Source organism: Balearica regulorum, chromosome 22 (genome assembly GCF_011004875.1).
Source record: "Balearica regulorum gibbericeps isolate bBalReg1 chromosome 22, bBalReg1.pri, whole genome shotgun sequence".
In the NCBI taxonomy this organism is placed as follows: domain Eukaryota; kingdom Metazoa; phylum Chordata; class Aves; order Gruiformes; family Gruidae; genus Balearica; species Balearica regulorum.
This window is the reverse complement of record NC_046205.1, coordinates 2452413-2524501: the sequence shown is the minus strand read 5'-3', so window position 1 is coordinate 2524501 and position 72089 is coordinate 2452413. Positions and strand designations below refer to the sequence as shown.

The following is a 72089-nucleotide window of genomic DNA, read 5'->3' as shown; positions in this document are numbered from 1 at the left end:
GGTTAATATCTGAGGAAAGAAGCCATTGGTGCTTAATGCACAATCTGGGTTTTCATGGCTCAGAAAGAAGAAAATAATATTTAGGAGCTGGATTCCCAGATCTGCATAAGGAGAGTGTATTGGCATTGATATTTGGCTAGGGCAGTCTCCCACCTTGTCCGCTGAACAGAACATGAGCTTTGAATATCATATCAAACCTTTTCTGCTTCATTGAGCTTCTCTTTTATGGTCTGTTGCTTTCTTTTGGCTTTTCAAGGTATGACCGTTACTGAAACAGAATAATAACTAGTACCGGGGATCCCACTTCAATTGCACATTCACACAAAAGCCATTGCTTAGCTTTCAGCAATTGTGTATAATTTGGAAAAAAGAAAGAGGAAGAGAAAAATAATTTGTTATACTTCAGCAGGCAAATGAGAGGATCCAAATGAGAGCGGCTTCATAACAGCATGACAGCTAACTTGGTAACCACTCACGAAACCGATTGGGAACGGACTCTCTCAGCAAGGTAGTGTTGTATGCTGACCTCAGTCATTCAGATGGGAGAGCTTTATCGCTGAACTCAGTGGGAATATAAATGATGTTCGATGGAAATACTGCCAGCCAAGCCCCTCTGGGTTAGGAGATCAGCTCTAGAATAATTTGGGTGGGAATTTGAAGAGTTCCATGGGAGTACAAAACTGATTTCTGCTTTCAACTGCAAATGAAAAGAAAATACAACGAGTTAGTAAAAATGTTGCATACATGAATGCAAGGAGGGAGAGTGTGAAAAAAGATAGAGTTCTCTGATATTCTGTCTAGCATTAAAAAATCATGCTGGTAGGTAACTTGTCAGCAAAGCATGGTTCTGTGTTGAGCCTCCCACAGCATCCATATTGCAACGTGCCGTTTTGATGATTTTTTGTACCACCCGGGACAGAATGCCCCTAAAGCCTGTCAGCCCCATCACTGCCACCATATGTAATCTGCACCAGGAGAACACGGAATTTTCTCTTAGTTTCTGAGTTTTCCTATGCAGTTTTCTGAAGATGAAAATTTTTTTTGGTGATGTTTCCTTCTGCTTTTTATCTTTGGAGGTCCTAGTTCAGATTCTGCAGTTTATCCAAGCTGTAAGAGCTAACCAGAGTCTGGCTTATTGTGTGGATCTGAAAGGAGAAAAGTGGTTGCATTTTGTAAAAAAATATCTGAAGTCTAACTGATTTGTTTTAACTAGAAGAGACCTGATTCTGCTACAATAATTTTCCTATCAGAGCAACTCTACCATCTTCAGTGGAATTGTCTCTGATTTACATCTGCACGTGAGAGGAAAATTAAGTACAGTGTGTCTTGTGTCTGAGAGGGAGAAGCTAGAGCCTGTAGATGTGATGTTGCCAAAGCATTTTTTTGTTTGTTGGTTTGTTTGTTGTTTTTCTCTGGCTTTTCATTCAACCCCATCCCTGTTTCTGTTTTGGGAAACTGGAAACAGTATGTTTGTGGCAGAAAAGTTCTGGTTTGTTGGAGGGGGAAAATGGATTTTACTGTTTCAAACCATTTTTTGTACTAAAAAAGGAAAGTTGTAGTAGTGAAAGAAAAGTATATATTTTTTTTTTTTTCAGGACTAAAAATGTTTCATGGAAAATGTCTGTTTTGCTTGAAAATGCAATTCTTATCAAAATAGGGAGATTCAATAGAGAATTAAAAGTAGAGATTAAACTCAGTCCATTTGCCCCTGATCCCAGCAGTGAAATGTTGACAGACTGTGTCAAACCCTATGGGTTTGCTTCCACCTCTTACCATGTTCTCCAACCTCTGCGCCTGGTATTTCCTACTGGATATACCAGTCTGAAGGTTTAGAAACACCAAAAATGGGGGAGCCTAAACCTGGTCTGGACACTGCAGCTTTGGTCTAAGTCTAACGGTGCCATATGTCACTGGGAATTGATATAATCTTTATTCCCTTTCTGTGACTCATTCATCGGACTGACTCATCCTCCTAGTTAGGCTTTTTTCCCCTGTGGAAAACACGGCTTGTTTTTATCCAGAGCCCTGCCTTCCATTTTATTTAGGGTCAATCTTAGCCCCTTTCTATATTGGACCAAGAACACACAGCATCTGTTTTTGCAGCTGTCCTTAGTCTAACACAGCTGTGCAGTTCCCTTCCCTTGAGTACTGTTACAGCCATAAGCAAATGTCACTTATCCCCACTGCTGATGCCTTCAGGTCCTTTCCATTTGCTTGGTGTTTAGTCTCCTAGCACTGCCAATATTCAGTCCAGCCTATGTCACTCAAAGACTCTATCCGTCATCCAGAGGGACCCATTTCTGAGACAGGGAAGAGTGAATTCATGAGATGCTGTCCCCAGAACAGCAGAGCACTGAGCTTTTCTGCCCACACTGGTAGGAGGTGACTAGCAGGTTGCCCAAGACAAAGTAGTCTTGAAGAGAACAATATTGTTGTGCTGGGATCAAGACCTTGATATTAATTAGAGGAGCCATTCCAGGGCCCAGGTGGACTCTAGGAACATCGGAAAAAGGAAAGGATCAACTACTGTTCTGTCTATTAAATAGGGGAATGAATCTCAGGAATGATGCGCCCTCTGCCTGGAAAACTGGATAACTTTATTCTGGACAATTTTGTGATGAAGGAGTGCCTCTAGTGCTAGTATGGGTTACAAAGATGCATGGTTACAACCCCATCACTGAATGCAGCTGTGGTGCTAGTAGGAAGCTGCAGCCCTCATAGATCCAGCCAGTAAGTACACAATTACAATATGGCAAAGCAAAGACTGTTGATGTCTGTAACAGTAGAGAATAGGAGGCTTGAGTGCAATAAATAGAAAGAGGAGACATTATTAAGGTGGCTAAACATATGTAGACACTCCGTATTTTATCTAGGTCCTATGCTAGTGCCACCTGCTGCCACCAGGAATACATATAGATGTAATGAAGAACAAACAGAAATGAATACACCAAACACTACAATTTGCCTGTTCTGCTGCTCGTAGCTTGAGTGTGGCACAACTAACTTACACGGAGGAGCAAGGTTGGAGCTACACTCAGATATCCAACTTGCAGGAAGCCTCCCTCGGTGATTTCTTAGCTGGGACCTCAGATGTGATTGACAGAATAGCACTGAGCAGAGAAATACTTCTAGTGAACCAACACTGATGGAAAGATCTACTGGCCCTGGTAATGGTGATCTTTCTTCCCTGCATCCGGAATACTATTCTCATGGACTTTTGGGGGAGAAAATAAATAGTGGCTATGAGCAAAGCATATGGTGTACAGTCAAGATAGCATTTCATTAGCTTGATGACTAGATTCAGTCTGAAATCCGATGAAAGCAGATCTTGATAACAACTAGAAATGAAATCCCTTGAAGCAGTTTTGTAATGCAAGTATTTGAGGAGACCAAGTAGCTCCAGGCAGCAGAGGCATGGCTATGATGAATTTAATAAGCAGTGGGAACTTTGTTTATATCAGATATAGAAGGAACAGCCCAAAGCCAGGTTGCTATAGCATATTGTGGTAGCACATGTTTTATTTATTATTGAGTGCTATATCAGAAAGAATTTTCTTCAGATCCTCCCTTTGCTCCTCATTTTTAGTTTTTCTCTCATCTTTTCAACTGTCCTTGATGTTTGATATATTTTTTCATCCTCTGTCTTCACTGGACTTTGCCTTTCTATCTCTTTTCCAAAAAATTTCTGTGTGGACATGGTCTCAAGAACTTGAGGTTCTCACTGAGGCTTTGATGCAAGGGTGTTTTAATGTCTTAGCCTCTGTGAAATCCATCCCACAGCAAACCTTCAGGTTCAGTGGGACTCTGATAGTGCATGTGCCTTGAACTAAATTTCTGTGAGAGACCAAGTTCGTGCATCCTGAAGCCCCATGGAGGTTTCACAGATTGGTTACCTGAGTAAGAAGAAAATGGTAAGAGTAAAGAAGATATGTGGTGTTGGAGTGTTCAGATCAGATTCAGATGAACTCAACTAAGGCTGAGCCATTTCTCCTCAAAATTCTCATGGAGGAAGAGAAAAGATTTTGGCTTTTAGGATTGGTGTCTTATTAGAGTCAATTATAAGAGTCAGTGAACTTAGCTGTGGCTTTATTAGGAAGCTCACAGAAATTGTGACTATTTCTCTTAGTTTCAGGCACTTTATTTAGGGAGCACAAGCAGCCTGATAAGCACATTCCCCAAACACAGTCCTTTCAGCCCTGCTGCTGGTCTAAGCATATTTTGTCCTGAGACTATTGAGCCCTTTTGATCCTTGGATTTGGAAAAGATGTCTCAAACTAATGGCCTGTCTGGTCAGTACGTGGCAACAAGTCATTAAGAACTGAGCACTGAACGAGTCATTGAGAACTGAGAGCTTTATTTTACATCTACTATGGCCAAAGACTTTGAGTTGTGATAAATATCTCCACAATTCAGCACAAAAAGAGTCTTCATGATGTAACAACAAAAAGCTATATCCAAATCACCCAAGAATCTGTGAGAAACTCTCTACAAAGTCTTTGTATCCTGGTAAAATTTTCTCTCAATGGAAATCTGCAGTAAAGGTTAATTCTAGGACAATTCCCTCTACTCATGTACCAAAGAGCTACTCTTCTTAGAAACTAGTTTTCATGTCAAGAAATCACTTCTCTAAATTGCAACTTGAAGTGACATTTGGCCCATTAATACACAGGGGGTTAAAGCTGACTATGATCATTCTTTTATTACATTCTCTGGCCTCTAATATCTTTTAGTACTTTCAGTACTCTACTTTGACTATAGCTGTTTTTTTCCAGGGGCTAGCAATATAACCCTGCCATTACATCTTGGCATCAACAAGAAAGGGGCAGGAGACAACAGCTGCATGAAAATGTGCTTTTTGCAATACAGGAGGAAAGCTGGCATGACACGAGTCCTCTATAAGATTAAGAGTGGGCTTGAATCCAGGTTTAATTTTGTCTAGCTACATGAGCATTACAGTTTCTGTCCCTGTTGCTAGCAGCTGGTAGGACTGTATCTTGGACTGAAATAATTCACGTGGAGGTTTGGAAGAGTCAGACTTGGAGCATCTGTTGATGGACTGTGCTACTGCACTCCTTGCACCAAGTCCTCTACAACCTGGCTAAACAAGCAAGACCTTTGACTTGCCTCAGCACTGACTTTGCCTGAACTCTTTCCCTGCACATTTTTCCAAAAGTCAGGCTGAGACAATTTCTCAAAGCAGGCTTGTGGACTTGTAACATGAGCAATGGGTGAGTGAATTTGGTTTTGAGTGGGTTGGACATATACTCAAATAATGTTGTTAATGAGTCTGATCATCAGATGACCTTCCTCCAGCCCCACTGGCGTTTCTCTACAGAAGAGCCACATGGCTGCAAGAGCAGGCACCCTGCACAACACATGGCTTGGTTTCCATGCGAGGGCACCATGGGGGCAGGAGGTGTATGGGGCCTGATGGCCTTTCCTACTCCATTGGCATGATCAGTCTACAGCAGTCACTGCAGCTTTGTGGGGAGAAGGAAAAGAGGTCTGGCACTAAGCTGCAGCAATAGAGGTCAGATCATTGCTGTAGGTACATCCTCTGGGATTAATTTAGATAGGCATAACAAGGCCAGCTCCAAAACTTTAAGCACTCAGGACTCATGACCTGAAACTTTCCCCACAGGGCATGTGCCCCTGCCGTTGCCTAAAGAGAAGAAGAAAGAGAAAACCTGAGATTTATTCTTCTTTTGAAAGACATTATTTCAAATCCACCTCCAACGCACAGAGCCTTTTATACTAAAGGCTATAAATAGCAATAATAGCCCAAAGATGTAGGAGTCTCAGGTCTGATTCTCCCTGCTTCCTGAAAAGATTAAAACTCACTGTCTCTTAAGAAAACAGCCTGGCTGCCATAGATATGTGGTGAATATGGAGGGGCTCTGGCTCTTTTTAATTCTGCATTTCAGCATCGACACTTCATCTACATGGCTCCTACATTAGTTGCTTAAGTCTTATTTTTGATATGCTACTTGTCCTGCGTCCTTTTTGCTTGAAGAGCTACCATGGTCCATTAAAGAGTCCTTCTGTTTGCATCTTTTCAGCCAAGGCCTTACTCCACCCCAAGTTTACATCTCATTTCCTGCCTTGATGTGTCATGAAATGAAGGTCATTTGTATTGCACAGTCTTGTTTGCAACAGCAGTTGGGTATAATTGCAAAACATCTGGGAGAGTATGGGAGAAATGACTGTGGTGGGAAACGAGCTTCAAAAGCTCTGAGCAGTTTTTGTGAGAAAGCCTTGTTTCCATTAGTAAAATACAGATTTGTTATGACATTGTAAGTCTTAGCTGTTATATGCACAATATTTCCTTGGAATATCTGGCAGCTGTATCACTGTTTAATATATCTATTAAATACTACATCTAGATGTAAGAGCAACCAATAAAACTTGTTTATTTACCTTTGAAACCTTTGACAGAGTAAAGCATATCACTCTCTAGATATATTTCCCCATTCAAATCTACCAGATATTTGAAATGGCAGCAATAAAAGAAAAAACTATAGATTTTCTTTCCAGGTCTGCATTTACTGTGGACAAAACAAAGACTATCAAAATGCATTTATTTATTTATCTATTGTCACTATCTTTTGAATGCACCAAAAGTAAAAATCAAAGTGTTGCCCTGATGCACTTGTACAATTGCATAAAATATCCAAGTGGGACCAATAATCGCTGTCTTCACAGAGGTCTTCTCTGTAATCAATCTTCAGAAAAAAATCTCAGCATTTTGTTTTTATTGGCATTTATGGTCATATTTATTGTCCCTCTGCTGGGACAACTAAGGGTTTTCTTGGCTGGCGCGTGCATGTACACACACATACCTTCCAGCGTCTCTCAACTATCAATTCACAAAAATTGCTTTCAATTCTGAAACTATAACATTTCAAACAAGAGTGGGTGAAATAAAATAGAACATTAAAACAGCCTTGTGGGTTCAGACAAGTGCACAGCAACCAGGAAAGCCAAGAATAAGAATCTTTTTGCTTTCCCACTTGATGAAGGTTACAATCTCTTGGTGACTTGTTTTCTTAACTTTAATATCTTTTGATATTTTTCCAGTCCTGTTATAGCCAGAGCTTTAGACACATGAAATAGCTTGTGTATCAGGAGGAGCAAAGGGCAGCTCGACCTTGTCTCTTGTCACTTTTCCGTTTGCTCGGTGGGAGACTGTGTTAAATCGCTAAAGTTTATAAGAAGATGAATCAAGGTGGAGGCTGAGAAAAGGGAGAGAGATAAAAACCAAGCATGTACTTTTTGTGATTCCCTTGAATCTCTCCAAATAACTGAAGAAACGCATGAACAAGGGAATATTTTGTCAATTTTTTTCCACGGTAAACATAAAACAGATTGTGATCTTCCCCAGGTAATGCTGTTAATACAGTGACTAGATGAACTAGGCTTACTTCTGATCTGAAGCACTGAAGAAGCAGGTTACATTAAGACCTGAAATTGTTTCTTATTTATTTTCCCTCCTCCTCTTGTTTTTACAAGGTGACTGCTGAAAGAAAGTTCACAGTGCAGGCTCGAGCAGAGCCAAGGAAGGAGAGAGGGCAACGAGAAAGGAAGGTGCTCCACATTCAGGCCTGTTACAAGTAATAACCTTCCCAGTGTGTCTCTCCAAGTAATTAGATGGGCATTAATTACCAGGGTAGGGTTTGTATATGCTAAACGTGTACACGTGCTCATGTAAACGAGTACATGATAAACCCAAACTACCACATACATGGTAATTTTGTAAAAGGGGAGTAAGAGAGAATTTAGGTGTGATTCATAATAGAGGAAAATATTGCTTCCATATTTTTTTCCTGTGATGATCAGTATATAGTTCACAGAATATCTATTTGAGTGTATATACATTATACATCCTTACAGATCATATCATTGCATAATCAATATCTGGGAATCATTTAGCAAAGTGTTTTGATAGTTTCCATTTTGGAAGTCAATTTTATAATGAGAATGGCAATGAAGACAAAATCAGTTTTATAGTAAGATGGATAGAGACCAAGACAAACATGATAAATCTATGTTATAAAGACTTGTAGGTAGTAAGTCCGGAACAGTGGCAATGATAAGCCAATCTAACCTTCTGGACAAGATAATCAGAGAAACTCCCTGAATGAACATTCATTGTTCATCTAAAAAATTTTCAGTGATGGAGAATCTCCCATCAACCTGTGTAAATTGTTCCAGTGGTTAATTAATATCACTGCTGATAGTCCAGATTATTTCTAATGCCATTGGATCTATCATACCTCCATCTGCTAGACTAAAAGCTTCAGCACCAGAAGACTGATTCTTTTGTGACTAGCCAGCCTAGGGGCTCCCTGTGCTGTGCTAACACCTGCACCACTTTGTAGTGTCTTCCGTATCATGAGCAGTTCATGTACGACTGTTTAGGAACTCCTGCACTAAGGACCTCCTACAAAAATGTCATGTTGAAAAGGTCCATCCTTTGTATCCATGAAATCTCTTCAGTGGACAAGCTGTATGACTTTGGAATGGGCTCAAAATTTAGACCTGTACTTGGGAAATGGTGTCCAGCTTTCTTCTGGGCCACTTCACTGTCTAGGTCTTGAAGGTCTTCTGTGTTTTGGAGGACTTGCTTAAAATCCACAACCAAATTCTGTTTTATTTATTTATTTTAATATCCTTTCTAACCAGAAAGGATAAGGGAACTTTAAAAAGTCTATTTACTCAGTGAAATATGGGATTTGGATGTAAAAAGCTACAAAACACTTGCAGTTTATTTTATTTTTCACAGGTATTGTATTTCAGATACTTCTTTGATATTTGCTCTCCATGAAGCAAACCGACAGACAAAACAGCAGTCAAGACTGGAACAGGACTGAACATGCTTCAGGTGCAACTCAGCCAGGCATGCTCAGCTATATGGATTTAATTATGTCTAATACTTTGCGTGCTGGGAGAATAAAAACCTTGTGCAGACAGTATTTTTTGTGTCACTTTTGCAAATACTGAATCAAATTGACAAGTTCAACAAGTCACTTCCCTCTTTGTTATTTGTACAGAATCATACAGAATCACAGTTTGGCAGGGGTTGGAAGGCACCTCTGGAGATCATCTAGTCCAACCTCCCTGCCAAAGCAGGATCACCTCGAGCAGGTTGCACAGGATGGCGTCCAGGCGGGTTTGGAATCTCTCCAGAGAAAGAGACTCCACAACCTCTCTGGGCAGGGCTTGGTCCCAGTGCTCGGCCACCCTCAGAGTAAGGAAGTTTTTCCTCATGTTGAGATGGAACTGCCTGTGTTCCAGTTTGTGCCCCTTGTCCTGTCACTGGGCACCACTGAAAAGAGTCTGGCCCCTTCCTCTTGACACCCGCCCTTTAGATATTTTTAAGTATTGATCAGATCGCCTCTAAGTCTTCTTTTCTCCAGGCTAACCAGCCGCAGCTCTCTCAGCCTTTCTTCATCAGAGAGATGCTCCACATCAATACCCCTTTCAGTAGGAATATTCTGAAGGGGTTGCAATTCTACCATTTGCAGGAACAATAACTTATAATACTACAGAGATGGTTATAACTCAGGACAGGATGCTGATACCCTCTCTTCCCAAATGAAGGTATCTTGTTCCTCATGGAGAGCCTCATCTGAGGCTTCTGCCATGGGCTGACCTTCAGCAGACATTAATGGGTTTAAGCAGTAGCTCAAGAATAAGTCACCCAAGGCCCTGTTGGGATACCATTCTGCTTGTTGACATGGCAAATGTCACCACAAGGCAGTGAGGCCTATCAGAGAGTGCCATCACTGAGCTCTGAGGCTCTCCATACCTCCAACAGTCTGTATTTGGATTGGGAAATGGGGGCACATGCTGGGGAGAGAGGATCCAATTTTTCATGCCCATTTTCAACCTCCCAGGGAAGAATGGCTGCAATACAGAGGACCTTGCTCAAATGTCCATGGGTAAATATGGAAAGCACTACTGGAAAACATCTGCCAGCACAGAACTGGACATGTCAAAGCATGGGGGAAGGAGCCCTACACTGCCTTCATGCTCTTCATTAAATTGTCTTTGCTTTCCTGAGTGTCCCTCATGCAAACATATTTCCAAAGGGGTAGACAGGAGGAGAGCTAGGAATGGTCTCTATAAAACCAGACGTCTAAGTCCTCATTTCGCTCTGTTTACAGTCAGTGGAGAGAGATATTTCAGAAAGTCACGTTATTCTCCAATGATGGACTCGATGGGGAATGACAGCCACTGAGCTCCTCACTCAGATGGTGGGAGCTGGTTAGGTGGTGTGGATTCACCACCATCACAGACAACATATTGGTGCTTCAGTCTTGCAATCTGTTAAAACTGAGGACAGTATTATGACAGGGCTTGCTCTCAGGAGTGTTGTTAGAGCACAGTCATTAGTGTCTGCAAATCGCTCTGAGAGGAGCCATTAGAAAACTGTAAAGTGCTATTACTAAATACCCACTTACATTTTAAAAGCGGAAAACCAGATGCACTTGCAATCTAAAATAGCACGTATTTTAGACAAAATATATAAATAATGAAAGGAAAATATCCAACAGAGACCACCATACTGGCCAGTCCTTTGTAAAAAGTTGCAGAACAGTGAGAATGAGCTGGCTGCTAAATGCCTGGAAACATGAAGGTTGAGTACATGGATGACAAGTCATCACAGTTTCATGTTCTACATCCTTAAATTATGTATTGTTTCAGGGCTAGTGAGCACCTTTTCATTAAAGAGGAAACTATTCTTGACAATAATTTGTGTTAGCAGCTTTCCTGGAATCTCGTGAATTTGCAGAGCACAAAACAAAAAAAAAAGCTCAAAAATAATTTTTTTTTCATTGCATAATGAAAAAAATGAGGCTGCGAAAGTGTATCTATCTCTCTCTATTTTTTTCCACGTGAGGCCCCTGATTTAATTAGTTGAGTCACCAGAGACTTTGAAAGAAGCTTTCTTCAAAACCCTTTTCCAGACTCTCAGGGATGGAAGTAAAAATAGATTGTAAATTGGTCTTGGGGAACTGCTGTTTACTTTAGAGGTAGATTAAAAAAAAAAATCTGCTAATGAACACTAACAATGGCCTTGTTCCAAGTCTTTGTCAACTCAGTCCCAATTACTCCACTTTCAATCCAGAAACACAGGGCAGCACAATCCTAGGGTTGTTCCACAACCAGTGATGGAGGGACTCCAGATTAACATTGGTGCAATTAATTAGCACAGTGTGGCCAACTGCTGGGACATAATCAAAAGTCCCTTCCAGCTTCCTGCAGCAGTAGCAGAAAGGAGATCACAGTGTCTTCTCTGGACATCTGCAGAAGACCAGGGCCACCTGCAGGTGCTCTGCACTGATGTTTTGGGGAAGTAAAGCAACTTTCTCCATCAGTGACAGCTCTGTTAGAATCGTAGAATGGTTTGGATTGGAAGGGATCTTTAAAGATCATCAACCCCCATGCAATGAGCAGGGACAACGAGGGAAATGGTCTTCTAGATGGCTGTGGGCATGTTGTTTTCTGTAGCCTATTCCGTGGCATATCCTACCTTGCATGCTGTACAGGTTGTCATGGTTTAGCCCCAGCCAGCATCTGAGCACCACGTGGCTGCTCGCTTGCTCCTCCTCCACCCCGGTGGGATGGGGAGGAGAATTGGAAAGGTAAAACTCGTGGGTTAGGATTAGGACAGTTTAGTAGGACAGCAAAGCAAGAGGAAAATAGCAACAACAGTACTAATGAAAGAATATACAAAGCAGGTGATACACAATGCAATTCGCTCACTTTCTGGAACCTAATGTCTAGCCCATCCCCAAGCAGCAACCCCTTCTCCCTGGCCAGCTCCCCCCTTTATATACTGAGCATGACATCATATGGTATTGAATATCCCTTTGACTAGTTTGGGTCACTTATCCTGGCTGTATCCCTTCCCGGTGCCGTGTTGGTGGGGATGGACCGGCACTGCCCGTCTAGGCTGTTGTGTCAGCCCGAGGTTCGGTCGGTGCGGAGCTGGGGGTTCCAGATGTCTGGGTGTTGTTCTGCTCCTCCACAGCTCCTACCGCTGGCTGAGCGTCAGCTCGTCGTCTTCTTGGGGGGCCTTCCTTCAATGTGGGGCCCAGGGGGAATGCAGCTGGGGCTGTCTTTCTTTCACTAGCACTTTGTGTGTGCATCCTGTGGAGATTGGGGTAATCTCTCTTGAAAAAGGGGTTGCAGTAGAAGAGCATCTACAAAATGCAAAGCAGAGGAGTTAGTTACTATCAGTGCAAGAAGGAGAAAGAGAGAGATCCAATAACAGAGGATTTGCTTCAGCAGAGACAAATGTGAGCTTTCAAAAGCCTAAAAACTGATGGAGAAACCCAAGTACTGCTAATTTTCAGCCACCTCAGCATGGAATGGACACGTTGGGAATAATGCTGATGTTGACGTGTATCTTGTCAGCATGAAGCAGATGCCACAAGACGATTTAAAGTTTTGGTGCAGCCAGATACAGAACAAGCACAAAAAAGCACAGTACGATGGGACTATCTTTCTCTTTCAGAGATTCAAAGTAAGCAGAAAGGACCAAAATCTGTTTTATCAGCATTTCTGCTCCTCTGAAATCCTGTGTCGAGAATTCCTGATAATGTTCCACAAGACAAAATCCGGCCATTTGCTCCCATCCCCATCTCCTGCCTTGTAAAGGCTTATTTTATCTGAACGTGAACCTCTCCGCACCAAACGTCCCAAGGGTTCTTTCATGCGCAGAGGAGCCGACGTACCTACCTTGCCCAGGTCAGGCCCTGCTGCTGCTGCAGCTCGCAGCTCCTTGATGGAGGCAGATCTGAGGGAATCCCCTTCCAGAATCCCTGGAGGTTAAGCTGGAGAACGAAGCCTCTCATGGACTTGGTTTCAAAGATCTCCAGGGGTCCCCTCCTCCCCAGCACTTCCTTCCTGAAGGGTTTTTCTGCGATCACAACACAGTTTCCATCGTTGTCCCACCAGATTGACTGGAAGTGATGGCTGCTGACGATCTTCTGGAGCTTCTTGAGGAAGGAGCAGGCTGAAGACTGGTCGGTGTTGGCAGAGATCTGCTCACAGGAATGACAGCCTGTGATGGGGTCCTGGGATTCATCAGGCAAAGCCTGAAGGGCGTTTTCTTCTATGAGATGTCTGATGGCAGCATCCTAAGATGCTCCTGTATCATCTCCTGGATGGTTGGGAGAAGTTGAAGCTCCTCCGAGTCAGAAGCCCAGGATGCCAGTGAAGGCAGCTCCATTTTAACTTGGTTTTTTCACAGCTTGGCTGGAGCTTCCAGCCATGGCCCTTTCCCCAACCAGCCAAGGTTGGTCCTGCCGCTCAGCAGGATGAAGGGCCGTAGTGGCTGCCTGGGAAGTTCTCCATCATCACCATGACATCTGTGCTGCATCACGGTGACACCACAGCATGGCACCCATCTCCTGGCATCAGGAAGTGGAAGAGAGAAGAAATTGCTGGAAAGCCCTGGTTTCTTTTCATGGAGAGAGCTGTTTTGAGCCAAGAAGTGACGCAAAGTGTGTTTACATTTGGTATGTCCTGCTAGGGCAGTGCTGCGTCCCGTTGCCCCTGGGAGTTGGTCCCCAGGGAGGGATGGGGAAGGCTGCAGCGTTGGGCATCAAAGTGCCCCAGACCTGAAGTTCTTCCCTTGGACACTTTCTCCCCATGCAGAAATGCCTGTACCCTCTTCTATGGAATAATTTTTAATCATGATTTCAGTAGCACTGCTTATGTCATGGCTGTCCATGTACCCAGGTGATGCTCTCAGCTTTCAGCAGGCTCTGTGCTGCTCTGTAGGATGAAGAATAAGTGAAACACCACCTAAATATATTTTGCAAATGAAATAAACTGGTGCTCTGCACCCCACCCCTTTCTTGGATTGGGTTCCTCTGCTTTTCTGTGCTATAAAACCTTTAGAACCCAAACCAGGAAACTCAGTGATGTTCTCTCAACCTTTTGTCAAGCTGTCAACCCAGTCCTCTGAGTCGGAGGAGCAGGACGGCGGGAACAGTGACTTTCCATTTGTGGACAGTGAAATTTTAAGGGACCGGTTGTGTCAGCTGAATGTTCCGAAGTCCACGAGGCCTGATGGGCTTCATTCCAGAGTACTGAAGGAGCTAGGGGATGTTATGGCAGGACCCCTCTTGATCATCTACCAAAGGTCTTGGGAGCCTGGGGAGTATCCCTGCTGACTAGAAGCTGGCCAGCATTATTCCCATCTACAAGAAGGGTGTGAGGGAAGACCAAGGAAACTATAGAGCTGTTAGTCTGACCTCAGTACCTGGAAAAAGGATGGAGAAGGTCATTCTGAGTGCTATTGAAAGGCATTTAAAGAACAATGCAATCTTCAGGCACAGTCAAGATGGGTTCACCAAGGGAAAGTCCTGTTTAAGTAGTTTGATGTCCTTCTATTATCAGGCCACTCACCTGGTGGATGAAGGGAAGGTGGTGGATGTAGTTTTTCTGGATTTCAGTAAGGCTTTTGATGCTGTCCCTCACAGCATCCTTCTGGACAAGTTGTCCAACTGTGAGCTGAGCAGGTATATGGTGTGGTGGGTGAAGAACCAGCTGGATGGCGGGGCTCCAAGGGTTGTAGTGAATGGGGCTACATCTGGCTGCGGACCAGTCACCAGCAGTGTTCCTCAGGGCTTGACCCTAGCGCTCGTTCTGTTCAGTGTTTGTATGAAAGTGACCAAGGGGATATTCCATACCATATGGTATCATGCTCAGCATACAAAGCTGGGACAGACACTGGAACAGGTTTCCTGGGGAGGTTGTCAATGCCCCAAGCCTGTCAGTGTTTAAGATGCATTTGGACAATGCCTGTAAGAACATGCTTTAACTAGGTCAGCCCTGAAGCAGTCAGGCAGTTCCACTAGATGATTGTTGTAGGTCCCTTCCAACTGAAATATCCTGTCCTATCCTATCCTATCCTATCCTATCCTATCCTATCCTATCCTATCCTATCCTATCCATCCTATCCTATCCCTTAATGGGACCAATTTGCTGTGCTGCAAAAGAAACTCCAAGCTGGGAGGAAGAACTTTTACATTCAGTCAGAACCCCAAATAAATTAAGATAGTAAAAGAAGACAGAATTTTAAATGAAGAAGTGGACCCCAAGACCATCCATAAGATCCAGGCAAGATTTCAACATTATTGATACAAATACTTGTGGGTAAGGAGAAAATATGTCAATTTTTGTCAAAAGAGAGGCAGTACTTTGGACAGACATGCCTGTCCTCCCTGGCTAGATCTTCATGTAATGGCAGTCCCCTCAGGGATGCAAATTAGGATATACCCCTGTCAATTCATCCTGCTGCTCCTCAGCACAGAGACAGTGCCATGCTTACAAGTAGGCACCCTTGTACCAAGATATTCTAGTATTCAGGTAATTTTAGGGACTATTTTTCTCTTCTGCTCGTAGTGATAAAATATTTACCCATCTTTTGCAAAAAATGTTCCCATAAAGTAGCAGAGGAACTGAAAAATTCTTAATAAAACCATTAGCTGTATGTTATAGACCACAGTTATTCTTCAGGGGCCAGATATAGATCTCAATTATAAGCTGGAATAATTTCCTGGCACTCAGAGGGTTTGCGCTGGCATACAACTAACACCAGCCAGAACTTCATCATAAAGCATCATGGCCACATTACCTTTCACAATTTACGCCAGTCAAGGGGTCGACTCTCAGGGTTTTAGGGTTTAGCCAAGAGAGAAAGAAATGCAATTGAGTGGGGGCTCTGTTTTTGAAACCAATTTCTAACTAATAAAATTTTTCCCTTCATTTTAAAAGACATCCTCTCTTGTGCCTATATCTGATTGAATGAAATATTACTGTGCTGTGTAATGTCATTTGCCTAGCCCCCTGGGTCATGTAGAATGCATATTATTGCATTTACCACAATGTGGGTGCAACCTCCCTCACTGCATAGCCTGGAGCGTGAATCCCAGAAGATGCAATGATGGCTGGAAGAGGACTACTCTTTAAAGCTCATCTTTTAATAAGACATGGGAATTTTGAATTCAGCCCTGGGAAAGCAATAAGTCAAGTGAGATTCATGGTGTTGGAGGTGTTTGGCATTGCTTGTTTTCTGATGAAGTTCAATCTGAGTCAGGACTTTTGATCCTGAAAACAAAGATTTGTGAGTAAATATACTTAATTTTAAGGTCAGTGTTGAGATTAAAAATATAACTATAAAGTGAAAAGTCATTTCAAACTGCAGAATGAAAAAGTTCTATTGAAATAAAAGCAGCCTTAAAAAGGTTATGTCAATATTTTCAGAATTTTCTTCTAAGATAAAATACTGATGATATCAACACGATTCTGCATAATCTTCTATTCTGATGGGACTGGATATCTGGACAGAGTTTACCTGTGTGAAGTTTTGTCAGCTGTCTCTGCATAGCAGCCATCGCATCTTCATTGAGCCTCTTCAAAATCCAGCCATTCATTTTGATGCAAAAATGACAACTGTGCTGTTCTGAAATGCTGATGGGTAAAGGAGAAGGATGTACCTGGTACCTGGGCCTGACAGGTGTATTTATTATCCCTTCATGGGCTCTGGTGGGTTTGTTCGGGGGCAATGCTGACAGAAAACCTGATATAAGAAAGACTTCTTTGTACACAATTGCCCAACTCAAACTGTGCTCTCGTTTACCTTCTTTATGGTGCATCTGGGTTTTGTGGTTCTTTCTTTTTAATGTGAAACACCTTTAATGCATTAAACAGTGTTGATATGCGAGTCTTGTCACTTTATGAGGTGGAAAACAGTCACTGTCACCAACAAGTGAATAATAATAGAGATGAAAAATTAGCCATGAAGAGCAGGGCCTATACATTACTGTGCTAATTATAAACATTGGCACATTCATACATCAGAATTAATTTCTAGTAGAAAATGGGTGATGCTCTGTTGCAGTTATCACTGCGGTGAGGGATGTGCAAGCAGGGGAATCACCATCTACTGCTTTTTTAGAACAGATGAGTAAATAAACAGGTAAGTAGGAATCATCTGCCATGATGCAATTGTCAGCTTTCACTTCAGGCTGTGTCTGGAGAAAGAAACCTCTGCAGAGGGGAAATTGGGAAAAAAAACCCCATTTTAAGTCATCCTTTATCTATACTACTCTTGTTTCAAAGCACAGAAGTCTGTACTCTGGAGAGGTTGGCAGGCTGTAGATGGGGAAATGTGACTTTCATCTCTGCTCTTTCCATTTTCTGGCCAGGTTAAACATCATTATTGATGAATCTGAACCAACTTTGACAAATGTTTTCAAGCAAAAGGCAGAGAGAGAGAGAAGAAGAGGAAATAATACATAAAAATTTTAAAAGTCAGTTTCTGCACTGGCAAAATGAATACTTTGCATTGGCATGCCAGAATGATGTTTTACTTTGACATTGACCTAAATTTAACTTTTCAAAAGGTTTAAAGGTATACAGAAGCCTCCAACCTGAACTCCTTCATTTCAGTTTAAACCCATTGTATTCTCCGATCTACCTGATTGATTGTTTTTGATGCTTTTCTCATTCCATCTAGAAGGTAAGCAACAAAACTGAAATTTTGGATCTGCTGAAGATGAGCGATGGCTTCCTTGGGACTGACCAATGAACGAAAACTCTTTCTCACCTTTCTGCTGGGTGAGGCTGGGATTCATTGCACCAAACTGTACCCTTTAAAAAGTCAGGCGCCTTGTTTAAATTACTTAAGCTATACCAACAGTGGCTAGAAAGAAGGTGGCTAGAAAGAAGAGTGGCCAGCAGATCAAGGGAGGTTCTCCTCCCCTTCTACTCTGCCCTGGTGAGGCCACATCTGGCGTTCTGTGTCCAGTTCTGGGCCCCCCAGTTGAAGACAGACAGGGAACTACTGGAGAGAGTCCAGCAAAGGGCTACGAGGATGATGAGGGGACTGGAGCATCTCTTGTACAAGGAAAGGCTGAGAGACCTTGATCTGTTTAGCCTGGAGAAGAGAAGACCGAGAGGGGATCCCATCAACACTTATCAATATCTAAAGGGCAGGTGTCCAGAGGAAGGGGCCAGACTCTTTTCAGTGGTGCCCAGTGACAGGACAAGGAGCAATGGGCACAAATAGGAACACAGGCAGTCCCATCTCAACATGAGGAAAAACTTCCTTACTCTGAGGGTGGCCGAGCACTGGGACCAAGCCCTGCCCAGAGAGGTTGTGGAGTCTCCTTCTCTGGAGAGATTCCAAACCCGCCTGGATGCCATCCTGTGCAACCTGCTCGAGGTGATCCTGCTTTGGCAGGGAGGTTGGACTAGATGATCTCCAGAGGTGCCTTCCAACCCCTACCAGTCCGTGATTCTGTGATTCTGTGATTTCCAGAGAGTGATTAATCTGTCTTTATACCATGTGGAAGGAGGAATCACCTGTGCAAGTTCTCATTTCTCCCCATGGACTACCAGGAAGGTTCCAATGACCAGCCAAGCACAGACTGCCAGCTCTTAGCTGGCCATGCCACTGAGCAAGCAGCTTACAGGTTCTGCCTCTCTTTCTGGCTGACACCTTAAGTAATAATTGATTCATTTATTTCTTTCAGAGGTTTCTTCTTAGGACTGGAACAGGAGACGGCTAAAGGCCAGGATTTGTCTTCCACAGGAACATTGTGTCTACATGGAATTACCAGGCTTACGTGTACTAAGGGGTGAAAGGCTGAGTGCAAGTCCCAGTTATCTCAACTCAATCTCCTGGATCAGAAGAATGATACAACAATAAAAATCATAAAAATCCTCTTAACCCTGAATTTGACATCATTAGTGATTTTCTAGTGAGTGATAGAAGCAAAACAAAAAAAGAGAGAAAAAGGGCATTAATGTGAACTGGTGCAGGTTTCCCTTTAGCTACAGGTAATCAGACAACCCACTTAAAGGTAATTGCTGGAGCCAGCTGGAAATGTTTACTTGAAAAAGCATTCTGACTAAAACTCAAGGTTCTTACTCTACTTTTTTGTTTGAAAAAAAAGAGTCTTAGTTTTGATCACGTTACCAGTGTCAGCACAACTGCAGATCTCCAGAGCAGACAAAAAAAAAAAAAATAATTTTTTTTTTTTCCTGCCTGATTCCCAGCATAGACAAATTCGAAGTGGTGAAGATACACTTGGAGGAGAGGGAGAACTGGCTGAAATGGGGGTCCCTGAGGAGCCCCAAATGAAAGCAGTTCCTTGGATGTGTCTGGCAGAGATTCATGCCTCAGCCCTGGCAGAAGGGTGTCCCACCAAAGGATGATGATACATTTGCTGTCAGATAAATACTCCTTCATTTCTGCATGCGATTTAAATTAATCACTTTCTTACATACCCTGAGGCAAACCTGTTCCCAACATAGGAATGGAGCCTTCACTCAAACAGGGATTCAGGACGTACAAGCAAGCAGCGGAGAAAGAAGAGGGAATTACAGGTGAGAACTGCTGGTAGAGCTCACCAGGCTGTATTAACCACTTCTGTCTGACAGTACAACTGAAGGTATCAACATGATTTTCAGATCACAGCCTGTGGGGTGGCTTTCTACCTCTTCTGGTGTTAATAAAAACAATTCCATTGCACATAGCTGCCAAATAATATCTGGAGCTGTAGCTTTTGTAATAACTGGAAAAATATGGCAGCTTGGATTCAGAAGGGGAAATATCTAATTGTCATTTGATGTAATTCTTGCATTCCCTGAACTTGCACCCATTGTGTAGACACTATGGGAAGACCGTTTGGAAACAACTGCCTTTATCCTTGTTCCTGGAAACAGAAACACGATGGCAGACATCAAGGGAGATTCATTAAAACCGTAAAGTTGCATCTAACCTTGCAGTTCGGCCTACTCAGAGCCAAAGGTTGGACCAGAGATCTCCAGTGCTTCCTTTCCATGTAAATAATTCAATGATTCAAAAAAAAAAAAAATGTGTTGCAGTATTTTACTTAAATGCAGTTGGAATCAAATTGGGTCCATCCATGGACCCAGGGCCTTCATCATTAAAGCAGCTGATCATCTTATATTCAGCAGCTCTCTTATCGTATATTTTTTTAATTCTGCTTTGATGCTGATGCTTAAGTAAGATCAAAAGGGAGTGAGAAACTCCAGCTTCTCAAAGTATTTCCACTGCTTGCAGGTCCAGGTTTCCTGTGCGTAGAGCATGGACTGGAGATGTATTTCATCTGGAATCTGTTGAGATTAAAAACTGCACCATGATGCCTACCTGAGTTGGAGACAATCTAGAACCTCATTCAGCAGTTCTTAGATTTAATATTTTTTAGAACTGCACAGAGAAAGATTATGTGTCTTTGTGGGGAACTTTTGGTATTTCAAAAAAATCTAATGTGTAAGGATGAAAAAAAATGAGGGTTTAATGCTCCCTGTATGAGGAAAATCAGCCCTGACCTAGCTAGGAAACCTCAGCTGAAAGTCCCAGGCATTACTGAAATCAGCAGATGGACGGCTCACAGGCAGTAAGGTCCAAGCATCCCGAAAGTCCAAGCATCCCATCACGGGGAGCTGTGAGATGGTTGTGGAAGGCACCAGACCGGCTGAGCAGAACTTTTACATTGCAACAAATTGGCAGGCCCTTGCAGACATGTACTAAGGCGTTATTTTGGACTAGGTCCAGTACCAAAGCCCAGACTCAGTTTTAATCATGCAGCATCAGTAAGAAAGCTATTATTCAGCACTTTGTCCAAATCTCTCCCTGGATCAGACTTCGCGGTGAAGGTGAGAAGGAGTTTGGTCCTTTACGCGTGGTAGTAATTGCAGCGTATTGACATGGCTGACGACGCTGCAGCAAGTGAATGTTGAAAACCTCCCTTTGTACTGCTCTTCCAGCAAGGCCCTTGATACCGTAAATACCTAGATGAGAGCTATCTCATCAATTTGATGCACTGCATGTCTGATCCATCTGCCCAATACAAAGTCTCTGATCCTTGACCCCGATTTCCTTTCATCACTGCCTGCGCTGACAAGATAGCAGCTATCTCTTTTCAACAATGGTCTGTTACACTCCCCATAAAAGCTTTGCTTGCTAACATCTTCAAATGCTGAAAGGAGACTGGGAGAAACACCGACGACTTGCAAATGCTCTCTCTATTCTGCAAGAGCAAGACGGTCCTTTTCTTTCCTGAGGCTGCAGGAGCGCAGTTCTGGAAACGTCACGTCAGAGCAGGAGGCTCTCATGGTATGAGAAGTCTGAACTTCCACAAAAAAAAAAAAAAAAAAAAAGCTGTTGTCATTACACGCTTGAGCAGATCCGAGAACAAGAAAAAACTGCATGAATATTCTGGCAAGTACCAGAAGGGCAAGATTGATGTTGCCTTCACCCTCCCTGGCTTCTCATCACCCGTGTAATTAACACTCACCACCCCATGACGGATGAGAAATTCAGTGCAAATTTTGAATACTAAACAGTGAGGGTAGGTAGGTGTCCCCTCCTCCCCCAAATTGACCTACTTAAAGGTATTCTCTGATGACCTGGGTAAACAGGAGCTTCTTGAGTCAGAGACAGGATAATGAGGTATGTATCAACAATCTTTATCGATCTGTACTGCCTTGGTAACCACAAAGCCCTGGTAAAAGCTTCAAATCCCCTCTCCCAGCATGCAGTGGAATCAAGATAAAAGTCAAAAGGGATTGTCTGCAGACAGCACCTTCTTTGTTTAAAGCCCCGGTCAGGAATCTGCAAGAGTATTTCATATGAAAGGAAACAGAGATGTTCAAACCCTCCCATGAGCTGGGCATTAGGAGTGGAGTAAGAGATGCGGGACAGGCTGTCAACTTTTGTGCAAAGTCCTTGTCTTTAGTGCAGGAAGAAGAAGGTTTACCAGGTGGAACAGGCTCAGCAGTGGCCCAAATGGCAGCACAGAGCTGCTGTGCAGGCTTTGGATCCAAGCCATGAAACAGAGGGCTCCAGGGTGGCAGCACTGGCAGGTAACTTTGGCCAGCTTTCACTGCCCATTTTTTTCCCAGATGTTTTTTTTTCTTTTTCTGCAAACATTTCAGATCAGATCTAAACAGATTTTAAAGTGTAGAAACTTGGAGGTGAGTTGATCTTAGACTCTTTCGAAATGCTTTGTAGGAAAGAACAACAAAAACCAGTATTTGGAAACTATGGCAAGAGAGATGAGGAAGATGCCATAACACATTAACAGTGTGAATGATCAGCCACTAAAACAGTGCAAGATTCTCCATCTTTGGCAGCTTCTGATGAAAATGCGGCAATTGTCTGGAAGATGCTAGTCAAGCATCTGCCAAGTGTCCATCGTCTGGCCCAAAATAGAGCTACACAAGAGATCAGACTGATAAAGCCTATGTTACCATCACTACTTGATTTCAGTCTGTCTGGGAACTTACAAGGTCTGCAAGCAAGAATTTCTGAGCGATTTTGAAGACACCAGAACATATGAAAGAGAATCATCTCACAGTTCTCCAGGCCCAGTTCCTCCATACGGATTGTTCATGTGGGGCCCAGACCTTTTCAACAGGCTGTGTCCTAGTACTATCAACGACTGAAAATGACAAAGCGTCAAGACTAAATCAAGCTGTTATTGCTCCTCCAAGACATATTTTTACCCTTGGATTTGAATTTTTGTGTAGCCGCAGCAAACCATATGAAACATCTAACAGATGTGAACTTACCATGGTTCCAGCATCCTTTGTGGAATATGTCCCTCTGTACAAATTGCAAAATGCTCCATCTGTGCTAACTGGATTGAAATGTCAGCCCCACGGTTGGGGTACGCCTAGCAGAATTTGTGTTTAACAATTTTGCAAGTATATTAGATTAGCAATTATCCTGTTCTGGTTTTAAATTCTAATTTCACCTTTTTTCTTACTGCTGCAGGATGCAATATTCATGTACTGTTAAATCAAATACTCCATTAACAGCACCAGAGATAAATATTGAATTAATGGAATAATGCAGGTTAATAGTAGATTCATAGGATAATGCTGGAGAATACTGTGTATGAATTATGCTAGCAGCTGAATCACTGACCTTCAGTGTGCTCTGACTGCAGGTACAATAAAAATAGCCAAAAAATGCTAAGCTATCTGAGATTTAAATATTTACTGGGAGTAGGTAATAGGTCATGGATGTGGACAGATGATTAGATGAAGCTAGGACAAGCCGTAAGTACTGAGTTTTTCAGGCTCTCCCTTCCTGCTGAGAAGTAACAGAATCCACTGGTTGCTGCTGCTGTACAAATTCTCGTTTTCTACCCCAGAATCCTCTGCCTCCTTCAGCCCTGTCCAGGGCCAAGGCACTCGGTTCATAGTTCCTCACAAAGGCATCTTGTTAAGGCTGTGTGAACCTCTGCAAAGCAGCGGCAAATCAAAAAACCCAATCTTTTTAGGAAAAAAAAATAACAACCCACAAATGCCCTTCAGAAATGGCCCAAAGCAGAGATCTGCTAAAGCCCGGCGCAGCCCTGCGACTGCCACCTGGACCCGACCTCTCTCACTGACGTCTGCACAGCGGGTCCCGACCCGCGCTAACGAGGGCTGGAGCAGAGGCTGGTCTGTGGGCTCTGAGCATGACTGACATGCCAGACAGATTTAATTTCCTGCTCCGACCAGCCAGACCCCCCCCAGCCCATCCAATTTTTGGGGCTGAGCAACTGGACAGACATAGCCCGGCTCTGATGTGCGGGCTCACAGCATCAGAAGCGGTGCAAAGGACTGTCCCCTTCTGCTTGTGACAAAACCTGAGAGCTGGCAGAGTCCACCACCAAATGAGTGGGAAGGGTGAGAAGCCTACCAGGACATGCTTTTAAACTGTCCCCATCGCTCTGTCCTTAATTTGCCTTTTTGACAAGTCTGTCTAGCCAGTTACTATATTTTTATGCCTGGCTTCATGAATATTTCAAGTGGGAAACTCATCCTAAATTTGTTTCTTTTTTGTCTTTTCTTCCAGGAAATGTATGTGTGCAAACTCCCCCTAATTAATGTAAATACGGAGGCGGAAGAGTTTCACTTCATTGTTACAAATTAAAAGTTCCCTGACATTTCCAATTAGCTGGAGAGAAAAGCAACGCGACTATAAATACATCACAAAGCCAGCAAGTCTGCTCTGGCACAAACAGCACGCTCCCATCGCGACACCGACCGGCAAGGTTCTGAGGCGTGTTTGTTGCAGTGGAGATAGATGGCATGGTGGCCCATTGCCCTGGGAAGGTAATAGAGAATTAGTGGCGGGGGATGGCTGAAAATTTGGGCACGACGGCAAGGGAAATAACATTAGGGCTAAACCCAGCTCAGTGTTGCTCCTCTTGGCTGATCTGAGGCTTCAGCTGGGGAGAGGAGTGTGTTTAGTATATCAGCGTGGTGATGTTTGACAGGGTCCTGGCTTCTGCAAGACAAAGTTGGTGAAATGCCCTTTCCCGTGACCTGCAAAGCTGCTGCTGTCAGGGTCAAGCTCACTGTAAACATCTCTGCCCAAAACACGTATGAGCGAGACAGGCAACTGCACTGAAGCAAAGAAATGAAGGCTGGTGGGTGGTATCCTGAAATGAGGGCAGGAAAAGGACCACTGCCTTCCCACCGGAGCCCACCACCCCGGATTTATCTCTTATCCCTTGTGTTCTGGATTAAGGGGACCCTAGGAAAGGGTAGAAAGATGGAAGACCGTTTACCTTGTGGTGTCTCCATATTACAGGATCCTGACCTTAGCATGGAGGAAAAGCACGTGTACGGGCGCAAGTCCGTGGGGTAGTGCAGTCTGTGCTAAGCAAGTTCTGGAGAAATTTATGACACCTTCTCCACCCCAGAATAAAAAGGGTGCAGGGGTCATATTGGCACTGCAGGGTGGTACCTGCTGCAGTTCTTCCTCTTGCCTAGATGCCATCTACATTGATCTCCGCATGTCGTCCAACTGTGAGAGGCATCGCTATAGCTGGGGGCGGTCGGAGTAAAGTGAGGCAACAAGCACAGGCCTTCAGGTGAGTGGCGTAAATCTAATCCTGTATGGTGGTTTTGACTGCATTTAGACTTTTTGAGGTGTTAATGTGAAACATCTCATGCCCAGTTGCCCGACTTGGCGGGCTCTCTGGCTTCCCCTGGGCATTGGGATGCTTATGAACAGGCATTGCCATGCATGGCATCCCCCACCAATGCTCCTTGAAATGCATTACTGCCATGCTGATGTTCAGAGGTAACGTTCACGCTGCCCTCCGGGTCGTTTCACAGCAAAGGGCACCCTGGCTTGTGGTGGTGGATGTCTAAAATTCCAGCGACATCATTTCCCATTTTACAAATCCATCAGGCTGCAGACAGAGTCAGGTACAATGTGTTCAGACATCCAGTGCAAGGAAAACTAATAATAATACTGATGCTTTTTATTGGCTTCACACACCATAGCTTGTACTTCTCCTCCCCAGGGCCAGATAAAAGTTTTGTGTTGTTGTTTAAGAAAAAGCCCATTTTGGCACCATAGCTGGCAGAAATATTGAGAGCTTCATTTCTTCCCCTTCCCTCTCTTCCCTCTCTTGTAATCTTTGATAAAGAAAAAAGAGTTCTCCAAAAAAGGTATGCTAATTAACAATTAATTCTTTTATCTTATAGTGCCGAGACTGTAAGACCTGAAGAAGATGTAGAATAAAATTAGTGGTAATTAGCTTTTTAGAGCATTAAATAAACAGTGACATGAACGATGGAGAATTAATGTTATGCATTTATTTTTAACAATATTTATACAGGCAGTTTTTGAACAAGGCCCTGTGGCATTAGCTTTTACTAATACAGGCAAAACAGCAATGAGAAATAATTACATTTAGTCTGCATTAAGACAGCACTATGCAAATCAAAGGAATAATGAAGAGAAGCCTGTTAATAGGGTTTTTGGAGACTCTATACTTGAATATAATATTTGGGCTTTGTATTTCTCTAAAGAATTCAGAAATTACCATCCTCCATCATCCCAAGCCACAGGCGTGCAGCTCTGTAGTAAATAGCACTGGTACGAATCAGAGCCACCAGCCAAGGGGAAGGTTTCCAAAGCGACCGGTGGTTTGGGCTGTGCTGTCTGCTTCAGTGGGGACCCCCGGCAGGAAAGAGGGACCAGAGAAGGATGCCCAGCTGCATCTCCCACTGCTCCCTCCACAACACAGCCTTGCAAAAAGCTGGACAGAACTCAACATTTGGCTCTCCAACCCCTGTTGAAAAACCTGAATGAGGTGCCCAGATTCCCAGCAGGGTTACTGCTGTGCCCTGTAAATAAAGCGAGCAGGAAGGCTCGAGATCATGTATTTCAGCACCAACAAAACCGTTTTTCTGACTGAATGTATTTATTATTTGCTATTGCTGTTTTGGTCTTTTGGGGCTCCTCTGGGAGCTGGTCTTCACCACGCTAACATGCTCAGCGTGTGCAAACTGCCATCCAAACCACTTCATTAGCGAGCCCTCCACATGCACACGCTTTACTTTCCAGGGTCATTCGCACAGATGAAATCTCCTGCATCTGGACATTCATAGCACTCGAGCAGAAAGGGACACAGAAAACAAAAATTTGGCTCCTAATCAGCTGAAATACCCACAGATCATCCATCTTCCATTATCACTCCAGCAAATGTAAGAGAAGAAAATGAGAAGATATGTAAAACCTTGTTTGTGTTACACAGTTTTACTGCTAATAGGGTGTGCTAATTAAGAAAAGAGCCGTAGCAGCTGAATCCTTGAAACAGTTTTTAATTAACACTCTCTCCAAAGTCAGAATCAGAGGGGAGGGAGGGGAGCAGGGGGAAGGGTCCTCCTCGGGCTCCCCCAGCCCAGCCCTGCGGCAGAAGCCCAGAGCCGTGCCTGCCTGGTCCTGCAGGCTGCTTTCCAGCCTGCCTTCAAAAGTGCCCATCTTAATTAAAAGAGAAGAGGCATCGGTGACAGTCTTCAATCAGGCATTTAATGAAGAGCTGACAGGGCGCTTAATGCGATCAGTCCATCGTCGTTTCAATGAAGTGACAGCAGGATATATATTAATATCGTAACCTCCATTTCAGAGATCTGCCGGGGGATGCTGAAACCTCTCATCAAGGTTTTGCAGGGCTTGGTCACTGCTCTCTGCCCTGTATCAGGTGTAAATCACAGGGTGTGAGTCCTGCCAGGCCTGCAGCCTGTGGGTGACCCACACCAGGGCAGGGACACCCCTGAGGGACTGTGACCGTGGGTGACCAGCGTTTGAGTGGAGGGAAACCAGTGACAAGCCAAGAGCAGCATCAGCCCGCACTACGTGCGGACTTAGATGGGGTGAGGGAGAGAGGGGGAAAGTGTTTGGCTTTAGCTGAGTCCCGGGGAATGGGAGGTAATGTGTTTTCTTAAGTGTTTTTTAATTGTCTTCTCTTTCTTTTTCTTTTTTTCTCAGTACTCTAATCAGCATCAGAGGTTGGTGTTAATTGGCAAGAAATTAAATTAAGCAAAAATTCCCCAAGTCAAGAGTCTTTTGCCTGCAGCACGCTGCGGTGGAGCATGTGCTGGGCTGTGGCTCTGTCCTCCAGCCCGCACAGCCCTTGGTCTTCCCCGGGCTGTCAGCTCATGTGCAGCAGGGTGGGAGCTGGTTGTTATCCCTCTATTAACCTGTTTGCTCCTTTGGTTCACATATTGGGAACATTCTTGGGCTCCTGGGTTTGCCCGTGTAGATTGAACTAGAAGGTAACAATTAAGGTTGTAATGTCCGACAGCAGTTTCTGTACCCTAATCACACCTTCTAAAGCTGATCACTCCTGTTTGTGTTTAACTCTCTGGTGTAACCGTTGGTCTGTGTGCTGTTGGTAATAAAAAAGATTGGGTCTAATTACACACACCCCCATCTCCTTCAGTAACCCCATCCAAAGACTGTAGCAAACCTGCATTATATCATTCCTTCTTGCAAACAGCAAAACCAAGAATTTAAAATAAAGAGAACTTTGTTAGGATGGGAAAACAGCAAAACAAGAACTCGGAATGACTGCATTTATACGTTAACAATTCTCATCAAGACATTTCTCTGCTCTTCTTCTCTTGGAGAGGGAATTTTATTCCTTGATGGACAGCTTGGAAGATGATGATACTCCCCTTGCAGAATGATTGCAAGGTAGGCAATGACAGTTCAAACCCTTGCCTTGCTCTGCCCGTCTCCTGACAACACTAATGGGGCTGCCAAGAGGGCATGAGAGTGTTATTTTCTCTCCGCAGTCCATTCAGAGCCAGCCTTCCCATGGAGACAGCCCCAGAGTCCTTGTTAGGCTCTAGTGGTTGTGATGACTATGGTGTGGCCGCTTGTCCTTTATCTTCCGACCCACCTGTCTCACTCCCATCTGGATTGTTTGGTGGTAATTACAATCCTGTGACCTGTTAGGATCTTGGGAGATAAAAAGACCCATTCCTTCCAACAAGATAGAGGTCACAAAACACTCAAATCATGTTCATTTATGGGATCATTCAGGGAAACAGAGCTGTAGGTGAAGCTCAGAAATATCACAAATAGAAATTGGGCAGCAAAACAGGCAGGCAGAGAAGCCTTTGCAATGTTCTTTTCTTGGAAGAAATGCTGACCTAAATGCCACTTAGGTCCTTGAATTGAATCAACTTTTTAATTTTTTTTTAACAGCCGCAGCCTGAGGAGGAGGAATTAAAACTGTGCATCCAGTTCTGATCTTGAACAGCCATATCCAGCAATGTCAGATACAAGTTGCTGTAGAGAGGAGACCAAAACCCACTGTGCTCACACCCACAGGTGAGTCAGACTGAAATGCTGGTCTAGAGAGGAAAATGTTTCCTGAACCCACCTTCCCCAATCCCTTTCCACAATATTTTTTTATTTAACTTACCACGTTTTTGTGATATACTCTTTCTTTCTTCCTGCATATTTAAGTTTACTTCCTATCTCCCACCTGCAGCTGAGTGGCTGCACTTCTGCCAAGATTGCACATAAAACAAAATTAGGAAAGGAGAGATCAGCTAATAAGCAGTTGCTATTCATTATGGGAAATTACAGCTTTCGTGTCTTCATAGACTAACCGCCTGTCAGCTCCAAACCAGAGACTTGTTGCATCTAAATACCTTGCTAAAGTGGGTGGATAGGCTTAAACACGCTCCAAATCATTCTGCTTTTCAGCAGAAATTGCTGCTGCTGTCCTCGGTGCCTGGGGACAGACACAAGCGGTACGTGGAAGGTGGACATGACGTGCTCTCCTCCCCTGTGACCCGCAGTGCCTGGTCGCTCAACCTCGTACGGCAGCACCACGAAGTGGCTTTCTTTAAAGCATATTCACCAGTGAACAACAAACACCTTGAGGTCCAACCTCATCCAGGTGAACAAAGAGAGTCCTATTTCAGAAGAATCATCCATCTAAAGACCAGCACCCCTTTTTGAGCATCCCAGGCCCACTATCCATCCTCCTTCAGCAGTTACACTCTAGCAGGCCAAGACGATGCTTTCCATGGAGCTGTTCAAAGCAAAGAAGGCAGGAGTGCTGGCATGAGCATGTGCCCCACCAGTACTCGAGGCCTAAGGTTTATTTAGGACACCTCTGCCTTGTGTCCTGTGCCACTGCATCTGAGAGGAAGGCAATGTCCAATTTTTATGGTCAAACTTACTTTACTTGCAATAGTCCACCCTCCATCGCAGTTTACGTCAAGCTGCTCTGTAAGAGAGGGATGTAGACTGCACCTTGTCAGGGCAGGTTTTCTGCCCTCTTGTAACAAAAGAGCTTTTGAACATCAGACCTTTTGAATGTCTCGTAAGAATTTCATAAGCAGAGCAATGTTGTTGGCTCATTTTACAAAGAGGAAGACACCTGTAGAGAGCTGGGGAAAATCACTGTTTTGGGTGTTTGGATGTCACGTCTAGCACAAAGCCTCACTGCTTTTCCAACCCCGCTCAGGGATTTTTGCCAAACTGCATTTCTGGGCTTCCCCTGTTTTATACAGGGGATGAGAGGGATCCATTGGGGAGGAGTGGGTACCAGTGCTGTAGATACAGGGAACAACAGGACAGAGAGTACAAATTAGGTAATGCCAAAGTTCATATAACCTCTATCAGCAATGGAGCAAAACCCCAAGAGCTCCAAAGTACACAGCTCAAATCTGGGGAGGGCTGAACACTGAGGCCGTGATTTCTCCCCAGCTATAGAGCATCACCCCGCTGCAGAGATGGCTGCAGGACACGGATCCAAGCACGGCATGTGATAATTCACAACTAGCGAGGCTTCCCGGTCTGGACGGACACACTGCATGCCTGGCTTCCCACATAAGGCAAGGACACACGATCACAGATTTTGGCCAGTGTCTCCTGTTCACACGCTGGAGCAGAAATAAACAGAATATTGTCAAAAACAAAGCCCCAAGTGATGCTGGGAAACATCAGTTGCCTCGTACATAATGTAAACTGGTCCGGCATCCCCAGGATGCTTGCCTGTATGTTTTGGAGCTTGCACAGTATTTGAGAGAGAGCAGACAGTATGCTAGGAGGTGTAGCTGTTGCTATGGCTCCCTAATTACCTTCTGCGAGGTTACCATAGAGAAAAGCCCAGAGCTGTCTTTAGAAACAATAGCACTTCAACTTTGTTTACATGGGCTTTTCAGTTTTTAAATAAAACTTTACATGAGCCAGAAATTGAGCCTTCAGCCTACTGCAGAGCAGGGAGGATTTTATCACTGCAGAAACCAAACAAATATTTCAACATTTGTTTCTCTATCTCATCTCGCACTGAAACAACAATATTTTGGGAGGCAGGGCGAGTTGGTTGGTTGGCTAGATAGCGAGTTATTTGTTTAATGGGTTTTATTTTTTTCCCATTGAGAGACCAGAGAAGATGAGAGTTGTGTCTGGGAAGAGACAGTAACCGTTTGGGTGTTCAGCAGAGATGGTGTCTGCTGGAAGGATCAGTTATAGAAATGCAGCAGCAAGGTCACTCATCCAGAATAGGTGACAGGCTGGCAGTAAGTGCATTTTCCTGGACTACAGAAGATACAGGTTCCAGTGCAGACATCGAAGAGGTCCTAGGGAGACCGTAGCTTTTTGGCCTCAGCCATAGCCAAAAAGAAAACAGCCTGGCCTTTGCTTATGGGGCAGTCAGGCCGTGTTCGCTATTTCTGGCCAAAATGAAACGAGAGAAATTTCTGCTTACAGAAAAGATGCATTCCCTCGAACAGCTTAGGTTTGAACAAACCCACATTTCCAAACAAGAACCTGCTTGGCAGAACCAACACTTTCCAATGTTTTAGAGCTTCCTATGAGGGCAGGGGATGTATGGATCTAAGGCAATCTAAAAGCTGCTTACAATCATGACACTGCAGAGTGGCTTTTTTGGTGGAAATAACTTACATCGACTACACTAAAAATCCTTTTGTACTGCATAAGGGATATAAACAGTTGTAGCACTTAGAAGAGAGAGCCAGCTCCCATCAGCGGACTCTTGGTAATGGGTGGATTCATCGTGCAGGTCATTAGGTAGGAAGGGTATTGAAGATGCCACTTGAGACCAGATGGCTGTGGTATTTCACAAAGGGCATCTTGGGATCAGGAAGCACCTCATCACCACAGTCAGAGACTGCCTCCCCACGTCACTGTACCATTCCATGAAATGACAAACCTAGGTCCTGAGCCTCACCTTTCCAAAACCTGGCAGTCTAAAAGGCTGGCACCAGGATCAGCTAGTCATGCAGTCTCCAATTCCACACCTCACCCACTGCAAGAGCAGGTGGCATGGTGACCTTCTGAAAGTATTTAGATTGCACAGCAAGGAGGCTTTCTCCAATTACAAGTAGATATTTGCAGGCCTCTCTGATGCAGATCTGGCTGGTAGAGTCAGTGCTGCCTGGGGTGTGTTTTATCTCGTCTTGAAATAGATGTCTACACTGGTTAGAAGAATTGCTCCTCACAGTGCCTGTCTCTCTTCACTGACTTTGAAAGGAGTCTGTAGGGTCTACTTCAGCTGTAGCGACACACTTCGCTGACTTCTATCTAAGTGAGATTAATCCTATCCTGAAGTGGTACCTGTAATTTTTTTAATATCTAAAGTGACTGTGCATCTTAGTGCTGAGGCAACCATGGAAAAATCCACCATTTGACCTCGTTAATTGACCTCAGCAATACCACTGACTCTGGAAACTTCGAGGGACGTAGATAGGTTTCAGCATTTTGAGAATAGCCAGATGAGGGTGGCCACAGAGTTAGTAATGGGCTAAGAATTAAGAACTGATTCCCTCAGATTATCACCTCCCATATCTTGGTACGGAAGGAAATTCAGAAAAACTCTCCTTGCTGTTGCAATAATATACATAACTTTTCACAACACTGTCAGAAAGACAGAGAATGCCATACCCACTTTTTGACATCAATAATACAATAGTTTATTAATTCTGCAGCAGAAGAAGTTAATTGGCTGGGGATAAATTATGAACGTAGCAGGAGGTAGGGGAGGTCTGTATTCCTCTTGCTCACAATAAATGAAATTGAGTATTATTAATACATAGCAAGATTAAAGCAATTTCCGTCTGATTCATGGCTCCTGCTTTCTCTAAAGACAAGTGAGGCGGACAGAATTGTCTGTTTCTGCTTTCAAGTCTCAAGTATTTCCATCAAATTTGCACTTGCTTTCTGTCCTAATGAAGACAGGACAAACAGTTTCTACCTAAACTAGCCATAGGTGGTCAGAAAAGAAGGAAATCCACTCAGCAATTGTGCAATTGTTTTATGAAAACTCGCTATAACATTTTATTGTAGTTGACCTGTCTTTATCAAAGGATAAATAATAAGTTAAAATTTCTTGTGTACCTGCAGACAAGTGACACTTCCAAGATGCTGTGCTAGGAGAGGTCATTAGCCCTTTTCAGAAATGAAAGGAGCAATTCAGTTTGCAAATGAGCTAGAAAAGTTGGGAAGCAGAAGACCAAGGAGATCACAGGGGAAGCCAACAAACCACCTCTGCTGAAAGGAAGGGGACCTTCCTTAAAAAGAGTCAGAGGTGACAACAGAAGAGAAAGGCTGGGTTTTCAACACTGGAAAAATGACAAGCTATTCAGGCTTCCCAGAACAATCCATGACTTCTACAGCAGTGGATGTAAGTGGGGGGCCACCTGCAGATGGAAGCAGATGTGAGGATTCTGGTGATTCAGCTAGGTCAATGGTCTTTTTCACCGGGGTTTGATACTAATGCATTCATTTTCCTCATTATTTGAGAGATATTATGGACATATTGCCACAAATTAGGTGGTCCTGGCTTACAGAGTGTGGCAATGTCTCCCTCTAGTAGCTGCCCCAGCAATGCAAATTACCTCCAACTTGCTGTGGTTGAATAAGTGAAAATTTCATTTCCCCATAAATAAAGAACACTGTCTTTCATCCTGAGGATATTTGGTTTGGTTCATACTGTCCATACATATCCTGTATGGCTCACTGCACCAATGTATCTCTGACTGCAGTGCATAATAATGCATAGCAGTAGTCTTGGCTACTGAAGGAAAAATGTACATTGTGAGAGCAACAAGGCTCCAGCTCCAGTCCTGAGCTTACTGTTATCATTTCCATAAGTAAGCATGAGAACAAGGGAAATGTGAGTCATTCCACTCTGAATCAGAAGCATTTTATACCCTGCATGAATGGAACTGCCCCAAAAGAGTGTCAGACAACAGAAGATCTACCAACCAGCCCACCAGCTATACAAATGTGTATGTCAGGTCCTCTCTCCATGTAATTCTTGTAGTACTTCACCCCAATTTCCTTTTCATAGCTCTGCAATGACTGGGTGCTCAAAAGCTAGTCATTTTTCCCCTCAATGATACCAATTGTTCCAATAGAAGCTATTACTTCTCCCTGCAAATCTTGTCTCCATGGAATCCTTAGACCATCATGGTCAAAGCACCACTACCATTTTCCCCCCTTGTACATCTGTCTCATTAACACTCTTCCATCATTCAGGTGCCTCACCACATTGTCCTCCAGGAGACTTCCAACAGCCCTTCTCTGCAGACCTGTCTCCCCCCACTTTCTGCAGGCTCATACCGTGTATCATCATTTGCTGTCCCATTTGTCTCCTCAATAGCCCATGAAAAGAGTCAGATGTATGACCTTTTTTACAACACTGCATGCACGAGTCCACTCCCATACCTGCAGTCTCTAACTTTCCATCTATAACCCCCCGCCTTCCCCCTGGATTTCACAGGTCCCTTGGTGGCCTGTCGCATGCCCGGAGGTAAGTGAGCAAGCTGCCATCTCTACACCAAGGAGACCCGGGTGCAGCAACATTTCTTTGGTTTTGCACTTTTCTTTAATCTCATGCCAGCAAAGAACATGCTTTTCGACAGGAGATCCAACTACCGACACAGAGGAGTTGCTACAACCAAATTTGAAGACTTCTGCCCATGTTCACCACATGAGTTTGTTTTATTTTCTTCTAAGACCAGGAAACAGAGCACTCTGTTTCTCTGCAGAACTGTAAATTGCAACTAAAGGGTAGATTGAAAAGGAGCTGCTTGTACCATATTACCAGTGACCTTCCTGAAGAACTTTAATGCCTGAAACATCCTAAAATTTGTTTTGAATCAATTCAATATCACCTCAGCACAAGGCAATCTCTATATCTGCAAAAGGCTGCAAGGAGGAACAAGCTTGCCTAAGCCAGACTGGCAGTGTTGCAGGTAGGATTTTGATCACAGGAGTGTAGATACCACTTCTCCTTAATAGGATTGATTAAAAGCCTCAAATATATTATCCTTTACACGGGGTCACTTTTATCTTGGGTTATGCTTTTTTTTTTTTCCCCTCACAGGTACGCAGGTTCATCACTTCTGCGGATGCTAATGGAAATCACATGTTCTTGCTGTCAACAGGGCCACGGAAAGTCACACAAATCCTTTTACCCTCAAGTCAAGTTGAAAATGGCTTCATCCAGAATAATAACAGTGCGTGTATCAGAAAGTGCCTCAGTCTAAAGAAGGTTTTGCAGTATATTGGAGAGAATCCTGTGCTGAAGAGGCCTGTGGTGATTTAGGGTGAGTCACTCGCCCTTTACACTGCAAGTTTTTTTACCTCTAAAAGCAGGACAAACCCCCTTTTTCCTGACCCTGTTTTCCTCTTAGCCATTTGTACTCTTCACAACAGCAGTCAGCTCTTGCAAGCGATTCGAATCGTACCTAATGCAGATCTGGGTCCTCCCAGCATCTCCACCCTCAAAGAGCAAGCAGGACCTGCACTCCTTGGAGTTTTACAGCACGGACTAGTGCTGGGGTACAATTTCTCAGCCCTGACACAGTGCCCTGAATGGAAGCTCTGTCAGCCATGCCGTTGCCCGGATTAACTTTCCAGCGTACAGAGCCAGCAACAAGGGTTTCCATAGGCCTGCAAAATGCCGTAATGTATATGAACCTAAACTCACTTCCCAGGAGTTGGTGGGCCCAGGGAGGAGCATTGGAGAAAGCAAAGACTTGCAGCAGCAGGGCAATGCACTTGTGCCGTTTCCCCCCATCCCTGGACGACAGATGCTCCTGGTGTCAGCCATGGGTATTCTGCTCCTGCTGCCACGCTGCAGTGGAGTATTCCCATTCTGATACTTGGATCATCTCGCTGCTGCTTCGTTTCTGAGGGTATAAATTATATCCCTGGTAGGCCAGGGAGAAGCTGATGCTTTGCAGCTGAGCCCACTGGCTTGTCAAAGAAATCTCAAAAAAATAAAAAAGGAAAAAAAAAAAAAAAGGAAGGAAACACGAGGCATGCCAGCCTGGGAGCAAGCAGCAGCTGGTGCTGGCCAGCCCTGACACCAGTGAAATGAGCTGACGGCCTGAGGTCACCAGGGGTGTTGCAGGTGGACACTGCCCCGTGTCCCAGACGTCACTTATCGCAGTCACTGGGGAGCCAGCACTGTCTGCAGACCCGGGCGGTTGCTGTAAGAGTGGCCCATGGCAGCGAAATGGCTGTACTGAGAGCCTGAGCTGCAGTCTGAAGCAAACTCACCTCGACTTTGGTGCTGACGAGGTTTTGGTTTGTGCTTGTCAGCAGAGGCATTGTGCTAAAACAGCCCAGGAGCCTGGACACCTTCTCCTGCCCTTAGCTCGTGCTCAGAGCCAGCAGTGTGTGACAGCCTGGGCCAGCATTGCTGATGCTGAACCCCCAGCCCAAATCTTCTGTTACATTGGCCATGAGAAGAATTTGAAAATTTGGAACTGGTTCTTACTGGTCCCAGCTGGGCAACTATACTCTGTAAGGAATTAATGGCTGTATTGGTTGTCTGAATTCCTGGGAATGACTGATCCCTGATGTCAGTCACCAAGAGCAGCATCACTGGAAACCCAGCTGAGACCCAGCTCCTATCATTTTCCCCTGCAAAGACAACTTCATTTTATCCATTTCGCTTGCAGTAAACTGAAGCTGGTTTTCCTCCTCTACCAGGGAACATTAGGAAATCTTTGATTTTTGACCTTGCCCATGCCTAGACAATTTGCTCTTCCCTTTTATTTCCTGACAGCTTCCTCTTTACAAGTCTGCTTCTGCCCTAGGCTGCATTCTCCCCTCAGGCACCTCAGCACTTTGGTGCTGAGAGGTGATGGGTTAGGAATGGCTGGTGATTAAACAGATGAGCAGGAACACTTCTCTTTCCTTACCCTAGATACCCTGATTGCTATCATTCTGGTGAGCCAGGCATCCTCCATCGGCAGTCAGGCCTGAACTCTGTGTGATGGATCACCCCTCCAGGCAGCTAAACAAAGTCCTCCATTAGCTGCCAGAGCCCTGGCAGTGGTAGGACTGTCAAATTGAGTATGTGGTACCTGAGGCTACTCTACCAATAGACTTCACAAGCAGCTCGGCAGGCATGCCCTGGTGCTCAGATGATGCTCTCCAGAATGGATGATGGCAGGCAGTTGCAGATGGAAGGGGGGAATTTGATTAATAAAAGAAGCAATTCTTACTCCCCCGCTCTCCTCTCATTACTGGCATTTGAAAACCAGGATTCACATTTCTTCTAAGCTCTGGTGTTGTGTACAGATGTGAAGCTGTGTCTCTCGGGAGTGCTTCCACCAGCAGAATTCAGACGGGAGGAAATGGGCTGGCGACACCCAGCAGACAATAATCTATTGGAAAGTGTCCTCTGCAGATGTGCTTCCTCTTCATCAGCACTTATTATTATCAATAAGATTCCTTCCCTTCTGCCCCACGCTAAAAAAGGACTGGTATTTTCTCTTGTGGTTGTTTTTTTGTTTGTCTTGTGGTTTTTTTGTTGTTGTTGTTTTGGGTTTTTTTTTTCCCAGAAGGATGAAACGAATGAGAGAGAGAGAAAAGCGGGAAAAAAAATAATATCCGCTCTGGGTGGGACAGACTCCCAGATGAATGAGTCTTCTGGGTGACACTAGTTCCACTGAAGCCTAGACACTAGCTTTGCTAGGCAACATCTGTAGATCAATGTGGTCCTTAGGTTTTAACTGTGACATGCCCTGTGCTAGCTTTCACCCCCTCAATAAAAGCATAGAGCATTTTTTCCTTCCGGAACTCCTCCTGGATAGGCTTCGGTGCTCCCCTGAAGGCTACTGTAGCCTTGCGGACCATTCCCCTTTAGCAAGGCAAGGCTGTGGCAGGTCTGTCATCTTTCTGCTGTGTGGTCTTTTTACCACACAGTTGTGTTTTATCAGTCAACTGCAAGTTCTTTTGACACAGCATCTCTCTCTGTCCTGCCAGAGGGCAGCACCCAGGTCATCAGCACCTGAACTCAGTTGGGTCCTGACTGGCTGATCCACCAATACGGGTGCTCAGCCTGCTAGAGGTGACCTCGTACTCCCAGCTGGGACCTGGGGGTTTATTGTCAGCTCTACGCATCAATGATGCTGCTGAGCCTTGTGACTGCTTGTGCCAGTCTTCCAGATGTGAGAAAGGGATGCTGCAATGGTGCAGCGCATCAAATATTTTGGGACCTACTGCAGAGTAGGGCAAGAGGAGAGCTGGTGCCAGTGGAGATGGTGCTGTCTGAAGCTGCAGTGTGATGGATTGAAACTGCGAAGGAATGTGGAGAATTGAAGATAATCAGTGTTTCAGCATGAGACCTTAATTTAGTAGAAATTCATGGTGCTAATTTTTGTAAGCAGCTGTCCTGTAGAACCTGTAGGAAACCTTTACCCCGAGCGGTGAGCAGGCTGATTGCCAGGAGCGTGACAGGCGGAGGTCCACTGGCCACAGGGAAGCCTGGGCCATGGCCAAGCTCCTCCGGAAACCAACACCTTTCCCACAGAAAGTGAGGTAGGAAAGCTTTTGGTTAGAAGTGTTTCAAGTGAGGGGGATTATTTTATTATACTATATTTCATTTTTTAAGTGGGAGGAACATGAAACTTTGGAGGAGGGAAGCGAAGGAACCCAAATGAGAACAGTCGGCTGTATTTCAACACATCAAAATTATACTTTTTGTTTCTTTTCAACCTAGTCTGTGAAACTTGATTTTTTTTTTTTTTTTTAGCAAAAAACATTTTTCTTTGCTAATCTTTTGATGTATGGCCTCCCTCCCCACAGTCTTGAATTTACTGTGTTTTTGTCTGCAAAAAAGTCTATTTTTCCTGTTCTAAAATCCCAAACAAAACATACTGTTACATTAATTGAATCCAGAGTTATTTTCTGATGGTTCTTTCTGGAAAGTTTTTTTTTTCTTTTTTAGTAGAGTTCAAATATTTTCAGGAAAAAACAATGGCAAAAAAAGAAAATAGGGACAACTTTTATCTAAATATTTCATTGAAGAAATGGGTCCAGTGTGTGTTTTATTACTCTGCATCTATTTTAATGTATTAAACCTTCTGAGCACTGGCTTTCATTTAAATGACCCTTGTTCTTTATTTGATTGAGGGAGCGTTGGGGGGGGGGGGGGGGGGAATCAGTTTCTTTTTTGAGGGAGCAACTGCAGAAAAAGGTTTCTTTCTTGAGCAGAATGAAGATGAGAATTTGGATGTTCTCTTCCACCCTGGAAGTTCTGGAAAATCTTTAAAAACACCACCACCAACAACAGAAAAATCCCAAAAAACCAAAACCAACCTCAAACTGTTGTTTCTGTTTGAAATGGTTTGTTTTGTTTTGTTTCCCCCTTGAAACAATACCACGCCTCTGGTTGCCCAGACTACTGGGGCAGTTCTGGTGTTTACAAAATACCAGGATTGCCTCGGGAATCTGGGAAAGGCTGTGGGGATACCCCGTGAAGCTGGAGGCATCCCAGAGGTCCTGGAGGGGAGCGAAGGGATGCTCTTGCTGCAGCTGGGAGAGGTTGGGAACCCTGGGGGTGCTGGTCCCACGGCATTCCCTTGGGTACCATGCTGCTTGCTGGGGAGAGGTCGGGCTTTAAACAGGACCCCCAGGCTCTCAGCGCACATCCTGAGCCTTTCGCCAGGGTTTTTGCCTCCAGTGCAGCCAGCTGAGAGCAGCTCTCCCTTGAGCTCTGGCCACGACTCACGCAAAGCCACCAGATGTGGCATCTGGGAGCCCTCTTCAGTGGCGAGAGTATGCAGGACAGGAAAGCTGGATTTATCTTTTCTGAGCTATCTTTGTCCTCCTCTAAATCACTTCTGCTCCTCTCACCCACCCCAGCCTAAGGCCCTTAGGTGGATATTTCTACCCAAGACCAAGCAGATGATCCCTGGCAAGCTGAGCTCTAGCCTCACCACCATGTAATCCCTGTATCTGAGCCAGACACAGCTGGGTGACCTGGAGGTGAGTGAGTCTGCATCCATCCCACGGTTCCATGGAGCTCTCTCCTTAGTATCGATGTTTTCCTACTTCTCGTGCTGCTCTGGACAAAACAACAATGAAAAAGAAATGAGCCAAGCTTCTTGATTTTGCAATCTCCATAGATGTCGGAGACAGAGACGGCCACAGAATAAAGATATCCTGTTCAGAGGAAATAAATAAGATGTTGATTGGCAAGCTAAATCCTCCACAGTGTCGCTGCCCGTATGACTGGAATCCCAAATGAGCCAAACTGCAACATGTTTTATGCTGTTTCCACACTCCAAATGCATTTTTCAATCTATTTCCTTAAGCCTGCAGGACCGCTGCCTCAGATTCCACTTCCCATTTCTCCACTTGGGCAGAAACACTAAATACAAGCTCTCCTTAGCGACAGCACCTTTCATTTCATTTCTCAGATTTCTAAGCACATCGGAAGGGTTAGCATGTGTTAACAGAGCCATTGTCATGAGATAATGGCCTGCTATTAGAGCATCTTTTTTTTTCCTTTTTTTTTTTTTTTCTTTTGATGGCTGTGGGCCATTTTCCTGTGATGTGAGAAATGATGTCTTGCAGTTCCTAGGCATATTATGGGATCAGCCTTGTCACACAGCCCAATCAGTTCTGTGATCTCTCTGTTGAGAGAGAAAGAAGAAAAACATCCCCCTGGGACGTTGTGTGCTAGCATGACAAAATCAGGCCACTGAAGAGGGAACAGCCGATCCCACACTGAATAAACCCTGAGCCTAAAGATCAGCATCCCCAAGCGGGGCACTCTGCAAGAGCAGGTGGGGAGGTCTGCCACAGAGTCACCCTCTGCCTTTAAACGAGAGCCTGTCTCCAAGGGAAATGGAGCTGCTTCTCTGCGCAGCCTGGAGAAACGAGAGCATCAGCCTAAGCAGATAAATGTTGAGGTCAAAGTCTAAGGATTTATCAACTCTGGTTGCAGTCTCCACTTGCCTCTCCTTAAGGAAATAAAGCAGCTTAAAGGACCTGGAAATATTAAGTCTGAGATAAGCAGCCAGGTAAAACAAGACAGAGGAGCTGGAAAGACGAGTGTGGACAGCAGAGGATAGCTGACAGCTGTCACGAGGACTGTCCACAGCCGGCCTCTGCTGCAGGAACAGCCTGGCTTCCTGCGTTCCCGTCCGTGTCAGGGAACCAGCCCACCACGGGGAAAAAAAAGTTCTGACTGTTCCCAGAGTATGAGATATGGGAGGGAGGTGGCCCCTATGAGAAAAGGGTCTGTCCAGCAAAAGCATCCAACCTCTTTCCCAGGAGGTCTTACTCATGCACTGTATGAAGGGGCGCAGACAGGGGATGAGGGGAGACTGCAGCTTTCTGAGCCCTTCTGAAATCCGAGGGGAGAGAATCTGGTTTGGAACCACAAGCCTGCTGGCCATTCCTTGCTGATGACCAAGCTTTAGGTCAGGACACAGCAATTGCAGAGGATGCCGTAGCACCATTAATCTTGCAAGGACTTCTGTGGTGTGTTGCAGAGTGATGACAGCCGGCTGGGTAACATCGGGGTCCAGACAGCAGCAGGCAAACTACAGGCTCTTAGCAACAGAGGCCAAGAAGAGGTCTGGAGGAGAGATGTTGGGACACGGAGTTGTGCGGGTGGGAGGGGACCTCTGGAGGTCTCTGGTTCTGCACTTTGCTTAGAGCGGGGCAAACAGAGCAGGTTGCTCAAGGCTGTGTCCACATGAGGTCTGAACACTTCGAGTGCCCCTACCCTGACCCCCACTGCCGAACCTCCAAGGACAGAAAAAAAATCTCACATCCATCCTTTCCTTATGGCCAGCTCGTGCTGGTTTGGCCTTCCTTGTTTCCTACTCCCTGGACTTGAGGAATTCACACCACCTCGGTGCCTTGCTTTCCCTCATGTGGAGCTACCTGGCAGGTAATCAGACAACCCAGCTCAACCTCAGGATTAATTAATGCTCCCAGCATAAAAAGTGAGGTGGGAGCCATCATTAGTGCTGGTTCCAGCTCAGTGCAGCACCATTTCAGGAAGAAACTGGCATCTTTTCCTCCTTGTTCTCTCCAAGAGCCAGGATGGGAAGGCAGCACAGGGGAAGAGTCCCACCAGCCCGGTGGTGCACAGAGGATGCAGGAGGCAAACAGGGTGCATCAAACCAGGGCCATGGAGTAAACACCGTCTTGGTGCAACCTTCCTGTAGCCCCACATTATCCATGGCTGCGGCTGATTCCCTGTTTAGTGCTGCACACCCTGCAGAGGTGCTTATTTACTTATTTCACTTTTTTGATGCAAAGGTTAAACAAATCAAACATTACTGATTCCATGCAAATGGCAGAAAGCTAAGTGGTGTTATCTTTAATTACTGTCAGCGTCAAGGAGAACAACTGGGTAGTGGTGTGGGGGTGTAGGTCTGATTTTGGGGGAGGGTGGTGTGCGTTTGGCAAGTTGTCATTTGTATTCAGATGGGGACATCTAGTGACACGATAACATACTGCAAGGATTGAGCATCCCGGCACTGTGTAATGGAGAAGCATTGCTGGTACTGCTCCCCACCCCACCACCCCCGTCACCTGCCAAGGGCATCCTTCAGAGGATGTCCCCAGGGATATCCTGCTGACCTAATCCTGCTGCCTCCAAAAGGACTGTGGGGTTTTGTCTCAGGGTCTTGTGTGTCTTGCCATGGTGTGTGTCTTCCGCAAAGCCAAGTCATCACCATGAGTTCCCTACCAGGCTCCATCCAGCGTTGTAGGGCAGGGGCTGTGCCCTATGAGCAGAACCTGGCACAAGTGTTGGGCTGCTCTGGGTGCCCGGGGAGGTACATGGTGACAAGAGATGCCCCTACGGGCCAGGGGGTCTGTGTTGTGTGAGCCTCCACTGCACACACCAGGGTGTAGCATGGGGAAACAGAAGGGATGGGGTTCCAGTGCTCCCAGTTCAATTCACGTGGCACTGGGAAATGGCTGCTCCTAGTCCCTCTCCACCTCTGGATACATCCCGTGATCCAACAAACTGTCAGAAAAGCCAACCTGACTTCTGCTCTGTGTCTCCCTTGTCCAGAGCTCTTTCTTCATCCAGTGCATGGCCAGGGCTGTGGGTGGTCACCTGGAGCCAGGTTTCCTGCAGGGCAGGTCTGCATCCGACCGCCTGGCTGCACGCAGGCAGCGTGGGGGCCTTGATCCCACCAGCTGCTCTGCCAAAGGGGCATCTCCAGCCCCTCTCTGCTGTAGCTATTGTCCCAAACGTCCTCTGCTCAGGAAAACTTGCCTGAAAAGAACAAGCACAGCTTTTTTTTTTTTTTTCTTTTTTCTTTTTCTTTTACTCATGCCCTAAGGCAGACAGCCTCATCTAGGCCAGGAAGCCGTATTTAAAGCAATGATCCTTTCCCTCTCACATCTATCACACTCCCTTTTGAACACCCAGCCAGCTATCTCCCTATTCACCCTATCTCAGCGTGGTGAGAGAAGAAGCATCCCGGTCCCCTCGGTACACCCTGGTGACCGGGAAGACACAGGCTGGACCCTGTTTCAGCCAAGCTCCCTCCAGCCCTCGCGTCCCATCCTGTTCCCACCAGCCCTCGCACCCGCAGTGCTTGGGGAGTGTCTGCAACGTGTCATCTCAGATAGTCCACGTTAAGCAGATGGAGTTCTGTTGGCTTAATGCCAGCCCAATCTCACCCCTCCCTCCCCCCAATTCTGATTTTAGGGACAGGCCCCTGAGACATGAAAAAACCCCATCTTTCTGTTTCTCTGTGAGTTTTCTCACTTTGTTCAGTTATTACTAAAAGAAAACGACCTCTGGGTTTCAGAAGTTTCCATTAGTGTACTACATGCTAAAAAGATTGCACTTCAGTTCCAAATATACTTCCACTTCTACTAGTGTATCTCTCTTCCCACATTTATGTCTATCTTATATTTTCTTTTCCCATTATACCTGCTGCTATCAAGATCTCCTACATATATATTTGAAATTAATCCTTTATTTCCCAAAGTAGCCCTTCCTATCAGCTCTAGCAGTAGCGCCAGTAATTACTTTCTTCCTATTAGTTGATGAGACACCGTAGCTAATTTGTGGGTACACTGATAAAACCCAGAAGTGTCAGGTGATTACACTGAAGTCTGACTGCACGAAAGGTCAGGAAGTGATTTCCCCAGGTAGGTGGTTTATTAATTTTATGCCTTTCTGAAAGGTCTAGCAACAGAGTCCCTGGCACTCCGGAGAGCCCTGGCACACGATTCGAGTGCGACCACTGCAATGCCTTTCGTGTTCCTGGCTGCCTGCAGCGATGCCTGCAGACGTTAATGCGCCAGGAGCTCTGGGACAGGGCATGCCCACGCCAGCTCCCTGCTACCTGTTTGGTACTCGTGTAAGGTCGTGCTGTGGTGCCAAAGTCCCTGTTTCCAGCTGACTGATGGATGTGGAGGAGTTGCCCCTTTCTAACTCCTACTCCTGGGGCATTGCTTCTTCCCTTGCTGTGCCCCCTTGTAAGGCAGCAAGAAAGAGCTGGCTGCAGTACGAACCTGCAGCGGTCTGTGCTGCAAAGTTCAGCTCCAAGTGTAGGAACAGGCTTTTTCACCCTTCTCTCTCTCTGAAACTTGCACTTTTTCATCAGGAGAAGGTGACGCCAGTTTGGGACAGAGAGCTGTGCAGCAGGAGAGTTGGGTGTGGGGGCCCCAGAGACACCACGTCCATCGCAGGCTGTGCCAAGAGCTGCCGCCTGTCAATTGTGGGCAGGTCTCCATCATCTAGGATGGAAAATCAGAGGTGTGTGAGTGTGCTCAGAGATGTAGGAAGTAATGCACCTCATTGCTGAACTGTAAAATTACCTGTGTGCCTTGTCCTTCATCTGGCTTAGGATCGCCCTGGAGATCAAGGACTCTCCCTCCCTCCCCATTCCTACAGCACCTTGTACGATGCCTCAAACACTTTATCGTTCTGCCTACTCTGCTTCGTTAGGGTTTGCTTTCTCCGTCCAGTGGAGAGGGATAGCAATCTGATCTCCACCAAAGAACATAGCACTACCTGAGGACAGATAAGTGTTCAGCATTTATTGTTATTGCTAGTCTAATCTATGCAGTATATAATAGTGGGAATAGGCCACAGAACAATAAAATACCACAACAATTGTAAAACTTGCAAAACAGTTCCTGCCATGATTGGTGATTAAAAAAATAAATAAATCTAAATGACTATCTGAAGTATAAAGCCACTTACAATTTATTGCCAGAGCTCTGATCCTTAGCAAGTTCATCATTAAAGGAATTACACAGGGTAGTGTACTCTGGCTTGTTGAAGCCTCTTCCCAAGTTGAACATAAAATGACAAATAATAATTTGTACAACATAAATTTACTAGCACCTTAAACTGTCTGTTCACTGAATTACCTTAGAGGACTAAGAGAGAGAAGCTCACTGCATTTCACAAGGAACAGTAAATTCGTACAGCCTGAGACAGGTTTCACTGCCTGGTGTTGCTTGGAGAAAAATCATAATAATAACTAGTCTGCTACCTACCCATTCATTAGCAGCAATTACACTGTATTAGTGTTACAAATTGCTATTGAAAGATGTTACCAAGCTAGAAGCCCTCAGTTTAATTGAAAGCACTTTTTTATTTGATTACTAATGGCCCTGTGTTATAATATCAATGACCTGCATGAGAAAATTGCTTCCCCAGAGGGGTCTTGTTGGCAAAAGAGTTCTGCTGAAAGACGGAGCTTTCCTCCTGCCTTTGGGAGCAGTGGAGGCTTCAGTCTTTCGAGGACATGCCACAGGGAGGTAAGGAAAAAGTGGTCAAGGGTTTTTTCCATACCTGAAGGACAGCATTTTATAAATTATTTTGCCAAAAGATCTAAAAGAATTTGGGACTTGGTGTCAGCGTGGAGAGGACTGGTCATATGTAGGACGCAGCAGCAAAGAGAGGGAAAAGAAGTTCCATATCTGCAGAAGGATTGTTTTACAACCTCCAGCAAGGAGGTTTTCACTATAAGCCCATCACTCCACAATCTGGGACGTATAAGTGGGTTTTTTCATTGTGTGCAGCATTTTCTGTATCCAAGATAAGCATGTAATTAGCTGAAAGAAAATGCAAAGAAAGGCTCATCTAGTAGGTTTCCATCTTGCTGCCGTTGGCAATCCATTAATGAAGTCTAATTACAATGTCAAAAGCCTATGTTCTAGCCCAGTGACTAACTGACTTTGGAGATGCAAGAGCTCTTTTGTTGTTTTAAGCCAGGAGAAGTGAGAAGGGAGGAAAAATAATTGTTAATTAGTTTAGTTCTGCGTTATCTGTAACACAAAACAAAGTATTAGTTACAGAAGCAATTCTATGCCTGATAATATATCTTGGCCCTCCTGCCATTGCAGAGTGCTGGAAAAGCATTTTTTTCTGTTTACGCTTGCAAATTATTTATGGCCCACTCCTCCGTTTTGTTCCTTGAGGAGGATTTTATGGTGTGAAGTATGCCTGGTGATGCCAAAAGCTTAGCTTGGACTGAGGTTTTCTATGAGTAAGGACCATAGTATAGACAAATATGAAGATTGCTACAGATTGCTACTTGACTGATTGGATAGGATGGGAGGGAGGGAGGGATGGATGGATGGATGGATGGATAACCTCTAGGAAAGATAGCAAGGGGAAGACAGATATAGCGGCATGTTCTCCATAAAAACTGAAAATAAGAGATGCCTTGTCTCATGTAGGGGCATTTCTTTGCAGCATCCAGGAGGGTTACTCTGAAAAAAGGAACTTGGTGATTTTGGAAGACACCATGTCTCCTAGGTCCTTCCTCAAGGTGGCTTGCAGAGGTGTGAAGGACCAATGCTGGGTATCTCAGTCCTTTGCATCCCAATTTGAGTCACTAGCCCCTAGGCATGGTCCTACCTGGATGAGCATCCCTAGAAAGGGCTGGGGATGGTTTTGCTCCCCAAAGACATGAATAGCATTGAGTTTTATGGAAGCTGAAGGATTAAACTGGTAATGGGAAAAGTAGGCTGAATAGATGCCATTTTCTGTGGAGGTGAAGATCAAGCCCTAACTTTACACAAATTTATCCCATTAACAGAAAAGTCAGCCAAATAGTTTAAACTGCAGAATGACAATAGTAATATCTTATCATGTAGACATTTCCATGGGTACCATGGCAGGAATTAAAATCAAATCCGTCTTTTAGTTCCCAAGACTATTAAATTTTACTTTCAAAACATTTAAAGAATAAATAGGCATATAAGAAAATTAACTACAGGCACTCATTTGCATGATTGGCAAACTGATTATAGCTGGGGAAAAAAAAGAAAAATAATGCTGTCATCATCTTATTGGATGGAAGTGAATTGCCTCTGATCAGCTATTAGATTGAAGAGACATAGAAAAAAATGGAAAAGGAGAAAAACAGAATAAGAAGTCCAGAAATATGTCAGGGAATCTGGACATTACATTAAACCACGTATTCCATGAGGACCAGATGAGTACTAGGCTGTATGAACATGACAGAAACAGTAACTTTACTGGCCCAAAAGTTCTATTTTCTTTGAAACCTTGTGTTACAGGACAACAATTTCAACATAGCTAGAGTGTCATCTCATTTCTGAGGGTAATAAATGAGGCTCCCAGCTACACCCATGGCTTCATCCCCACCTTACCTCCTGAGATCAGCCTGACAAGCAGTGAGGTTTCCAGCCCCTAAGCTGTGGTTTGCATGGCTCCCTCTGCCCAGGGGCTTCCTGGGTTTTCCACTGGCCAGGAATTCCTGTTATCTCTTTCCCTGGATTTGTCACGGTAAAAAGCCTCTCCGACTCATCCTTGGGCATATGGTGCTGGAAGGATTTTCGAGCTCAGTCCATTACCCTATGAAGCCAGTAGTGGCCATGGTGACAATTGTTAAATATTATTTCCATCATCTTTGATATTTTCAGGGCTATACCTGAACCCTAGTTTCAAACAGGGAGAGGAATAGGATTGACAACTCATTAAGCAGCAGTTAAAAGATGATACATAGCCCTGTTTGATCAACTGCTGGACCTCCAGGTCTTCTCATCCACAGGCATTATGGATCCATTATTCCTGGACTCATGGAGATGAACTATTACGGCCCTGTATGTTCCTCCTCATTTTCACACCCACCTCCTGGATTGCTACTTACTGGATTCCTCATGAGTTCTTTCCATAGTTTGTTTGTATGATGCTTTTTGTCTACATGAATTCAGGATCCTCACTTGCAAATGCTTTTTCCCAGAATTAGCTGTAACACTGTGCCATATGCAATGTTATTCAACAGCAAGGTGAGATTCTGTACTCTGTCAGGAGCTCAGCTACTGGTAGTCCTTGGTAAAAAGAAAAGTTGAGAACAAAGTGTGCAGAAGCTTCTTTTCTTCTGCTTACTGCAGAGATTTTTCTTCCTCTATTATAAATATACTGTCTTTAGGATGGAAAGTGATTTCCACCAGAAAAAAGATTCCTTGGATAGCAGTAGAGGAGACTCAGTTGCCTCACAAGTTAGAAGTTAGTTGTATAAGTCTGAAGGAGTTGTTATAATCTATAGAGAAATAAGCTCAGGTGCTGCTTTGTCTCACTAAGACATGCACATTGGGTAATCCTGACAAGCATGCCCTGTGGTGTCTATATTTCTATTGAGAAACAAATAAGAAGCTCAAGCTTAGAGGTTTAGATTTTATGTGTGTAAAATTAGACAACATACATTTTATCCCTAGAAGTTCAGGAGTTGGCAGGGGTTACTCTGGGATCTGGGGTGCACAACATTTGGCTGAGAGGATGAGGTTTTGCTATCAAGAACTGACTGTAGTCCTTGAGCTAATGCTTGAAAATGTGTTGACTCCTTCCTGCAAGTCCAAGAGTATAATAAATGATTTTTCTTGTAAAAGAAGCTTTTTGTTTTGAGAGAAGGGTCTCTGTTTCTCTATGGAACTGTTTCTTCTCTTCCATTGAAATAAAAGGTTGTGACAAGACATGGAGGCTTTCCTACCCACTAACAAGACTATAGAGAGGTGGTGTTGTCAGCTTATGCAAAGAAATAAGTTAAATTCACTTTTAAAATTTTCAGCAAACTTTTAATATTCACCCAAAACACATCTGATATGGTGACATTTCTGAACAGGCCAAGTTATTCTGAAAAGCTTTTCACGTAGTCTCAAGTATAAATATTTTGATACAAAAAATAACAATAAACCCCCCTCCAAACCCAACCCCTTGTGCTCACATTCAATGGTGCGCTATTGTGCCAAGCGTAATCACAGCATCTTCACTCCACTCCTACCCAGACTACAGACTACAGCTGTAGGAGACAGACAGCGTTAGGTGCTTCCAGCCCAGCTTTCATCTTGGCAGTGCCAGGAATCCAGGAACAGAAGAAGAGTCTGAAAGGTGTTGAGATGAACTTACTGGCTTTGAAGGTGCTTAGAGGTGTGGGTAAGGAAGGAGCTAGTGAGCCTCTGGTCACTGCAGTGATGAAGGCACCGCTTCCATCAGCAGCAGCTCCAGCAGCAGTTCCCTGCGTTTTAGGTGCTAATGATGTTCTGTAGCTTCAGCTGAGGACGTGGAGACCAACGGGGTGAGGAGCAGGGGCACATCTCCTGGGGCTGGTGTTAACAGTACTGCCTTGTGCTTTAAGGAGCCACTGGCTCATTGCACAGCGTCAGGACTTACCCAGACCAGGTCTAGCTCAGACCGAGACATTGTGAGAACATTTGCTGGCTAGGAAAGCTGAGCTTTTTTTCTTTCTATAGTGTACAGCAGCTATGGATAAACCCAGCTAGCAGCAGCATCCTATCCTATCTTGACTGCAATGCGCACTCAGAGATCATTACTATATTTCACCTACTTACTGACAAATGCATCATGCTTACAATAATAAGCTGATCAGCGGCTTTGACGTTTTACACTCAGCATCTGAGTTGATTTTGAGTCACTTTGACTTTTAAATTAAATTATCTCATGCATAGAAACAAAAGATGCAGAAGAACACAGCAAGGATTCACAGAACTTGTAATCAAGTACTTATTAACATATATATATTAAGCTTTAAATCAAAAACAAATCTTTCCAGTTTTTTTTTTTAATATATTTGCATTCTATAGGATGCAACAAACATTGGTATGGTCTAGCTCTCAGTCACACACAGTGCTCTGCCCGTTATACAATGTCTGCTCTACTGTTATACTTCTTCCCTTTTAAACAAATGCAGGTAGACTAGACTCTTTAAAAAAATACAAGCTGGCCATAGCACTGTGGCTGAGCTGCCCTCCGTTACAAGTGAAGGAGTTCTAGTTTTTTTACGTTAGGAAGGAGGGAAATAATATTGTTTTGGGATCTTAGATGATCTTGTTCTCCAGGGCTTCAATCCTTTTTGCCACAGCTTCCAGTGAGCAAGAGTTAAGGGGAAAAAATTGACAGTGGACATTAGTGTTTCATTGCTCAAGTCCTGCCCTGGCTTGCAGAACAGATCACAAATGGAGCTACCTTTCTGGGAGCAGGTAGCAGAGGAATGCTGTCATCATCTATTCTGGCATTTCCAGAACTGTTCGGGCTGATGAACTTTTTTTGAAGGTAGAAAATGTTCGTGCATGCACACATACTCACATGCTCCTATAAATTTACTATGAAAGGAAGAGTAAAGAAATGGAGAATGATTGGAGTGTGTTTTGAGTGGTTGACAGAGAATTCCTGACCTTGAGCAGTATGGGTTGTGTGAAGAGTGGAGCAGAGTGCTTTTCTTAGAGTTATATAGTGTGTCGCAATTTTCTGCTCTTTTCACTAATTGCTTTTCATGATGTGCCTGGGAGCAGCAACCCACTGGGTGAGAACTACTGATTTACTCTGACCTTTTGCATAAAATAAGTCATGGATTTCAATCAATTTGAGTTAAAGAGTAGAAAATATACTCTGCAACTGACATAGCAAAGCACAGAAATGTGTGAATAAATTAGAACATTGCTTTTAAAATTATATTCTCTCCTTATTCTCAGTAATGAAAAATCTCCCTAGCCTTGTGTGAGCCACCCCAAAGTTTCACTAATTTCTCTCCCCATGCAAAGTTCGAATCTTATTAACACTTTTTTTTCCTTTTTGTTTCTCTTGCAACCACTTATTCATGGTCTTTGTGCAATAGGACCCAGCAAGGCAGAATGTGATCCCACAAACTCAGTTCAGGTGAGACCCAACTCACCTCAGTGGAGATATTTGCAGTGAGCAATTACATAAAAGTTAGTCTCTCACAACTGAGGTTTAGCCAGCTGGGAGAAATTTGACCTATCCCTCTGACTGTTGGACCTATCCATCTAACTTTATCCAGACCACCAGCTACACAGTCAGGGGTGGTTTGCTGTAGAAGACCCTCTTTCCCTCCAGTGATATGGATGAATTTAGGCAGCCAACTCAGACGTTTGCATTGTAGACATTTACCATCAGCTAAAAAGAATCCCGTCCATGGAGCTTTAATGACTGAGTGAACCAGCTGCACGTGTGCACCAGTGATTTCATCTGCTCACAGTCCAGCGTTAGCCACTGCTGCTCTCAGCCCTCACATTCTGGCCTGCTTCACACAGCACCTGCAGCTTGCAGAGGCAGTAGCATCATGCCATGCATGAACCATGCACACTATTCATATTGGCTCATTTAAGCTTCTTTCTAAAAACTGACCTAGATCTTGGTGCCTACAGCTCATTGCTGCACTGCAGTGGTTTGACATATTCTGCTTTGGCTCTGTTGTTTCTGATCTCCTTATTCTGTGTCACATCAGTAGCTATGCACTCTGGTGCAGGGACTCCTCGTCACACACGTTCATTACCCAAGTGTTTTGTTTCCCAGCTTTCTGAACACCTACCCAACCTCATTCCCCAACAAATAGACTTTCCCCACTAGCCCATCCAGAAAGCACAGCCCAACCCACTGAGCTTTGAACAAAGACAGCTTCCAAAGGATATATTTCTGCTGCAATGAATTTATGAGGTCTTCTACTTTTGTCTGGAACTTCACAATAGATTTACATTCACACGGATCTTCCTCTGTGGATGAGAATATCAAGAAAATGAGTTAAAAGTGGCACAAAAAAAGGATTAAATCACAATCATTGAGAAGTGAAACAAAGGAATTCTTATTTTCTTTAACACAAATATGAAGGACATAAAAGTATCATTCCTCCTAATTATCTGAATGATCACTTCTGGGTTTAACCTCAGCTGACTAGAAAATCTTACATTTTCTTATTTTATAGGCCAGGATCTGTGCAAGAAAAAGTTTTTTCCTGGATTTCCAATTTTCCTGAAAACCCACTGAGCTCTACTACTGATATTTAAAGTTTGCCCCTTAAATTTGGATCTGACCAAATACAGTGCTCAAAACAAGTTCTGGTTGCCAGTTTTCTTCCCACTAACATCACCATGGTGGGCTATACTTTCATTTTGTGAAATAAAAATTGGAGGCACTGTTTACCATCTGAGAGTCAAGACTTGTTTGACCGTTGTTTCAGCACTGTTTCCTGAGCAGGCAGAGCAGTTTGCTAATCTATGTCAATAACTTACATATGTTCGTCAACAAAAATTAACTTAAACTGGAATAGGAGTAAAAAAGGGTGCTGAGATGACTGGGAAAAGAAAGGAGATGTTTACAAGACCACAGTGAGTCAGCTCAACTGCCTAGCAAATGGAAGGAGTAAATAGGAGAAGGACTTTTTGAGGGAAAAGATATCACTTGCACAAAACCACAACAGGATTAAACCAGTCATGAGTAAACTAAAGCTGGATATTAAGGGAAGATTTCTAGCCATCTGTTGATAAATACAAGCTGGCACTGGAAATCAAACAGAACTAAATATTTCCTTTCCTTTCTTATTTTTTTTTTAACTCAAATGTTAAGATATTTACAAAAATCGATTTTTTTTGCAAACAAGTACTTTTTCCAAAATTTATTTTTACTTTTTTAAAGTGCTGAGGTCTAAATGTATTTGCTTTCTTGAAAGATATTTAAATACAGTATGTTGGGGGGAGTTTTTATATAGCTCCTATCTTCTCATTCTCAGATCGACTCCTCCTTTTTAAAGTAGCCATGGCAAAGACAGTTTCTGTCTTGCAAGCCTGGTTACCAGGCTCTGCAGACACAGGACCCTGGAGGGTGCTGTCCCTCTCAGACTTTCCCAGGAGGAAAGGAAGGTCCCATCTTTAGGAATCTGGAGAACAGGGGACTTGCCTGGCATGACCCAGGACATCTGTAAGGATGCAATGAACCATATCTGATTTTCCTGAGGCAACCCTCTAACTTCCGAGTGCTTTTTCTCTCTAATATATACTCAAGGAGAAAAACAGATGAATTACCTACTGCTAACCCACTAATATTTACATGGATATCTCTTGGTTTTGGCACAAATAACCATAATAGAAATTGCAAAGAAAGGGGAAAAGGAGATTAACATGTGGCAATGTGTATTATTTCATTGAGTTGATGCTGTAGAGCATCTCTGCATGCCATGAGAGTGGTGTGGTTCTCTGCACCACATGGGGCCATGGAGCACTCAAGAGCAGGTCTATACACTCATGGACAGTAGAGCTGAGCTGGGCAGAGCTCTCTTGGGAAGTAAATGAGCCGCATCACAGAAGTGTGCAATGTGTCTTTCTGGGAACTGGAAGGAAACATTTGTGTAGCAGGATAAAGGAGCCTGAGCACCTGGACTCGACAACAGACTGCCAGGTTCCTGATGAGCCTGGCAGTGTAGCTCTCAGAAGTGCTGCAAGGTATTCAATGTCTTAAATGAAGCCTGGGTGTTTGGGATTCACTATGATCTGCCTGACCAAGCAGATGAGTTGCAAAGGGCCAATATTTCATAGGAGGCATATGATTCCTTCAAAACAAAAATTTAAAATAACTGTGATAGTTGTTTTTCTATTTTTTTTTAGGCTCAGGTTATTTACAGGTCAACATTCTTTAAATTTTATGTCCTCTTGTCATGCCTGTCTCCCACTCAGGCCTCTCTCAGCCTTTCCTTCACTAGGCTATCCAAACGTGAGCAACTTAGCATTCATTTTGCCCAAATTCAGACATCTACGATTCATGTGGAAGGTATTAGATGCTTATTTTAACTTGAAATGTGTCACCCCTGTGGTGCCTGTTTGACTGTAGAAGCAGCCAGTGGTTAGCGAGCTTCAAGTCAGATGTCCAATTTTGTGATGATCTTCAAATTCAGCCAAATAAATCAACCCTTAGCTTCTCTTTTAAGTGCAACTCTTCTTTCCTTATGTCATTTTTGGCTGTTCTCAGGACCTGGGTCAGCCTGACTTCATTCTTACTGAAAAGGAAGAGAGAGAAGGGGACAAGGGTGGAGGAAAAGGGAAAGAATTGGCAATTTGTGAGAGGGGAGAGATGACTGAGGTGTAGGGGTGGCTGTGGTTCAGGTAACCCCCCAAAATGTTGATGTCTCATGATCCTTCCAAGTACTCTGCAAACTCGGTACACTGAGAACAGAGAGCTCTTTGTGACATCCATCTGAAGGGGCAGTTTTGTCCTTCTGCTTCCAGCCTTCAAGTGCTGTGACTAGATCCCCCCTCTCCCCAATCCCCCACTCTCACCAATGCAGATTTTCATTTGCAGCTTCTTCCCAATCTTGCTGATGGTTCTGAAGTCAGCCGTGTAGAAGTAGTGCTCGGCTACTGGTTCTGAAGCAATTTCCCTCAGCTCATCCTCAACTGCGTTGCCAACGCCCACAGCAAACATCCTAAAGCCTGCGAGCAATGGGAGCCTGTCAGTTGGACAGCCGCGGAGCATCTTGCTGCTCTGGTACCAACCCCCGTCACTTTGTACATCCTTGCTCACCTTCTGGACCCACAGTCTCCACACAACTCTGCAGATGTTAACTGGGAAATTAAACCCTTAACCCCCTACTGTTTTAGATTTATTTCAACCAGGTCAAACAGGGTTCCAAAATATTTTTTGCAGGCAAAGTCTTACTAGAATTATTCAATGACCACTATCCCCACAGGATCAATGTTTTGGAGATATAAGAAAGGACAGATGATCACAACATCTTGACAGGATCATGCATCCAACTAACAGGGAAGTGATAATACAGCAAAAGGAAACAGTGGAAGTTTTCAAAATAGCCTGCAGCCATCATTAATCAACCTATGTAACAGCAAAGTCCCCTGTGCAATGGAGACCTGTGGTTCAGCAAAATTGTAGCTGAATCTCTTTCTAAAATTGCAACTCGTGTAGTCTGTCAAGAGCAACCCATACCATGAGTTAAGAACATGTCCAGGTACTATGCTTCACTGCCAAGAGATTGATTGGCCACCTCTGGTTTAAACCTGTTTCAGTTGAACTGAACTGCAGTTTTCCCATTGACGTGAGTGGTGATACTGGTTAACCCCTGTTTTGAAATACTTGGCTCTACTTGGCTGGTGCCTAGACACTGGTAATGCTTTCTCCTCCTCCCCTTTTTGCCTTGTCTTTCTACCTCTGGATTGTCCAATATTTGTGTTTTTTTTAAAAAAAGTTCAACTCAAGAAACATGTTTGGAGTTATAGCATCTTGTTACTTATTGCACTGAAATCACTTATGAGCAGATGTTGGAGATTACTGTGAAGGGATAAGACAGGAGGAAGAAACAAGGCATAAAGTTTTATCATTATAGAGGAATAAATTCTATAGATACAGTTTATAATGACCTTTTGTTTTATAAAGGCTGAACATCCACATAACATGTCAGCTTGCTTTGTAAACATCAGCTTTTCATGAGCTTGTACCTGACCTTTATTATTATGTGCTGGCCCTTAGTCCCATCTAGTGGTCGAGACCGAAGTTAAAAGAAAGTACAGGATTTAGTAATTCATGAGTGTATTAACACGGGCTGCATCCATTTAACACAGAGATGTCAGGAGACTGGGAACTTGTTCAGCAGGTCAGCAAAAGGGCAGATCTCAAGATATTTATACTTCACAGTGTTTAGACGTATAAATATATCAATATGCCACTACGCACTTTTAGTATCCAGTAGAAGCCAAAGAAAGTTTCTTAGTGTGTCTGAGTGTGTCTGGGATTTGGACAGGGACTCCACAGTAATTCCCTTAATCTGTGTTTCTACTTTGTTTATTGTTTTTCTTTTTCTTTTCTTTTCAAAGTCTTGAGGCCACACTTGGCCCTACAGCTCCTGTTATTCTCCAAGGGCTCTCTGATGGTCATCTTTGCCTCGCTGTGAGTGCCACTGATGCTGACCTGAATGTCATTACCTACATCAGACAAATCCTCAGCTTCTCCCTGCAGTTTCCTTCACGTTTCTGTGAAGCATCCCATACCAAATGTGTGAAACTCCATCCTGCCCAGCAGAGAGACATCCAGCAGTCTTAGATCAAAGACACATAGGGGCTGTGGGAACAAAAACCAGCTGCTGGCAAACCAAGATTTGTCTGAACCCCAGCCAGAGTTGCTCAAGTCCTTTATAAGTGTGCAAGGATAGTCAGGCAGCATCTCAACAAAGTCACTCTATAGTAACCTGTTTCTATCCTAAGAGACATCTCCAGGGAAAGTCATACCTAGGTTGATACTAGATGCAGTACTTGGTCCAAGGAGAAAAAGGAGAATTCAGGAGACCTACCTAAGTCTTTGGCTTTCTTAGCAGCATCAGTGATGTAATCTTGTGACCGTCCATCAGTGAAGACTATGCCCACCTTGGGGACCCCAGGCCTAGCTCCATTGAGGACAGAAAAGGAACTGTCAATGAGGTACTTCAGAGCCTGGCCTGTCATTGTTCCTTTCTCCATGTAGGCCATTTTCTTGACTGCTGCTTTGATGTCCTTCTTGTTCTTGAACTGCCCCAGTGGAAACTCCTGTCTGACAGAACTGGAGTACTGAACCAGGCCAACTTGGGCCTGTTTGTCTGACACCTCCAGTGAGTCCACAATTTGGTTGATGAATTTCTTCACCAGCTCAAAGTTCTCAGGCCGCACACTCTTGGAACCATCAATCAGGAAAACGAGATCCAGAGCAGATCCTGACCCACCACTGCAAGCTGAAGCAAAATATGAGAAGAGGGCAAAAGAAGACAGCAACTAAGACACCAATTAATTATGTAGGAAAATATAACCCTAGTGTGATTTTATTGCTAATGAAATAGGTTTAATCAATCAAAACTCAACAACAGTTTACACTAATGTTTTCAAAATAATTCTTGGCCATAAGTGCATGGTTTCTTTTTCTGAACAGAACACATCTACCCTGTTTCAATCCTATCCCCTCCATACCACTGCAGATCACAGCTCGGCTCAGTGCAAATGAAAATCATTACATACCACTGCAGGTCTTCCCATCGTTGTTCAGCGTGAAACCCTCTTTACAAGCACACTTGTATGCTCCTGGGGTGCTGATACAGATCTGCTCACAGTCGTGGTCTCCAGTGGCACACAGGTCTGACACCACTGAAAACAAAGGTGCAGATTAAAATCAGAGACCTTGCCAAGGCTTCTCAACCCAGACCCTACTCAGCCCGTGCACAAAGCATGATATTTGTCCCATATGCTCAGTGATAACTAAATCCACTCTGCAGCAAGACAAAGCAGCAGAAGTCATTACTCTTGGATAGTGACTGAGATACAAGAGGGAAGGAGAAGTTTTCACAAATCTCCTGACTCCAGGGCACAGCCAGGACTAGAAATAGTCTCTTTACTGTGGGCAAAAACCATTTGTCTGTTGAGCATATCACAATATATTTCACTCTCCATAGCTACTGGTTGAGATTTGGTTTCCAACCTACCATCTGGGCTGGCCAATACCCTTTTTTTCCAGCTGTGTAGTACAATTATAATTAGTGAGTTCATCCCCATGTACAGTTTTCATTCCTGGATGGGATTCATGTCCAAACATACTTAGAGTTCACTTCAGAGCTACCCTCGCATGTGCAGCTTTCAGATTCTCTCTCTACAAACATTTCTGCCTGCTGATCTTAACCTGGATCTGACTCCCGAGATGCTGAGCAAACAGAAGCTGGATTGCAGCAGTCTGAGCCAGCAGCATTCAGTGACTGACAACACTGTCACAGCTACAGCAATGATGGTGGAAAACAAACTCAAAAGTAAACAGATCTGGTTGAAGCAAATTAGTTCACAAATACTAGGGAAATCTGTGCAGAAAACTGAGCATTTCTGGTTCTATCATAATGATGAGAGGTGGTGCAAAGTCTTTCAAAGTTAAGGGGCTTCTATTCATTATTTCAAGTTATTTGTGTTCTGCTTGGTATGTATTATGTACTTCTTCTGGCCTTCCCAATTCACGTGCATGCATATTGTGCCAGCACTGGTAGATCTTTCCAGCATATATGTAGCTCATATAATTATGAATGTTACTAGCCATGCAGATGGCTGTAACACTGGGCTCGCAGGTTGAGTTCTCTGAAGCCTACAGAGATCTTACTAGTCTAACTAGTGGCTGGATTGCCAAGGGTCTCCCTTTTTCCCATGTGTTTGTTGAGCATTATGGGAAACAGCTTGGACAGTGCTGCACAGTTCTTCCCGCTATCAGTACCCACAAGCCGTGCTTTGCAATAGCAGGTGGTGTTTGGGTACATCTCCAAGGATGGTTTTCTGCAGCTGCTTGCATAGCACGATAACAGCCCACTTGGCAGTTAATGCAGTGCTATTCTCTGTTAGCTACAATAATCCTTAGCACAACGCTTCCCTTGGATGCATCTCTGAGGATTTTTACCATAGGGAGAACTTTGTCATCTGCACATTACAAATTTGAAAAGCAAGGCACAGAAAGGATTTTTTTTCCTTCATCTTTTTGAATGACACCAATGCCAGAACTTCAAAACTCATTGTCAGGCCTCTCCGTCTCTGGCTGACTCCTGACTCCAGGGCAGCCAACACAAACTCCCACACACATATTCATGGCCTGGATTCTACCTTCTCAAATTTTGTCTCTATGCCCCCTTTAGCATGGAGTATTTGTTCCCCTGTTTCATGAGCTTCTGGTGCAGTGACACCTGATTATAATACATGACTCACTTTATATTCAAAACTTTCCTCCTTCCTACAAAGGAAGAAATTTTCCTTGACGAAAAGCTGCTCACCCCCCATCATTTTCATCCTGAAAGTTGAATCATGAAATTTTACACCTCTTGAAGAAATTGGTCTCAGAGAGTTTTACAGGTCCATCTGTGTGCATGTGTTTGCAATGCCTTGCCATAGGCACCATGGTGTATCGCACCTTTTAAAAAGTGCTGCCACACGTCTGCGCTTTGACAGGATGGGTGTGCGAAACCCCCAGGTCTCTCTCGCTGACACATAAAATGGATATTTATAGACCACCTCCTACAGTCTTGTGGGTACATTTGAAAGTAATAAAGCATTCTCACTCCGTTCACCGGTTCGTGTAGGAGTGAATATGTGTTTGTAGAATAGTCAGGCTCTTTTCATATGCTATGCAGAAAGGCATTATATACTGCACCAGCCAGGAGAGTTTCGTGCCTCACAGGGTTTGCAAAAACAACAGCATGGTCAGGCAAAGGCAGTTCGGCCTCTAGCAGAGAAGTGAAACCATCCCTTGCTTAACTGGGAATTCAGAAGTCAATACTGGTGGGGGAAATTACAAGCCAGATTCTCAGAACTGCCCAGATAGGCTTAAACATAAGGATGATGATTTTAGCTACATAAAGATCATGTTTTCCAAGTTCTTTTTCAGTGCCTCAGGGAGTGTGGGTCATGTTTACAAGCTCTTCTGTGCCAATGAAGTCTGGAGACTTCTTTAAATAAAACCTGAAACTTCCCAAACAAAACCTGACATTCTTGAAAGGCAACTTCAAAGAGCATCTGTCTTCCAGACTGCTTTGTGCTCCTGCAGACCCAAGTCCTTGGAACAAGCAAGCAGATGGATGAAGGATGATCACACACACAACTTCCATATGAAAAGCTTGCTGGCAGCCACTTGTACTTCTTGGCTAGGAACCCAGGGTTGTGGCAAGGACTTACCACAGAAAGCTTCTTGAAACTTGTGGGTCAGCTTCTCTATAACACTGTAGCTCTCCACATAGTCCACATGATCATCCTGGGGCTCACTAGCAATTTGCCGCAGTGTGTGCATGTCTACCCGGCCAACCCCGATGGCAAAGATCTCGATGCCAGCTGCTCTGGCCCTTGCTGACACATCCTGCACTCCATCCTGGGGACGTCCATCGGTCACAACGATCGCCACCTACGCAGAGGAGGGCAGAGGCAAGGCGTATGCTTCAACGGGTGTTAATATCACTATTGCTTGTGGAACAGGCTGGGTTAGTAAAGAAGGTTTCACATTTCTAAAATTAAAGAAAAAGGAAATGCCAACCCCTCCTCTCCCTCTTCGTGTTCTTTCTGAGGTCACACAAGCCATTCTTTTATGTGGGGTTTGTTTCTTTCTGAGCTGGAAAGGTTAAACTGCCAGGGACCTGACTGATTTAATTAGGGGACAACTGGTGCATCTTGCCCCTATGGAAACCAAAGTAAAGGTTACATTCATCATACACAAACTAATGCTCAAGTCAAACTCTAACTATCTTCATGAACCCCCAGCTGACACTAAGGACAACTCTAACTCAGTATGGGACTTTAAAGAATCTCAGGAAATGTCATGGAAACCTCATGAGATGCAGACTTTTCCCCATTTTACAGATGGAGAAGCTGAAGCAGAGAGAGGGGAAGAGATATCCTCAAGGTCACGCTGTGTGTCGGTGCCTGCCATGATTTCTGATTCCCTGTTCCACAATAAATAGCAGAGATGAAATCCTACCCCTACTAACACGAGCATTAAAATGGCAGCTGGTTTAAGTGGGAACTAGATTTCACCTTGGATTAGATGGAGCCCTGAACCAGTGGGGTCCTGCTCCTGTTGCTAGTTTGTCCATTTTCTTCTTTATTTTTCTTCTGATAACTGACATTGTCACAAAACCTTACTTTTTGTTTTTGTCAATTCATCTGCTCCTGCCACTTTTCCTTACAACTGTTTTATTGTGATACCACTGTCAACTCCAAAGCAACTGATTGGGATGTAGTGCAGTATGGAGAAATATAATCAGCGGGAGCAGGTGAGCTGCTAAGCAGAAAGAAAGTCCATATTGCAGGCAAATACCCTCAGTAATATAGAAAGTAAAGAAACATCAAATGAAAAAGGCAGAAAAAAATATCTATCTGGCAGTGACAGAGAGTTTGAATGAGCTATCATCTGGTCATTAAGGCAGTATTTGCTATTCTCCTCTATGCCATATATATTCTCCATCTTTCTGAAGATAAAATCAGACACACCAGCTGCTCAGTTAGGACAGTGTGATGGCTGTTTTACATCCTTGGGTGGAAAAAAGTCATCTCGGGTCAGGTGAGGAGTGTGGTTCTCTGCCCCACATGTCCAAGGGGTGCTGGCCATGCAGATGAAGTGGCTCCTTCCCTCCCTGCCCACCCTCCAGCCGAGGGATGGCTGAATGCTGCAGTTATCTGCCCCATAGTAATACTGCAACACTGAAGTTATCTGCTGTCCTGTTCAGAGCTTTCCTTCTGTGCAAAATATGGGTGAACCAGGAAAAAAAAGCAGGGCTTTTCAATCTAGTGCAGTTCTGTAAGGTCAGGTGTTTATCCGCACTTGCTAAGGGCTACAAAATTAAAAATTCCTAGTAGTATCACAATTCTGTAACTGGCTGCTTCCAAGGGGAAAAAAAATTAAACAAATCAAGTATTTATCTTCTGCTTGTGGCCAAAATAAGGAAAAGTGTCACCTGTGGCAGATGTCAGTGTGCGTTGGAAAGGGGAATGAACATGACAATCAAAGATCCGACCAAAAGGAGACGCGGGTTGTTTCTGGCCCAGCAGCCAAGCCAAGGAGCAGAGCCAGCCATGCAATCGTGCTTTCTGCCAGGAGAGAGAGCCCTCGGCTCAGCCGCTCAGCAGCCGGCTGAGCAGCTCTGCTTTCTGCTGTTAATTCCTGTACGCCCAGCAGCTTTGAGATGGGGGTTGCCAATTAGAGCTTATCAAAAGCCAACCTGTCAGGAAACAAGATATATTATCAAGTAGCTTCTTCGAGCAACACCACCCTACGAGTAGGTTTCTGTCAGTAGCTGCGTATCTTTCTTGCAGTGTTTGTCACAGGATGGAGGTGTTGCATGTCCTCCTGGCATTTCTCTGTCGAAATAAGGTGATTCACCAAGTTTAATCAGTTCCTTTCATTCTTCACATCAGGTTGGAATCTTCGCATAAGCCTGAGCCCCAGATATGAACCAGGAGGTGTCTGGTAGCAGCATCCACATCTGGCCTTGATGGGAAAGATCTTCATGATGCATCTGTGTGAAAGTCTACTATAGAACACTCAAAATTCATGTTGCTTTCTGACCTGCTGTCTGAGAAAACCAAACTTCTGAGTACAAAGAGTCTGGATCAGTCATCAGGAATTAATCAGTGAACCCATGGCTAAAATTAACATAACAGTGAATCAGATCAAGCACCAACCAGCCAGGGACCCTGTCTGTGACCAGGACCAGCTACTTACAGAAAAAGTGTAAGAAATAAAATGATCTTGCTATCATAGATAGTTATCTTGATAATAGGAAATCCTATTTTTTTTCCTAGGATTCCCCCTCCCACATTTGCCCTCCCTGCCAGCCTGAGGCAGTGAGTTCCAGTGTGAAAAAACCCCAACATCCTTTTTTTTAAAACCTACCTCTGAATTATTTGCAACCACAGGATCTCTGTAATTCTCTGTATTATGACCTTGTCTCATTTAAAAAGCTGAGAGTCCTGGTATGTGCCTTGTTTGGTAAAGAGCAAGAGACAGGTTGGAGGAAAGGAGCAACCGCTGCATCTGGAGAGGCTGACAGTGCTCTGCTGCAGAGGGCTTGTGCTGGACTCAGCAGGTAGCCATGTGAGAAGAATTAAGAAAGGGTGAATGCTTTTGGTGTCTCACATAGCTGAAGAGGAGCTTCGGTTTTGCCCTAAGAAAACTCAGAAACTTTTGCTTTTCAAGGTCAAAACTTTTACTCATTTTAACCACCACATTTCATTTTCCTGTTAATTCCTAACTTTCCTTCTTGTGTTACTTCTGTCGTATAGAAATCCCCCATGTACTCATGACACAATTTATTCTTGGTTAACTAAAACACCAGAGTATTCACGGGCATCCCTAGGTATTCATATTTCAGTGTAGGCAATCCAGCAGCTAATGAGGTAGCTATGTCTCATTGTGCAGTGTATAACATGAATGTTGTAGCAGCACTGAAAGGAGAACTGGGCAGAAAGTTGAAAAAGCCCTTAATTTTCTCAGCAATTTGACAATCTATTTGTTGTTCTTCCTAAAGAAAGATAAAAGTAATTGGGCACCCCTGTAGTTTTTGACGAAGATATAAACAGACTTTACTCTGAACTCCTACGGAATCAAATAGTGGTTCTTGCTGTCCTGGGGTGATGTTTGCTGCTCAGAGCACAGCAAGACCAAATGACCTTGTGATGCTTTGACCAGTGTCCCACACGGTTGACAATCACAGCACAGATTTTCACAAGGTCTTTCTGGATTTCTGCTGTGTGAAAAAGAAAGGACCATGTCCAATGTTTCTGGAAACTTCACCTTCCTAAATTACTGCAGGCAGGTGACAGAGCCACCTTGAGCAGCATGAGGGTCTCAGATGGGAAAAGTTTGCTGGACTTCAAGGCATCGTGGAAAAAAGCAAAAAATAACCAGGGAACCAAGGAATGCAAATGATTGTGGAGGTATACCTTGGAGGTATTCAAAAACTGTCTGGATGTGGTCTTGGGCAACCAGGTCTAGGTGGCCCCACTTGAGCAGGAGGGATTGGTCAATATGACCTGCAGAGGTCCCTTCCAATCTCAATCTTTCTGTGATTCTGTCTCTTTGATCAGCTCCAAAGTGGAAGGAAAGAGGGAAAAGCATGTAGTGATTTTCTTTTCTTCCCTTTTAATGCCTAAGATAAATCATTAAAATGACTACTACTGTTCTGCTTTTTCAGATAGTCAGGAAATAAGGCTTCAGGGAGACAAAGCAACTTCAGAGTTCTTTGTATGACTGTCCACACAAACATTGATACTTTAGCCATGCTACTGCAGTAAGTCACTAAATAAATTTGACTTTTTTTAAGTGTTTGGATATTTAAACTAAAGGCTTGTTTGGTATATTAGCAGGACATAGCAGCTCTTATGCATATTGAGATGACAGGAAACCGCAAAGACTGCAAGAGGATGTTGGTTGAGTTGTCTGGCAGCCCAGCTGCAGAGTAGACAAGAGCAGGAAAATAGTGCATGAGGAAAGGAGTTACTTAAATGGTGTAGAAGATATTAGTTAAAGATCCAGGTATTTTCAAAGACAGCTCAGTGAAAATGTCTCTTCAATCTACAGTAATGGTCAATGCTGCGTGTAAGGTGTCAGGCTGTATTAGGAAAAAATTACAGAGACTAATACTGAAAGTATTATAAGAGTATTGTATAAATCAGAATTGTGTCCCAGTCCTGACCTAAACATGGTCACCTTGTCTTAAAATAGACATTGTGGAATTAGGTAAAGACAGGAGAAGATAAAGAAATGTGGTGAGATTTCTGAGGGTCATGAATGAATTGTGTAATGGTCCTGCAGGAAAGTGGATCTAAAAAGATCCCATTATTTGTTCCATTTGAAATATAAACAATAAGGGAAACAGGGAAGTCAATGGGAGCTGCCTTCATGCAACAAGACTGGAAGTCAGACCCCTCCTTTCAGATCCTTCATTCCATTCTAGGTGCAATGACTGGCCGTAGGTTTCCTGTTCCTTGATTTCCCCCATCTATTGGGTGAAGATGTCTGTCCAGCTCCGAGATTTGAGGACTCTGAGGGTGTTGCTGGAGCTGTGTCAGGGTTGTGCTCAGTGTGGGATCACTGGTGCCGTGGAGGGCACTGGAATTCCTCTTCCAGCAATGAGCTCCTCATGTGGAAGATGGCAGATACATGGAACAGTTTTAAATCCCTTTGCTGTTCCTCTGCCTCCCTCCTTTGGTCACAGGTCAAATGTTGAAAAAAGAACAGCTTTAGCCACCTTGGTGCCCCTGACTGTTTTTCCCTACAAGTAAACATTCTGGATGGATGAGGGTAGAAGGGGTGGAGCTTGGGGAAGAGCTACCTTGAGTTGTCAGGTCCCACTTAATGGCAAATTAGCAACTGTCTGAAATTTCTGCTAATGTGCAGCCATGCGACAGCTCCCAGCTTTTGGAAAGAAACCTTAGTGCACTGACTGGCCCCCTTCAAGCACCCTTATCGATCTATAAAGGTGCTCAACAGCTTTGAATGGAAGGCTGATGAGGTGAGACATGGAAACGAATGCTATGATCATTCCCCTAGTGAGAGCTGACTGTCTCCAAGGAAAGGAGCAGCATCCACCCCCTTCTGCAGGTTCTGGTACTTCTGGACATTGGAGTAACAATTAATGGAGTGAGATAAGATAGAAGCTTTTTGCAAGGGTGTGTTGGAAGTAGTGAGAAGTAAATATCTCTTGCCTATCAATACTTGAGAACTGAAATGTTTCTGTGGTCTGACATTCAAACTGTTGGAATTTTTCTATGTTTTCTTTCTTATTAAACATTTTTTGCATGTCAATCAGAGTAAAAAATTCTGAAAAGCAGAAATAGATATTAACATCCAGATAATTTTTGTTTGTTTGTTTCAGTTCAGCTGTCTGGTTTTGTGCTAAACAATACCAACAAACCCAAACATTCCTGGACAGAAAGGCACTGTTTATGTGTAGCTATGGAGGATCCTGCTTAGAGGAGACCTGCAGCTCCCAGTTTCCTCATGTTTTTCCACCATAGCGTGCTCTGGGCGGGCTCAGATGGCAGGAGGGCTCTGCTGGAGACCTGTCACCTTCTCACCAGCTCCCCTGGAGTGGTTTCACTGGAGGAAACATCTCTTTCCCATGCAATATCTGAAACAGCTCTGCAGTGAAATCAGCTATGGAGCAACTGGGCAGCCCTGAGCTGTCTGAGAAATCAGTCTTTTCCAAAACTTTTTCAGAGTGGTGGGAGCAGGCAAGATTGCTGCTGCCTCTTCTGCAACCCTGTGGCAGACTTACTGCTGCTGGAAAAGTGAGGAAAAGCAAAACACACCTTGGAAGCAACAGGCAGTTGCTTCAAGCTCCAGAAAATAGCACGTTTGAGCTAAAGGCTGAATCCACACTTCGTCTCTTTGAAGTAGTTCAGTCACATGACTAAGAACAAATTAGTCTTGCACTTAATAGATTTTAAAGCTCTTTACTAAAAATAATGATAATAACAATATAATATTAATAATGCCTTGCAATTTTGCAATGATTTCTTTCAGTGAACCTCAAAGAATTTGACAAACAAACCAATGTTAGTCCTTTTGAATAAAAACTATTGCAATTAGGTCTTGGAGTTCCCCTGTGAGAGCTGGGCTATTATACTTTGCATCAGGTGACTCCTAAGCTTGAGTAATGATGTGATCGTGACAGCTCATCAGATGAGCTTTTCTCTCTCTGGAGCTGACTGCGAATGAAACTGAAAGTTTCTTGGAGTGTAATTTTCTTCCTGTTATCACTCTTGGTTTTCTTCCTATTGTGTCAAACCAGATTTAGGCTAAGGATACATAGAATTTTCTCTGTTGCGAATCCCGCAATAAAAGACTATATGAGGATGAATTAATTCATATTTGCAAGTTGCTTGTAGTTCAACATGGTGAGGGGGCACACGAGGCCTTTAATTAGACTGTCCTTATAGGTGACAGCTTCATTTTTAGGGGTATCTTGTGAATTCCAGACCAGCAGAGCCTTCAGGTTGCTGATTTTTGGAGTTGGCAAGTATTTACCAGTTCCTATTTTTCTCTTTTCAGTATTATTTTTGACTTGCCATCCCTGAGCGTCTTTTCCATGTTCTGTTCTGCCTTCCCTACAGCATTACTAGCAGTGAGAGAAATGGAAAGTGACTGGTGTTCCAAAAATGTTGTAATCAGAAGAAAAATCCCAGGCTTCCTTGCTCCAACAGCTGGGCTTTTGTCCAGCTGGTGGAAAGCTCTAGCTGCTTGCTGATGCCTTTGCTTATTTTTCTGGTCTGGTCTCATAGCAGAGAGCCAGTGGAGCTCGCATGGGACACAAGGGCCTAGGAAGTGCATTCACGATGTTTAGCTAAAACTCATATTGTCACGAATATACATTCTCTGCATGCTCAGAAGATAGTTTTCCTGGTGACAGTCACTGGGCTGAAGTTTGGTTACATTTATGGTCAATGGGGTGAACGAGGTATCTGGGGAATAGTTTTTTAAGGACTGAGCTTCCTGGACAGGGAGTATGGGTCAAGAATGATGATGTCTGTTGCAATCACATGCAGCGTTAAGCTGATCTTATACCACAGCCTTAAATGCTAACTGGTCAATTAAGTCTGTGTACCTGAAAGGAATACCCAGAATGGAGAACATAGCCATCAGCCAGCCTCTGAAAAACTGGAAGAGCAGTGGAGGACACTGAAACAGCACTTTGCTTTACATCTGCAACTGAAAAGGGCCATTTCAAAGGAAACTTTCAGAATGTTGCCTTGCTTTTTACTATGGTGGATTCTGAAGCATTTTTATTACAATAGTTTTGGGAAGATGAACATTGTTCATGCTTAGAAAATCTGGCTGAAATCATCATCTCACGGTGGTATGTTGTTGCAGTCATTTTGGAAGCAGGGAGCTGTGTCCCAAAGGACCGACTCTCCAGGTGAGAGGAGAGCTAGTGAAACTGGTTTAAATTTACTCTGACAACTTTTAGCCATCTCTGCCCAAAAGAAAGTTGAGCTTTGTTTTCAGTAAGATTTGGGAGGTTTCCACCTCCCAGAGGTTTGCCACCTTCGACAATTAACCCTGACTTGTCCCCACACACTCAAAGCACAGAGAAAATCACCTTTCCTCCTTCTCTGATTTTTCCAACCACTCCATGATGAACCACATGAAAGAAGGAGTGTCCAAGAAATGCATAATTTGCTTACCTTATTAAAATTGGGAGACCTCACCCTGGCCCCTTCTGAGTCACTAAAAGCCCGGCTAATGGCAAACTGGATAGCCAGACCAGTCATAGTCCCAGTGGAGAGCGGCTCTATCCTCCGGACCGCTTGCAGGAGCCCAGCTTTGGTTTGGTAGGTCTTGAGGGAAAACTCGTTCTTGACGGCACTGGCATAATTGATCACACCCACCCGGGTGGAGTTGGGGCCCACATCCAGCCCCTCGATCACCTGGGACATGAAGACTTTGACTTTCTCAAACTCGTGTGGGCGCACACTTCGAGAGCTGTCGATGATGAACACCAGGTCGGTGGGTTTGGTTCTACATAGGGTGCCTGGAAAGGATAAGGAGGGAGGAGAAAAATAAAAGAAAAAGAAGAGAAAAGTATATATACTAGGAGGGAAAGAATGGTCTTGTTGGAGCAGCAGCTGAGGCTAGAGGACCTGCAAGCTTCAATCCTTTCTCTGCCTGTCTCAGAGAGGCCCAGTGAGACCACTTTAACCTAATATTTCTAAATGTTCTTTTTCCTTTCATAGGAAAGTGTCTGTAAGAAAAGCACAGTTACGGGTTGACAACATGTACTTCCGAAGGAGCGAGCTGACACGATACCAACGCTGCACTTGTGGGAGCAGGTTACCCACTTGTAACCCCAGGCTATTGCTAATGTCTACATGAAACTTAATTCACTTATGGCAGCACGGAGGGAGGAATAAAGCTGTGAGCTGAAGCCTGTGCGTGCACTTCGGCACCAAAGAACGTCTCAAAAGGAGTTATTGCATTTTAGACATGGATAAGCAATCCATATGTATATTAATTAATGAGATTGTACCTTTGTCATGCATGACCAGAAGCAGGCGCGAAACTCAGCAGTTCAGATTCAGTCGAGAATTGAGATACCCAGATTAACTAACCAATGTAACGTGAACCTGTCTCATATTTTTCAGCTAGTGGCACTAATAATGAAATACTGTAACACAGCAAAGACCAGTGCTGTTTTACTTCTGTGAGCTGGTGAGGGAGGCTACAATAGAGAGATGGAGAATCACGTAATTGATAGTTAATCTCTACAACCCCATAGTAAGACATGAATATCCACTGTAAAAAGTAAATGGTATAAACAGGAAGCACTGGCAATGCAAAGAGCCGAGTGATTTTTTTATTTTAAATTTCTCATTTTCATGCTGTTTTCCATCCTAATTTTCAACTGTGGCAAAACATAAAAAAGGACTGATATTTTTTATTATTTTCTAAATGAATTATCCCATTTTCCCCACCAGATCTACAGCATTCTGTTCTTTTAACTTTTTTCTATCAGTTAGCCTGTCTCCACAGGGGCATCAAGTGCTCTGTTAATATTTGATTTCTGCAGAGAGGGATGATATAGGTTATATCATAAAGGAGATTTCTGCGGACAGATTTTTAAATGTGAGCTTTTGGGCCAACAAATCTGTTCCAAATTATGACATAAATATTATAGCTAGTCCTCAGTGTGAAATCTAATGGAGCTTTCAGTCTTTCAGACAGATGAAAATAAATACCCTGTGATATATCCATAAAGAATATAATCAGGTTAGTTTCCTGAGAGACACTAATGCTGAATTTGCTTCTGGCTCCCAGAAAGGCCTCTCTAAAAGATGCTGTGTGTAGAAGGAAGCAGGCAATGGTTACTTTGTCAGATGCTCTAGTTTCCACTAAAATGCAATATAACCTTTTCCCATGGGGGTGACTTTCGCTTTGCCACCATAATTCATTGCAGAGGAAGGAAAAACTCAGTTGGCAGTCCATCTACAGTATTGCAAATCCCTTTACCAGGGGTTGGTTATGCCCATTTTACAGGTTAGAAATGAAGGTACAGAGAAAGACTTGAAGTCTTGCAATCAGTTCCTCCAGAAATAAAGTGCAGATTCCCCTTTGCCACTATAGCTAATGAATCACGTTTGTTTTTAGTGACAAATCGAGTAAGAAAAGGTTTTTTTTCTCCATAGGAACAATTGGATCTAATAGAAGTTTTGAGGTATAATTTCTTTTTTTTTTTTGCAGGGAAGCTCTGTGATTTTGCCCTAAATAAGATTTTTTTAACCTCTTTTTATGTGAGTGAAGTATATTTCAGGGAAATGAAGAGAAAAGAAGAGATCAGATGGGAGCTTTGGGGTTTCAGCCTGTCTGGTCACAGCCGCTGTGCACACGTCAGGGTCTGCAGGACAGGCCTTGGTTATCTCCAGGAGGTGACAGTCAGGCACGCTTGCTCTGAGTGACAGCTTGACTCAGCATAGTTTATTTTAAAGCTGAATTAAACCAGAAATAAAATCCTCCTCTATTTTTAAAAATGCCCATGCTTATTCAGGAATAAATGAACTTCATGCACTGATTTAACAGAAACTATCTTTCAGGCCATCTTTGCCATATTTGTTAAAAGAACAGGAAACGTGCCTAGTAATTCAGAATTAAAAGATGTTTATTTTAGGAGTAGCAATTGCTCACAGTGGGGCTGAGTTGAATGACTGGTCTGTTTAGTTTCCTGACCGGTAGCGCTTAGTGGTTTTGCAGCAAAGATAACTCCCCTTTCCAAATCACTAAGGAGAAACTGGTCAGAATATCAGAACACTCCCCCTCAAAAACCAACAGCTAACACTGCAGCCACCGTCACGCATATCTCACAACTGTCAGTCTGCCCAGGTATATGCACTATGCAACATCGTAGGATAATTCAAACATTTTTAAAACCCAGCAGTAACTTTTGCCTTGGCAACCTCTCTGGCGGTGAGTTCCCCAGGTTGGCTGGAGCCCCCGGCAGCATCCTGCCCCTGGCAGAGGAGAGATGCTTCCTCGATAGCAGACCCTCCAGCCCTTTCCTTTCTGTTCAAGACTTGCTGACACTCATTGCAGACCAGGAGTTAGAGACCGTGCAACCTAAAGAGCAGGCAGCTCATCTCCCATCTGGCTGCTCTACAACCCACTTGGAAAGACAAACAGAGCAGGATTTTTCTCAAGAACGGATGAAGTAAAACCTAGGAAAGGCCCATCCTCAGCAACCTGACCAGACCTTCCTGCTCGGTGAGGTTAACCAGAGCTTGGGGTGTCTGGCCAGCTCCTCCTTGAGCTGGCGGCAAAACCAGCCCTCTGCAGAGCTGCAGAAAGAAGAAGCAGTTTTGGAAGGCAGAGGAGAGCCCTTCTCCTGCCTGGGCCTCCTCCAGCCAAGATCGATGAGTTTCGAGGCTGCTGCTACACTGGTGGCTAGGGCTGCCCTGATGCCACCTTTGCTGTGCCTCTGTACAGCCCTCCCACTATTTCTCTAAAGCAAAGTAACACGCAGAAGCAAGCACATCTCCAGGTTTTGCTGCCCTGGGAAAATATTCGAGAGAGCTCCTCTGCTTCTCTGACTGATGTCTGGTATCTCTTCTTGTTTCATCTCCTTCCCAGTCCCAAAGCAGGCCACTGGCAGGGAGGTAGAGGACCAGCACCGTGCATCCCACTGCTGAGCTCCTACTTACCTCTCGGCTGCGGAGGTGCCCCACAAACTCCATAGCTCTGGAGGAGAAGCAGCAAAGAGAGCAGCAAGGCAGAGAAAATCCTGTCCATGGCTGCGGAGGAGCCGGCGGCTGGATGCAGAGTGGCAAGCAAGAGCCTTGGCCCAGAGGTATTAACCTGCCCTTCCTCGGGGAGGCATGGGGCCAGCCCCTGACACGTGTGAAGTGCTGGGGGGGGGCACCGAGGGGAGAGGGGCAGGCAAGAAGGACTTGGAGAAAATATTGCATGAAGGTGGGGAGGAGGAGGATGTCCAGCCCTGCCGGCCCCCAGCCCCTCCACAATGGTTTCATTGCTCAGCAGAGGGGATGGAAGCTATAAAGAGACCCGACACGGCGCGGTATGTGGGGAATCTGGGACCATAACAGTGGGACCAGTGAAACCAGCCCTGGGGAACTGGGGTTAACCTGTCAATCACCAGCTCCCATCTGCAAATTCTGGGCTTTGCCACAGTAAGCAAACGGTCTGCAGTGTGTCAGGCTTGTGTCCTTCCTCTGGCAAAGCTCAGGGAGGGGGCATTGGTGGAAGGGGGGGGCAGGAACAGGGTCACACAAATCATCTCTCAGTCCCCACATTTGCCAAATGCAGGGCTGGAAACCAGCCCGTGGAATCGGGGGGCTTCACTTCCTTGGCTTAATTTGCGGGCGAATGCTCGGTCGCAGGAGGAGGGGAGAGGAAGAGGAGAGCGAGGCTTGGGGAGGCAGAGGCGAAAGCGTAGGATGCAGAACAAATTTCTTCCTGTGGGAAACAGTTTCTTCTCTATAAGGCTGTGCCCCCTGTGCAGGAGAGCAGGGAGGGAAAGAAAGAACTCGGTAGCTTAAACTAGATAAATAGACAAGAAACTCTGGATAGACAGACAGATTAGAAGTTTGATTTATTTTTTACAGCATAGCGTTCAGGTCTGTACACACGAGGGAGATACAGCTCCTGCCACAAAAAGCCAATAATCTAAATGAACAAATAAGACTGATG

General features: G+C 44.2%; 1 protein-coding gene across 1 annotated transcript; it reads right to left on the bottom strand.

The window, feature by feature from the left end:
* Positions 1-49945: 49945 nt before the first annotated feature.
* MATN1 (matrilin 1) lies at positions 49946-71171 on the bottom strand. Its single transcript, XM_010304175.2, has 8 exons — positions 71084-71171; positions 67580-67926; positions 59579-59801; positions 56906-57031; positions 56212-56625; positions 54191-54343; positions 51557-51637; positions 49946-49995 (listed from the first exon to the last, which is right to left on the bottom strand). Exons 1-8 carry the CDS (start codon positions 71169-71171, stop codon positions 49946-49948), a joined length of 1482 nt encoding a protein of 493 aa, XP_010302477.1.
* Positions 71172-72089: the final 918 nt, after the last annotated feature.

Bases quoted from the DNA above. Each gene is read 5' to 3' on its own strand.
- MATN1 (XM_010304175.2), bottom strand. From the start codon at position 71,171: ATGGACAGGATTTTCTCTGCCTTGCTGCTCTCTTTGCTGCTTCTCCTC. The intron at 51,638-54,190 runs GTGAGAGTGGGG...TCTCATCCACAG, and splicing joins GCAAATGAAAATCTGCATTG to AGGAAGATCCGTGTGAATGT. The intron at 49,996-51,556 runs ATATCCTTTGGA...ACTCTTGCTCAC, and splicing joins AAATTCATTGCAGCAGAAAT to TGGAAGCTGTGGCAAAAAGG.